Here is a 64,100-nt window from a genome sequence, read left to right on the forward strand (position 1 = left end):
GTAAAGAAGACAAAAATGTTATCGTGACATTTTCGTATATCATTCAAAAAATGTGTTTGACCACCCGGTGGTATCTGTATGCATGGGGTAAATACACATGGAAAAGAGGAATTATTTTATGAAGAAAATCTGTATGACATTTCAGCCCACTGGCTCAGCCTACGGTGCTAAAAAAGTTGAACATACATACATACAAAGTAGTTCGACTGTGTATATATTATTTCCAACATTTTTTCTATTAAAAAAAATCAATTTTAACTGCAGGAAAAACATTATTTGGTTTGTATCATTGATGCCAATCTGGTGACATTTTCAAATGGGCAAAGAGAACTGGTATGTTCCTTCACAGTCATGGTACGAATCTCATAGTAAACATCCCACCAGTGTTCCCAATCTAAGGCAATTCCGACTTTTATTTGCAAATATTTACTAAAGCTGTGAGCGCGTCCGTGTGTTTGTGGGGGAAGCAATAGCTCAATGCTACAGACCAAGCGATCTAAGTTTGATTCCTAGTCATGGCTGTTATCAGTGGCAAGTGTTATCTAAGCCTGGAATGGGTCTCTCCTAGGTTGCATCAGCCTTAAATGACTACATGGTTGCCGTAATGTAACTGGGAGACAACGGCATAGGCTGTGGAAACGAGTTTCCACAGCCCTGCCCTGTGTGTGCACTCTGCCGGCGTCAAAAAAGTGTTCCGTAATAGCGCTTAGCCCCAACAGATCGTTCGGCTAAAAAGAATAAATCTTTGCCTATGTGTGTTTGTGAAATGTGAGAGTGTGTGTGTGTGTGTATGTTGCAATTATTTAAAGTCACAATTTCAGCTTTCGACATCAAATGTGGGAACCCTTTCCTGAAAATAAATTTTCTCATTTTACTGGAAATATGTTTCATTGGAAGCTTGCCCAAAAACAAATTCATCTTCACAGTTGAAATGCAAAAAAATGGAATGCCTTGGCATAGCTACAAAGTGAGATGCTGCTTAAACCAATCAACTTGCTCCACATGTTTTCCACATTTCATTGTTTTCTTGAAGTGTTAGTATTTGAACGTTTGTTATTGTTCTAGAAATACCTTAATTCCTGTGACAAGATTGCAATACTTTTAACTCGATATCGGTCACACACTGCTTTAAATAATCTATCCTATTTGAAAATTATTACGGATGGATTGTTGCATCACAAAACTATAAAAACCTTCATTCAGCAGTGGATTGACCAAGGACTGTAATTTATTTAAAGAATGCACAGCAGACAAAAGGTTCTCAATTAGCATTCTTATTAGTATAACTTGAAATGAACAAATAAAGAATGGCCAATGAAAGCACTGTAGATCCTTACACCATTTAACTTTCGACGTGACATTTGTAAGACCGTACTGATAACTAAAGCTAAACCAGAACATGGGCCATGAAAACACTCTCTGAGAAAAAATGTTTCAATAAATATTTCGTGAATTTTGTTTAAAGTTACCTCAACCATGAATCTTACATCTAATGGTTTACAAAACAACACATGTGACTACTGTATACGATAAGCTCTGAAAAGTGTGGTTTTGTTTTAATCATTATTTGCTCATTTTGGCAAGTTTTTGAGGTTTCCTGTAAAAAATAAAAAAAAATCTTTCTAACCCGAGCTGTTATCAACTGTAAATTATGATTCGGAATTTTACACACCGCTATTTTTGTCTTGGAGGAGGGTAAGCAGTGGTACACTGCGCTATGAACCCAGTAATCCGAATTTTACTCGCAGCCTCGGCGAACGTAAGCTGTGAGCGATATCTGAAGTGATCTCGGAACACTCCCCAGCCATCACAAATCCACACACTGCCCAACACTGCACAAGTGTGGTAAAACAAGTACCACGGCCGTGCTTCATCTAACAGTGGATTGACATCGGGCCATTCATTATTTCATTACTGATGGCTTCCTGTGACAATGCTGGCACATCTGTAAAAACATGGCACTTTTACGACCTTGCAATGTTTTTTTCTCTGTCTTTCTCTTCTTTTCTTAAAAGCCCTGACCCTTGCCACTGCGCAAACACACAAACATCATCGGCCAGAGGTCTTTTGGTCTGATAACGCAGTGTAAAAACAGTGAAATGAAAACAAAGTGATCTTATTGCTCCTACACTCATACACATATGCATTACAGAAACTACCAGTCATGTCAAGATATGGAAACTCAAAAACGTACAGCTTTTAATTAATCCACTGCTCGACGAAGGTGTGCACCACAACATGTTGGGCATGGGGGTTTGTGATCATACTTTATCACGCTGGTCAGTGTGGACCGGTGAAGTCGAGCTCCAGGAGAGGTTCAGATATCACCTGCCTCCAATGTTATCCATGGCTGGGAATCAAACTCAGTGTGCCAGGCTCCACACTCTACACCAAATCTCCCCGGAAAATGTGGACACTGCACAACGTTTAATTCTTCCGTAATATTAACGCAATCAATTAATATTACACTACAGCAACTCCACCACTTTGCTACTTCAATATACTTTCTGTGCGCTCATATGAATTCCAATTAGTCTTTTTTTCCCCCTTGGCACAGACTGAGAATGTAACAATTTACCTTTTATATCAATTGCTTGACAATTTTCCCAGACATGTTTTTAAATAGCCCCACACACACACACACACCGCACACGCCAGATGAGAAATAAAGGCAAGGGGGTTGGTGGAGAAAAAATAACATTATAGTATTCGTTGATATATTTTTAAGAGACTCCTGCCAGCCTAAGTGCCATTCTGCCCCGAATCTTTCAGTAGCAATCTTTTGCAGATGGATGCAGCATGGCGGAGGAACATAATGTTGCTGACTGCACATGATCCTCTTTCACCAGTTGGGCACCCCACGCATCAAACCCAAACCTCTTCACTTGTCAGCCGCAGCCGCTCAAGTGTACGAATATTGACCACCCGATAGCAATCGCAAGGCCCGAGCCCATTACGTGCGGTGTCATTGTTGTCTGCGGTATTACTTACCACCCCGGATTGCTGTGACTGCTGTAATTGCAGCAGTGATAAACTGGTTTTGAATAAAATAAAATAATGTACGGCCCATTGTCAATCGACGACAGGATGAAGGCCTTCGCTACACCGTGTTGGTTTTGGGAGTTATTTGACGATACATTACGTTTGTCTGTGGGTGTTGGTGAAGTGGGGAATGCGATGGGGGGTCGCAGGATCGGCTCAGACATAACTCGCCACCGATGTTAGCCGTGGCTGGGAATCAAGCTCAAGTCAACAAGTTTGTCGTATTGCAGCGTGCAAAGCGTTGCGTCACAGTTCCACAGCCTTTAAATGACTGTGGGCAGTTGTCCACAATCGAATTTTTTACCTTAGTTTACACTGCATGAATTCAAACCGAGGGAAAATATTCCTTTTAATATTTTATGCAACTGACCCCTGGAATTAAATAAAGGGCGTCGTGGTGGCGAAATGTTAACTCTCTCGCCTGGTATGCAGGAGTTCGTGGGTTCGAACCCGACCCTGATGCCTATATATTTGGAGTTTGCATATTCTCCATGTGGTCACGTGGATTTTTCTCCGGGTCCTCCGGTTTTTTTTCTTCCACATTAAGAAACGTCCGTTTCGAATATTTGGCTGCTATACATTTCCACATGATAAGCCACTTCTTTGAGCTATCATTTGTGGCCAGGTAGCCTATGAAAAATAGCTATATAGATCAGTGGGCCTTACCTGGTCAAATACAATATTTTAATTACTTTTAAAATCTCCACCCCTTTGTTGAGAATTAAACACAAAGACAGCACTTCCCTGTTAAACTGGCCAGATCACCTCCCCAGTGGTGTGTCGTTTCAACATGTCTCCTTTTCACTATTCTATACTGTACCTGTGTTTTTGCCTCAAGTGTTGAAGCATAGAGGAAAGAACAAAGGCGATGTAAGGCAATGCTGCCTATTAATAGATGATGTAACTTAAGCATGTAACGAGTCACGTGGTGTAAAGAAATGTATAACAATATACTGTATTGTACAGGACCGGTTCAAACATCTACTACTTCCTTCCCCTGCACCTCCGATTAGCACGGTTGGCTACCTATTGTGCGAAAAATATCAACATACATCCATACATATGTGCTGCTGATAATCATAACGCTTTGGAATAAGAACCTATGCCATACTCCACTGTGGTGCAAGATATTTACAACTTCACTGGAAGACAGCAAGCAGTGAAATTAGCTTAAATCTACACGGTAAGATGGAATAGTTTTAGAACAAGATTCACCTTGAATCTCATTCCCTGCTCACGGAAGCCATTTTACATTTGAAAATAAAAACATGTTCTGGAAAGAGTGGCCCAAAAGTCAGGACACAGGGTTATTGAATTGATTTTAAAGCTGGCATTAAATGTTTCAATTGTTTTGTACATTATTTAAGTTAATATTTTATCAATTACCATTATTAACATCTATATTTCGTCTTCCTTTTCATATAACATGTAAAAATGTAAAGACAATTGACTAAAGTCAACCAAACTGAAATGTTTTTTACATATGCTCAAGGCAGCTGTGACCTCTTAAAAAAAAGTCCCCAATTAATTTATGCATGCATTCATGTTAATGACGGTCAGTTTGAACGCTTGTTAAAATGAATGAAATAACCCTATGTGATTCCTTGAAGTAAAAATAATAACCATACTTGTCCTGACTTTTTCGGCCCAACCTGTATAAGCCTATTTCCCCGCCTGCTTGTCGTCTTGCAGTGGAGTTGTAAATCTCTTGCTCTACAATGGAGGCTCACAGCCTGAAACGGGCAAACTCCACGGCGTGAATTGTCTGACAACCTGAACGCAGTATTGGAGAGCACAATGCGCGAACCACCGTCATTGCTCCATGCACAAGCACGGCCGCCGCATACTTGCATACAAAATTAATTATGCCTTCCTGCATGTAAATTACTTATTTATCCAAAAAGCCACACCGAGTCTCGTAGGTCTCTCTTGCAGGAAAATTCTGCATTCTAAATTGTTTTTATTTTCATGTTTTCATTCAATTGATGAGTGTTTACTGTATGTGTGGGAGGAAACCAGAACACCCAAACAAAACCCACACGCCCGAGGGGGCAACACTCTATCCCCATACAGATGGAAACAGATGCCGATTAGTCCACTTGCTGTACTGCTTTCTCGTGGCGAGCCAGGGTATGGCACCTCAATGCCAATGGGAAGGGAGTCTCACAACATGTGTGATCCACCAACCCTCTCCTCCAGTGTTGGATCACCAGGGGCGGAGCCAGGATTTTGACTTTGGGGGGGCTGACTTCAATATTCTGAGATATCCAGTGTAATGTTTTCCAATGGGCGCCACAAATGTATAAAACAAATTTTATTGGAATTGAACGCGGAGTTTATTAATAGGTCGGAGCCGCTGATGTGGCTAATAAGTTAGGTAATTCTAGATTTAAAGCTTTCGAAAGGCTGCCGCTCAAGCAGCCTGCAGGGCAGTACGAGGTGGCAGCACAAGGTGGCAGCCTGCAGGGCAGCACACAAGGTGGCAGTCTGCAGGGCAGCACAAGGTGACAGCCTGCAGGGCAGCACACGAGGTGGCAGCCTGCAGGGCAGCACAAGGTGGCAGTCTGCAGGGCAGCACACAAGGTGGCAGCCTGCAGGGCAGCACACAAGGTGGCAGTCTGCAGGGCAGCACACAAGGTGGCAACCTGCAGGGCAGCACACAAGGTGGCAGCACGAGGTGGCAGCCTGCAGGGCAGCACGAGGTGGCAGCACAAGGTGGCAGCCAGCAGGGCAGCACACAAGGTAGCAGCCTGCAGGGCAGCACAAGGTGGCAGCCTGCAGCATTTTGCAGCAGCCGGATATCCGGTTATCCCGATTACCGACTTTCCCAAAATTTCAGGGGGGGCTTAGCCCCCCCTGTGGCTCCGCCCCTGTGGAACACAGGAGTGTGTCACCAGAGTACGTACAGTGCGAAAGAAGTTCAACATACATACATACATAACATATTTAGAATATTTTGTTATAGTTGCCGTGGTAAATTAAAATTGTCAATAAATGTGTTTGCTATCTAGCTACTGTCCTGACTTACTGGGTTATTCATTGTGACATGGTGCTTGCATAATAAAATAATTGCTTGTTGATATGAACACTGGTGATGTAAACATTATACAACAGATTTTGTTCCGTAAAAAAAAAATTCCTTTAAGTTTTAAACAAACTCATTCTGAGACAAGGAGATGGCCACACTACACCTCCGATTAGCACGGTTGCCTACGTACGGTGCGAAAGAAGTTCAACATACATTATTAAAACAATACGTTGAATAATGTGAAATGATCATCAGCCATTGTCTATCCACTTGCTGCAGGATGGCTTCCCCATGCCGTCACCTTCCCTCAGTTCCGCGATGACACAACAGACTCTCCTGGACATGTGCTGATGTTACCACTCCATTTCTAGAGCTGTCCTCTTTGGGTGCTTTCCCTCCTTTGGCTGGGAGAATTGAAGTGGCGGGGGGGGGGGGGGCATACTAGTACGGTACAACATATTTTTCTACCATTGCCCTCTGCTGCCGACAAAATAGCCCCCACAGCCTATAACAACCGGTTGTGCATGGTCACCACCCATCTAGCCACTATTCAGGCTCGACCTGCTTAGTTGCCGAGATGTGATTAGGTTTGGCGCATTCCGTGTGTTTTAGTCAGAGGCACTTCAGTAATAGCCAGTTAATATGCAGTACTCACTGCTGCTTAGTTTTAAATAAACAGGTGCGACCGAGGCTTTTTACAGGTTTACTGCGTTAAAAGTACAGCACTATTGCATTTCCATTGTTTTACAATTGTATCGGTACATTAAATTTGCACGCTTCCATCAAATTTCCTTGAGGCAATTTCCAGTGGGGGCCATTCGTGGGGGAAGGGATGTTTTTGTTTTGTCGTCTAAATCTTGAGGAATAACTTCACAAGCTACCAGCACACTCAGAGAAATTATTCCCAGATGCATGGAAAGAATTCACAAACTCAAGCTGGAGCGGACGGACATACCAGGTCGGCAGTTTCCAAGGTTTCTGAAAAACGGGTCGGCTTTTCCTTTTCCAAACACTCGGCCACAAACAATAGCCCATCCAGGCCACATTTCATCGGGGTTCCATAAGAGTTTAGCTTGAGGAAGTGCTTAAAGTGCTGTGAGGGACACTTGATAGTTTTGGGAAAAGGTGAGGGGTGGGTCTCTCCTTGGCTGCTGTACTTTCAAGGAGGAAGGCCAGCAAAGTTCATGCACTCCTCTGACACTAATTTCATGGTTTACTTAACAAAACAAAATACCACTTTACCGACCTCTTTCACCGTCACAGTTTTAAGGATCCAGATCAAAGATCGAACTATAAGCGTGGCAGTGGTTTTTGTTATCCTATTCGTTTTCCGAGTGCAGCCTTGTACTTTTTAAGTCTCATTCCTTCGTACCTTTCCTCATTGGCTGTTGCAAGGTTGGAAAGTGCACCCAACCAAAGGAAGAAAATGCCTTGTTTTTAAACGAGATTAAAAACAAGACTATCTGTGTCATCTCCGGGACCATGTAAGAACAGATACTCCCATCCTATCAGTAGCCCCAAAAAGCCTTGTCACGGAAACCCAGGGGACTGAAGAAATATCGCCAACGCCGAGGCAGGGACGTGCTCTCTGGTTGCTGTGAGTACACTCTTTACGCGTTCAAAATATTTCTCAATCTTGACTGTTCTACTGACCATCGGCTACAGCATGACGTTGACAAATTGTGTTGTGTTTTCGCAGAAATATTGTGTTGTTTTCGCAGAAATATTGTCTTGGAAACCACAACTCCCACTCGGCAATGACGCCGAACTCTATTTTTGTTGAAGACTTGCCCTTTTAATGGTCGTATTTGCTCTTAAGCGACCAAAATGCTGACCTTGGTACAGGGAACTGTCATCATTGTCATCTCCGACCACGATATCTCCATTTCTCACGGTCAGGTGATGTAACATCCATCCAGTACCTGCACGCGAGTCGATTTCATAACTCCATCTTAACCGTGGACGTCCTCTTCATTGATAGTCTCCCCTGCTGACGAACTTCCCTTATGCCTAAGCCCACTTGCTTTCCCCTAAGTCAACGTAATGTTTCTAGTTTGTGTCTGTTCTATAAACTGTGCGTTCCACTGTCTCTCAAAGCAATTCCAAACTTGTGCCTCTCCGCGTCTATTTGCACCGCTTCTCAGCTCTTCATTCGCATTGTCAATGTGCAGGGTAAGAGTACGAAACTAAAAATCGTTCTTTTATTCTCTGATATGGCTATGCTGGTATCAGTGTTGTCACAGAATTTCCAGACAACCGTTAACCTATTTTTTGTTAACTTTCCAGCTACCGCATATTAATATATACTTTATATATACACTTCAGGTAATTTGTAGAAACACTAAAACAGATGGGCTAAGGTAGGATAAGTCGATAGAAGAAGGGATGATGGCCGATGCTGGGGAATAACGATGGAGGGGGAGACAAGGAATGGAATGTGTCTGAGAGGACATTCGCCTTAGGAGATGGAGCGAAGGAATCTCTTGTGCTCTTTGGTTATTTTGGTAAAGTAACGTAGGTGAAAATAAGAATAAAAAGAAAAAAATAAGAATAAAAAGAAAGAATGCAAAATAATAGAAAATAACTAAATTAATAAATTAAGTTATTTGTTTTATTTTATCTTACATAATAAAAAGGAAGAATAAAAATAATAAAAATAACGAAATTAATTAATGTAGTTATTTTTATTTATTTTTTAATTAATTTTGATTCTTTATTTTTACTATTATTTTTTTATTCTTATTTTCACCTACGTGACTTTACCGAAAGAACCAAAGAGTATGGATCCTTGCAGTGGATTACAACATTACAGGATCATGATTAAATGGTAGCAGCTTGGGGAGGCATTCATCCAGCAGTGGATTGAACATGGTTTCTCGCACTCATTACACACAAAGTGCCTGCCACAAATGAACGACGACAATACCTTCCTGATCTCGTCAAAGAGCACAAACCATCACGCAAACTCCGGTCATCCTCGCTGCGGCTTTTGGCGAACCATCGAACAAAGACGGTTACTGCGTCGCACGCTTTCAGATGCGCTTCTGCGGCCGTCTGGAATGCTCTTCCGTCCGATATTAGGAAGCGACTTTTAAATCTAGATTGAAAACGAATTTCTTGAGAACTGCTTTTTTGCGTTTAGTTTGGTGTCCTTCCCTCGCACCTCCGATTAGCACGGTTGGCTACGTACGGTGTGAAACAAGCACACCATACATGCATACACACATGGCTCATGATGATTATATATAATAGTGGTTTAAACTGTTTACGTCACAACAGCTCATTAATTGCAGAGCACACGTATGCATGACTAATACGCATCGTGTATTGCTCATCCAAAATAAAAACATTGGAAAAGGTAAGAATTAAATTCAACATACTGTATAAGTATTCTTGGTTCTTTCGGTAAAGTCACGTAGAAAGGAAACAATAAAATAATAAAAATATAAAACAATAAAATTCTCACGACGTTTCGACTGCAACACAAGCAATCATCATCAGGTGTGAAAACCACAGCAAGAACATTTTTAAAAAGTGGCGTTTTTTTAACGTTAGCACCACGGATAGCGATTTCGCAGTTATTCAGATGGACGAGTCCATCTATGTTCGGAAAAGAGGAGGGGGAGACGAAAATAATGGATGCGGTCTGAAAGCCACCATAAGCGTGAACAATCAATTAAGACCCGAAATGGTTTATCAAATCCTTCCAATGATTGCTAAGCCAGAATCCATCTTCTCAGTTGAAATTGTCTCTGTGTTTGTATATGTGAATAGCCTCATGAAATAATCTCTCATGGTAGCCAGATGGCTTGCAAAGAACTTCTGTCATGGAGAAGTCAAGGTCATGTGAGCCTACTGAATTATAACAGTGATCTGCCACGGCCGAGGTGTTGGTCCTACCGTGTTTTAGGTCTGCTTTGTGTTCACGAATGCGGTCCGAGACATCTCGTTTGGTTTCTCCAATGTAACTTTGAATCAAAATTTATACTGTATAAGTTTTATTTTACTGTACGTGATTGTCACAACATAAAAAGATGTCAGTCCAACACAACATGTTTTTGCAGGTTCATAAACATGTATGAAGAGTAATTTCAGATCCAGGACAAGAGTGATTTTTTTCTAGCATCCCTGTTAAAACCTGGCGAAGAGTTCTTTCCATTCAGAGTATGCTCACCAAATGTGTTAAAAACAGATTTAGTTGAAAGCCACACCACTCGTAAAATTCACAACAAAATACGTCCTTTCACGTCCTAATGATTAGTGTGTGAAACTGGACGTAACATTTTAACCAGGAAAATATGTCAAAAACAGTCACACACTTTACACACCGAGATTGGAAACTCATTATTGAATATAGAGCCGTGGTTGTGAGAGTGCAAAACAGCTTTCAGAAAATAAACTAGTCATGTAATGATTACTCTTCGACAGAAATTCCATGATTTTTCACAATTCGGAGTCACGATGCAATTAAAGAATTGTTACGTTTTCTTTGACCTGTATGTTTTCGTTTGTATTGTTTCTTGATGTTTTTATGCAGTGTCTCGTCAGTATATGTTTGTTCGCTCCATTATGAAAATTAAAATTCGCAAATGATTTTCATTAATGTAAATTCGTACACACACAATTTTATACAAGTACAGTAGCACAAAGTGTACGAAAAAAATGCTAAACTATGAATTAGTGAATAATTAAAGGCCTAAATTGAACTATGGTAGTAAATATGTGCCCGGATGTGATATATGCATTTAAAAACAAGTGACTGTTTCTTCTGCGTGTGGCTGATGTTGATGAACAGCAGCAACTATTATATTACATTAATGTGGCTGATCCAGATAATTGCGTCTGGCGTCGTGAAGTTTATCGCTATGATGTCTCATTCGTATTTGTCAATTAGGCATTGAGTCATTATATGTTCCACGGTCTGTTCTGGGTGACCACAGTCGCACAAAGGAGAGTTTTTGTTTGTATTTTCCATTTGTGCATCAAGAATCCACATCTGCTGCCATTATTTGTGAGTACCGTACGCGGTTTAGCGTTGTGGCCCGTGAGCGTCGCGGAAGATTGAAGTCGGCGACCTTCTGCTGCGTCGGATCTTTTACGAGGTGCTTTGTTGTGACTTCTAAGTGACCGCTAATTTTGGTGAAATAAACACACAAGGGTTAACAATCCGTGTGTGTTCGGTGACAATCTGCGTATCAACTTGTGCTGATCGTATTGGTAATAATATACAGATATGCAGAAGTGGCAAGCATGTTGTATGGATTTAAACAGCACATATTTTACATTATATTCCCTTGATGAAACTGGTTACCGGAGAAATTATATATATTATCTCTTCAGCAGTGAAGATAATATTAAGCATACTTTTGTATAGGTAGTTGCGGGAATAAAATAGCAAATACAGTAAACATTCATACTAAAGGTTTATGGGTTTGATCGCATAAGTATAAATGTGTCGAAACCCTCCACCACTCGACACGGCCAATCAGCAAGGTATTCGTCACGTAAACAAAACGCCAAATAGTTACTTCAGCCCACCGGTGTGTTGAAGAGTGATACCACAACATTCTCTACGACTAGCATGTCGCCATGTATATACAGGCCTTTTTCAACCCACTTCTGGATGTAAGCATCCCTACACCATGCTGATCTTGAGGATTATTTTACCAAACTGCATCATGGTTCTCGGTGCAGATTGTTGAAGGAAGGTGCCACTGTTAGCCGTGGCTGGGAACCGAACTCAGGTCAGTGGATTCATAGTGCTATGCACCATCTGCTATGCCACTGTTCTGCACCTTAAGTGTGTACATGGAGCAAAACACGAGTCACTGCCTCCAAAATGATAATAATAATAAACACAGTGCATAAAAACAGTGCAAATGTAAGGCTAAATAAAAAAACACACTTGTACAAAATAAAATCTTTAAACCTTTACACAAACACTAAATAACTGTGGACGGATACAAACGCACGAGTCAACAGAATTGACAAACACACCTGCACGTAGAGGTACGCTGGACACTCGCACGTACAAAGTAAAAATAGCCACAGCAATGCAAGACAATTACACGCCCCGGTATCCATTGTCAATTTTTTTTGCCGGCCTGCCTAAATCAATTACCAGAGTGCCCCAGTCGGTGCTCCCAACGCATCTATCTTGAGACGCCCCCACAATCCGGAAACCGTTGCCTCAGCCAGCAGTCGGAAAAGGGCCCAGCCCATGCAAACCCAAAGCCAATGCAATCCTAACGGGCAAAAAGCGAGGCTCATTCCTTGGCATCGCCTCTTATTAGCATGGCAGACAGCCACCATTCCTGAAATCATCGCCACAGTCCACAACACACTACCCGGACCTTGACATACACATTTGATGGGGTCGTTTTTGTTTGTTTACAAAATTTGTTTTCAGGTATAATTATGGGCCAAAACGCTGCTAAATTTGCGTTGTTGCAATCTGCAGTGTGAGTAAATAAACAAAGGTGACTTTAAAAGCCAGAAAATAATTTACAAAAGTTTATCAGTGGACAATTACCCCTTGATTTTGTGTATGTTAATTGAAAGACTGTATTGCGTATTTGCTTGATTAATGTTTGTAATAAATCTGTTAAATTTATTGTGTATGGAAATGCATTTTAATTTATTGTGTTACAATTTCTCTGCTTGAAAAAACTTGCTCTGGATCCAAAGTGCGATACAGTGCATTACTGGCATACATAGGTGGAGATGCACTTAATTCTGGGCAGGTGCCCCACCGAAATATTTACTAGGAACACAACCCGCTACCCCACCCACCCCACGGCTCTCTCTCTCTCTCTCCGTTTATATCATTTCTATCTCCGTATCTGTGCGTCTCTCTACGTGTCTATGTCTGCGTATGTCTCTACATCACTGTGTTTCCTCTCTCCCTCCATGTCTCCGCGAGTGTTGAGAGGCTGTTGGTAGTGACCCCCCCCCCCCCCATCTCTACCCCATCTCTCCCGCACATCTTTGCCCCCCATCCTCCCCCCCCCCCCTAAAATAATTTAGTTCCTTCACATCCAAAATAATAGACCCACAACACCGTAAACTTGAAGCAAATTTGACGAGATGGAAAATTACAATTTGGCCATTACATCAATGAACGATTCGCCATCAACCGTGACAGCCACTGTTTGCTCTGTAGCGTACAGCCATTGCAATGACAGCATTAGTTATGCTACACTGGTCAACAGCTGACACCAACTTCGTGAGTCCCATTAGCCAGGTTGGGATGTACTAAGTTCGAGTAGCGCAGTCATTAATTAACGTTACCTGTTTTTTTCTTCACCCGATGGGCCCGAATGCTGTTTTTCCGCCTCCGTAGCTTGAAATGCTCACAAAACCGTGGTGGGGGATTTATTACGGTTATATATTTAAATGTTTAGGGGTTGTTTCTAATGCCTGGAATGTACCATATACTATTGTTTGCTATATAAGGTACAGCAATTGCACAGCATTAGTTATGCTACGCTGGTCAACAACAGACACCCAAGCCCGCAAAGCTTTTGCAAGTGCCCAGGGGAGATTTGTAATGGATTGTTATTCAGCTGTTCAATTTGAATCCACACGTTAATCCACGGGAATGAGGGGCACGGTAAATATAGTTGATGTTTCGTCTCAGGGTGTAATGTATTAAATGCTCGCAATAAACAATGGGCACCACAAACATCCAGCAGTCAAAGAGTTGTGTTGGGCAGTAGCCACATACTTCAGAACCACAGTGTTTGTGATGATTTGCGTACATTTGAACTATTAATGGATCGTTAAAGATCGTTTCATATTAGCCTCAGCTTTAACAACACGTGTTTTTAACGGATGTTATTTATTTATTAAAAGGGCATGGCATTAACATGTTTAAACTTACCAACCACTGTCATAAGTTATAAAATAAATACGCATGATTTAGAGCTTTTTGTAAACTCATTGCTGGAAGTCTATACCAGACACTGTACAATTCAAGGGGCTATACTTCACTTGGATCAGTGCATTGTTAGCACACGGTACTAACATTACACTGTGGTAGTAATAATAATACTACATAACAAAACACGATTCTCTCCTAATTTACTTCTTCAAGTGATGGCTTCACCAACAGACGAATTCAGTTTTGATCGACGGCTGGGAAATACTGTTAAGCCCTCTGTCCTTGCCGTGTTTGCATTGAGCCATTTCACACGAATACAATATGTTTCACCTGCTCAGCGCCCACAAGCACGGCACGCAAACAGACGAGACACGGGTGCTCTTAGTATTGTCCTGATGAATAATTACCACGCTCTTCATCTCTGGGTTGTAACTTTACACGGTTATTTCCATCGCGTCCCTCACCACTGAAGTCTATACCCCCCCCCCCCCCCATGAACGTCTCGTGTGTGTGTGTGTTGTTCGTGAACCACAGCCGCTTTGGTCCTCACTGAGTTAATGCGCCTCCCAGTGGCCGACTTCATCACCACCATAAGCGCCCATCAGCCACGACTATTCCACTGCTAGATGAAAGTCTCCCCAAATCCGGCTCCATCTTTGACGGTTCTGCGAACTAACATTCCACCGAGCACCTGCACACGAGATAATATTTGAATTGCTCCGTCTCCTTGGAGGGATGTCTTCTCGGAGGCGTTGCATTCCTTGGCTGCCACGACGAGGCAATTAGAGATACCACTAATAGGTAGTCAGGGCTGTAATGATTCAGCCACCACATAATAACCCTTCCCCCACCTCCAACAACCGTAGAGTCGAATCCCCTAACTCAGTGGTTGTGTGGTGCCCGGGACCACCAGGACGGTCCTCCAGGTGGGCCGCGATGGTCCACCAGGTGGGGGTTGTGATCGAAATGCAGGTTGATCCGGATAATAATAATGACAACGTTTATACCTTTTTGTTTCGGATATTAATTTATATTTTACATATCATATATATTGTAAAACCTTTGTAAACCACCCTGATTAAACTACGCTTACACAAATATCTAAGTGCCTCCCTTAAACAAAAAATACCTTTAAAAATAGTTTTTTTAAATCTTGAACCATTTTGTAATGCTGGCATTTAGAGATAAGTGATTGCGTTTTGTCGGTTTTCAGTGTTTTTATTTTGGTATAGCCCTGTGAGCCATTCGGCTCTTGAATCGGGTGCAATCACAACAAACAAAAAAACAAAAACACGAACAAGAAAAACATCTTAAAGTGACTATGTCACCAGGGCTGTAAATGTTTGCATCGGCCGAGTGGTCCGCGGTCCAAAACAGTTTGATGATTGGTAAAAGCTTGTAGCACAGATGCACGGGAGCACAGATACGAACGTAGAGGTAAAATACAACAAAAGGAATTTTTAGCAATGCCCTCTGCTGCCCACAATGTATCTCGGCAGCAGCCTATAACTACTCAATCCTGCTTAACTTCCGAGATCTGGTGATTTGCCATATAAAATCGAATCAATAAATGTATTATATATTTTGTCAACATTGTAATGGATGTAGCGGCCACCAAGTGCCTGTGAGGGCAACGTGAATTACATTAAAATACAACATACTATACTCATGAATTGATGGAACGTACACGTATTACACCACCCGATTGAATGCCTAATACAGTAATCGATATCGATCGATGAGTAGATGTATCGTTACACTGAGACTAACTAACCGACGGCATGCTGTCAAGAGCCCTCTGCCCACGCGTTTACGACGTTGGCAGTAGGCACGGTGTTTTCGGAACAGATCCGTAACTGCGTGTGCACATTAGCGACACGCGGTGTATCAAAGAGGTCACATTAATCCTGCGCGAGTCACGATTTCATATGATATTCGTAATTACAATTGGCACTTATGTGGTGTATTTCACAATGCAACGGGGAACCACGACACACACACACAAAAGTTGACAAACGCGGACATTTATCCAAGAACGAATATGGTGTCGGGAGGCGCAGTGGTTATAGCACCCTGCGCTATTCTGAACCCGGCCACCTGAGTTCGATTCCCTGGCCACGTCTAACATCAGTGGCGAGTGTTAGCCGCTCTTCGGACCAACATCCCTTTCATAACCCGCACTAATCGCCGTGGTGAAGTATGGTCAAGTAATTTTCATGACTGATGCGGTGTGGGGAAACTTCCATCCAGCGGTGGATTGAGGGCTGTATTTTGTTTCCCCTTATACTGTAAAGGCTTAAGATAACGATCCCACCTGTATGTCTTCATGAAATATGCTATTCTTAAATACGCAACATTATTTTCTTCAAGTGTAATATCTTACGCGGACACAGTGACATATTTATGAACCGCGCCGGAATGCCGTCCATCATACACACGGTACAATACGCACACGAACAACACAAATCACGATTCCCACGTGGACAATGCAAGTCAACATCCAAAGAAGCCTGCCCTGCCGTTGGATTTCGAAGTGGCATGAAACATCAGAGGGGTGGAGCGGTGGCGCAGTGGTTTGCGCATTGCGCTGTGGGCCCGCATGGGTTGAAATGCCGATCACCGCTCAGATAAGTGGCGAGTGACATCTGAACCGGCCCTTCACCAACCCACACTGACCAACCTGATGAATTCTGGTGAAACAACCCCCATGATCAACACGGTGTGGGAGGACTTGCCTTCATCCAGCAGTGGGTTGACAAAGGGCTGTGAATAACATCAATTATTATTATTATTAGTGTACGACGTAAGGCCCTTACGAATGTACTGGCATGGGCCGTTTCGCAATCTCGCCCATGCTCACCGCCAAGCGTTACCGTCACGAATCTGGCTCGAGCACAGTGAGCAGTAACTCCGCAGTCAGCGCGTGCTTCACTTGATACCTCACTCACTGGGACTCCCCGTTGGGCAAGCGACGCACAACGCGTGCGTGAGTTGTGCGCGCGCGCGTCCGTGTGCGCACGCGTGCGTGTTGTGGGGTGTGTGCGTGCGTGTGTGTGGGTGTGTGCGTATGGGTGTGTGGTCACGCCACCGGGGTGGGGGTGGGGGAACAAGTGTTGTGACGGAGCGATCTGAGCTCAGTGGGGGGACGGGACGAGCTCGGGGGATCCTCCTCCTACGCAGAGCGCGCGTGGAGGTGCACTCGGCTCAACGCCAGGACACTTCAGTTGCTGCGGCGGGGTGCGGCGCAGCGTTGCGGACCGCTAAGCCTCGACGAGACTCCAAGGCAAGATCATCGTGGACCCGATTAACAGGGCGGCGTGAGAGTACCCCAGCTACAGGTCGTCGTGAACGCAGGCTCAACGCGAACGCTTCACTTACAGCGCGGCTCAGCGTGTGGACAAACAACAGCACGGCCATGCGACCAAACACGGCGGCGTGAACACAACTCGGCGTGAACACAACTCGGCGTGAACACAACTCGGCGTGAACACTCAACCTGATTTAAATCACGCATCGTGGACACTCCGCGCGGCGTGAGATTACCGCTCAACTTCGAGCGCAGCGTGGGAGCAACCGAAGCTACGGCGAAACCCTGGACAGAGACACACTTGCTAAGCTGTAAAAGACGATTCACCATGAACGCTTAACCTACAGCTTCACCGCTGCATAGTGTGGACACTTAAGAGCTGCGGCGCGAGGTTACCTGCGCTACAGGGCACCGTGAACACAGCAGCTGAGCGACCTGCACGCGTGCGACAGCTCAACGACAGCTCGCCGTGAACAACGGCAGCGGGCAACGAGATCAGCACCATGCAGCGCAGCGTTACCCGCAGCACCCTCGCGCCCGGCGTGCCGGTGGACGTCAGCTGTGGAAAGTAACACAAATGCGACGACGAGAATATTATCGTTATAGTAGTGCTTCTGGCGGAGGGTTAGGGCAAACACTCCAGCGATGCTCAATTTCCAAGTGACCCCGCACGAGGACGCCACCCCGCCGTGCGTCGTGAGGAATTCGTCCGCGTGGAACGACAGCGAGCCGGCGACGTCGGTCGGCGTCAACTGCTCGTCGGAGGGCACCGGCCAGAGGCCCGTGGAGATGGAGTGGATGGTAGGCCTGGGCATGCTCATGTCCCTCATCGTGCTCTTCATCGTGTTCGGAAACGTGCTCGTCATTACGGCCGTGGCCAAGTTCCGGCGGCTGCAGACGCAGACCAACTACTTCGTGGTGTCCCTGGCGTGCGCGGATCTGCTCATGGGTCTCATCGTGGTGCCGTTCGGCGCCACCCCCGTGGTGTCGGGCACGTGGACGTGGTATTTCGGGCCACGCTTCTGCAGCTTCTGGACCGCGGTGGATATCATGTGCGTGACGGCGAGCATAGACACGCTGTGCGTGATTGCGGTGGACAGGTACATCGCGGTGGCGAGGCCGCTGCGCTACGAGACCCTGATGAACAAGAGGAGAGCGCGGTTCATCATCGTGGCCGTGTGGCTCGTCTCGGCGCTCATCTCCTTCCTGCCCATCGAGATGGGCTGGTGGAAGAGCGAGGCTGCCGCCGCGGCGAACAACACTGCGGAGGACGTCTGCGAGTTCAACATCAGCCTGGAGTACGCCGTGGCCTCCTCGTCCGTGTCCTTTTACCTGCCGCTCACCGTTATGATCATTCTCTACTCCAAGGTGTTCCGCGAAGCGCGGAAGCAGATGGAAAAAATAAACACCAGCGAGGGTCGCTTCTACAACAACGCGAACGACAGCGCGACGATCAAGAACCCGGCGAGGAAGCTCTCCAGGTTCCTGTCTCGCAAGGAGCACAGAGCGCTCAAGACTTTGGGGCTCATCATGGGCACCTTCACGCTCTGCTGGCTCCCGTTTTTTGTCGTCAACATCGTGCAGGTGGTGTGGAACTGCGTTCCCACGGGGGTCTTCGTGTCCCTCAACTGGCTGGGCTACATCAACTCCGCCTTCAACCCCATCATCTATTGCCGCAGCCCCGACTTTCGCTCCGCCTTCGAGAGGCTGCTGTGCTGCGGCCGCTTGGTCGGGAGGCGGAGGAGGCGGAGAGGACGCGGACGAAAGGACAACAACGAGCTGGGCCAGTGCACGTCGTGGCCCATTTGCCCCGACTCTGGCTCCACGCAGGGCTACGTGGAGCGCTGCAGCGAGACGGGGACGACGCTCTGTGGCGCCAGCACCAGCAGCCAGGGCAGCAGCAACAGTGAGCAGAGCTTGGACACCAACGGGAACTCTCACGGCCTCTTGTCGGCCCTCTAAGGGCCATCCGTGGCGGAATTACGCTCGGCGCACTTTTGCGCGACAGTTACTTGGATGGTGGCGCGGGGTGGGTTGGTGTTGGTGGGGGGGTAGTCACTGAGGCTGACGATCTAGAGCCCTGATCCATGCGTTATTGTTGTGTCATTTGTTCAGCACACATTTCTTATCTATCTAAGGGGAAGTTCATGTTAATCGGGGGCTGCGGAGGGGGGGGGATGAACCCCCATCCCGCCCCGCGTCTCACTCTCCCGCTGTGAACTGTGATGCCTTTTTTATGTTTCGTCCAAATTTGTTTTGGACGAAACCGTGCCGATGCCTCCTCGATTGGGGCAATTCTCCAAAAGCGATGTGAAGTTAGGCTTACTTTTGTTGTTAAATCGACGTGCCAATCTGACCTGATATTACGATATCGGCAACGTTACATACGGTGACACAGACTCCAGCAAATGGTAAAGTGTGCCAAGGGACACGGTGTTTTGGTCAGGTGTGATCTCACGCCCAAGATGTACGCAGGCTCCCATTGCATGTCATGCACAGTGTCACTCCACTGTTGGATGAATGCCTCCGTACGTTGTCGGTAATTCGTGGTTGTTGGACCATAATTCACCACGCTGATCAGTGCTCTAGTTAGGGCATTTTACGTCCTTTCTTGTTGAAAGCATTTACAATTCCACAGCTTCAGAACTGCACATACCTCTCTCTCATTGTATTATTTATTCTCGTGGTTCTGGTGTATGTAGTCCGACCCGTATAGATTTTGTTTTTTTTGCTTGTTACTACCTCAGGTCGTTGTTTTAGCGTTTTTTTTATTTCTTTTTAATTATTATTTTGCTCAAACGCGCGAGTCGTGCGGACACTCGCGCGTGGTATGGCAATGGCACCGAACGCAATGTTGTCATTGTATCCCCCTCTTACGATGAGCGATAGCAAATGTTTGCCAGACTCCTGCTGAGAAGACGTTCGCAATTGTTGTTTTGCACTTTGCCTGCACAGCCAGTTGAATAGACAACGCGTATGCCCCGAGTGGGTGAACTTACCACTCGCGGCGATGAAGAACCAAACAGCACAATCACGTGTGTTGCTGCTGCTGCTGTTGTTGTTGTTGTTGAAAGTAATTTGCTAAGACAAATGCTATTTTCTTTCACGGACGACACAATGTTAATAACATTTAAGCACCTTAGGGGACAACCTTAGCAGCCTTTTTTAAAATTGAATGTCCGTCGACTGATATTCCATTCGTGTTGAAATGTGTATTGCGTATCACAGTGTACTTGGTAATGAATTTACAAAAGATTACGTATACGCAGTATACGTGCACATGGTATGTACATGTATATATATGCACCTACCTTTGTATATACTGTAGGATATACTGTATTTTTTTTACAGACACTTCGCGTTAATCCGCAATGATAAATCGCCAACCCAACGCGGACATTGTACGCGGAACGAGACACGTGGAACTATGCTTGAACATTTCGCTACTGCACCGCACGGAGGAGGCACGTGGGCTCCCGCAGTGGAGCCGGCTTCTGGATCAGCAGGGTAGTGCCACCGTTCGTCCATTTGACATTCTGTATCACTCTCTCTGTGTGTGTGTGTCTTTCTGGCGGCCGTGCCATGTGTTTTCGACTTGTATCGCGGGTCGTTGAGCATCACCGCCCGACGTTTTCGCTCCACCTGCTGGGGAGATTGTTCAGCAGCGCGTGGAGCGAAACGTCGGACATCGACACGCGCACAATGCGTTGTTCGGCTTGATTACCCGACGTTTCGCTCCGCGTGCTTGGAAATTCTTCAGCAGCACGTACAGCGAGACGTCCTGACATCATGCTTAACAACACGCGGTACAACCCGAACGTGCATCCATCAGAGAGAGCTGTACGCATGTGCGCGAACACCGACGTGAATATTCGCTATTACTGCTGGCTGTGAGCTACTCTCCGCCACTTTGAATAGAGCCTCATCACGATCAATAGTCACCTTGACAGGATCATTACCAGACTGATCAGAACACGTTATCGTTCTCTTTATTTATTAACTATTTTGCAAAACAATTTAGTTCGACCAATCCATCCGCAAACGATGGTATTTATTTATAACAAATCGATATATAATAATCGCTCGATTACAGAGCGGCTTAACGGGAGAGGTCTGCGAGGGTGTGTGTGTGTATTGATACTGTATTGCATAAGAGTGGGCATTATTGTCTTAATGTGCACACAACTCATATGAATGATGTGCAATAACCGACGCGTATACGTACAGAAGCCTATACTGCACTGTTGTAAAAAAAATAAATGTAACAGTATACGTTTCGTACTGTTTATTTTTGTAAATTTTATAATGACGTAAGGCTATTTAATGGGTACAACCTCGCGCGTGACGCCATACTGTGTAATTTAAGTGTTTGCTATACCTGTACATGTTCCGACTTGAGAAAAATGCATAAAATTGCACTGATTCATCTCGACCGTGAGTGTGTACGCGCGATTTTTTCTTATAAGCTCGAGTTTGCATGCAGTATATCAGCGCTAAGGGATTGGCAAATTAAGCAAAAGCGTGAAGTCCCCAAGTAGTTCAAGGGAGCCACGGAGTCGTGAGAAACACAATAAACACAGGAGTGCATCAAATACCTTTATCAACTCCAACTCAGTTGCTAACACGTTAAAACAGCTCATAATAACTATTGTTAGCTTGTGATGAACGAATAGATTACTTTCGCTCATTCACAAACAAATTTGAAGTAATTACGTTATGGAGTTTGTCCAGCATATACGGTATTGTCCGGATTATAAGATACTCGGGAAAGTAAGACGCACCTACACACTTGTGCCCGGTGTGAATACAAGTTACACAAATCTAGGCCATAACGCACACGTCTTACCGGATTATAAGACGCGCCCTCATATTTTCCCATATATATGACAAACAAACAAAAACTTGCAAGGTGCTAAAGTGCGTGTCTACAATGCCGAGCATACGAGTGACGTATCTGCTGTGTTCAGGTGGACGCAACGACGAAACCCATTCCTGCTTGGGGCTACCCGATGGGCCAGAGCTCCCCATGCCGCGCACGCACGCGCACACGTTCTGCGTGCAGCTGTGCGGGGTTTGTGTTGTGGCAACTGAGAGTCGCGCGCGCGGAATGCGGCTGCATTTGAGTCGTCCCGACGTTGGACGCCTGGGGAACGCGGTTTAAACTGGTTTCCCTGACCAGTTCGGATGCTATCGAAACAGGCGTGGTGCTCCCCCTCGGCCGATTATCATCAAACTCGTGGTGGTTTTCTTTGGGGATGATTCCCCGAGTCAAGTTTACTGACGTTCATCATTACGCAGTGCGGTGAGCGCCTGTGCGGTTTGAGTGTGGGGTAGCGGTAAAGTGGAGCGGTTAGCGCTACGCTGCGCTTCGAACCTGGCGACCCGAGTTCGATTCTCGCTCACGGCCAACAGCACCAGTGACGAATATCTGAACCGGTCTTTTGGGCCTCCCCTAGGTCGTCTCAGCCTCAAATGAGTACCTGGTGCGGTGTGTAAACATCGCCACTAGGGAGACAAAGGCGGCCGGGCGTGGTTGTTGGCCACCCACCCCCTCGTGTGCCGTTCCGGCCTTCATAGGTGCCCGCTAACAGCACTTGCACCTACAGTCTGTTACAGGCTATACGGGGGATCTTTGTTTTTGTATATTTATATCGGAGCTGGTGACTTGACTATTGAGTTGTGCAAGCGGTGCAAGGCGGGGGGGGGGGGGGGCAGGTTTCTGGCTACGAAGGTGGGTGAGGGAGGATTAAACCTCCAATTAGCACGGTTGCCTACGTACGGTGTGAAAGAAGTTCAAAATACATAAAGACGTATTTTTACTTATCTACCTTTTAACACTCATTTCATTATTGAGGCCCCCCCCCATTCCATTCCTAAGGACCAGGACCCATGACCTCGCCAGCCACGCTGCTTCTCTGCCCGAACCCTGACCACACAATCAGGCCCTAGCACGAGCTCTCAACCCAGTGGCGTTGAGCTGCCGAGTGTGCAGGCCGTGCAACTGCACCGGCGCCCACGGGTCGGCGCCCGGCAACGAAGAGGGGAGGAACTTAGACAGGGGTGGGGGGAGTCTCCTATTTAATTGCCTGCAATAAGGTTCATGCCAACCACGATGTGCGCCACTATTCATAGGGCATGGCTGCTGCGCAGATTTCAAACACTTCTTGCGTGGCTCATGAGAAGGAAGCACAGCTTGCACAGCGATTGACTATTTTCATTTATGTGTGCGGAGCTTTTAGTGTTATCCGTCTTCGTAAATGTAGGTTCTTTTGTTGTTGTTGTTGAATCCGAGTACTCCGGTTTCCTCCTACAATGACAAACAGTCATTAATGGGACTGGCCAAATATGCCTCTTTAAAGTGAGTCCGGAGAGTCGGTGAGACCTTCCCGAGTAAGTATAGGGGGGCATGCATGCTAGGCTGTTTGGCAGTGCACCATAGATGTCTGCAATTTCTGCTGAGCGTATGAGGCCTTTGAAAGTGATACCTGACAGCAAAGCTAACATTTCCCTTTTAAAAATAACAGCTTCGATTTAAATAGCGTCTCAGTGAAACCGTATCTCTAACGCTGTACACAACAGTGGGTCTCGTGTGAATTATATGTGAAAAATTAGGCCTTTTTATTTGGTATTTTTTTTTCAAAGAAACGAGACGTCGAGTCCAGAGGAGAAAGGGAACGTCTTGAACCTGGACTTGAACGGGGTCAGTCGACAGCATGGATCACCGATGGGATAGAGTTCCAGATTATGGGGGCTGCAAAGGAGCGACGACAGCAACACAATGAGATCATTACCAAGGCCAAACCTATTGTCAAGGTGTGCGTCATGATGCCACTCGGATCGATGCAAAGGAAACCACTCAATCCACTAATCTGTACGCGGGCACGTGCACGGCTGCGCAAAAGCGTCCCACAACGTCTGTGACTCATATACGCTCCCACCCCTCCACCGCGCGTTGATGTATTTATTTCCACGGGCCTTTTGTCAATTTACTGTGTGGATGACGGCAATCTCCTCGCTGCCATGCGAGTCGTCCGGCCCAGCTGACCATGCTTTCACCGCGCTGGTCGGCTGGTGAAAGCGAGTGGAATAGACGATGGAGCGAAGTTCAGTAGAATCATTTGATTTTTTTTCTTTTTCCGCCGCTCTCTGCTGACAACGCAGGGTCGTTGCAGTCAACATCTGCGTTTTTGGTTGTTGGTCGTCGCACATCCAAGCACTACCCAGCCACGATCCAGGCTTTAAACCTGCTGAGCTTCCGCGATTTGTCGACAGCGGGGTGCATTTCGCCGATACGGTCAGCTAAAAATACGGTATACTCTACCGTATAAATGTTAATCGGTGTAATTACCTGACGCATGCTTCTACAACTTGAACACAAACTGACAAAGTTGCATAAAGAAGCAATGGAGAGATGCGTACTTGGGTTCCCCATTGAGACACAGAAAGGCGAACATGTGGATGAGAGAGCGTATGCAAGTTTACAAAATCGTTTAAATGGTTAGGCAAGTGAACTTGAGCGGAACGAGACTTCGCCTGAAGGGATGATGGCAGATGGCCAAAAATAGTGACAGGCAGCCAAGGAACGGAACGCGTCCCAGAGGACACCCACCGAGGAGATGGAGTCTTTAAATCGGCTCATGGTCAAGGTGTTTGTGTGGATCGTTGCATTGAGAGGGATGGCAGGCAGGCTGTGGGGAAGCTTTATCCAGCAGTGGATTGACCAAAGCCGCTGCTAATAAGGATCGCGGTTATACATCATCCATGCAAATGATGAATAAGCAACAGCGGGCGCATTATCTTTTTTGGGCTAAAATAATCAGTCATGTGATTTGATAAGCGCTAAAATACGCAGACCCCCACTTCGTGTAGTCATGTAGGCACGGCGAACTTTGCAATAATCAAGGTGAAGACAGCAAACAACTGGGGTTTGTTTTTCTCTCGTTGGGAATAAAATAATGGTAAGTTTTGTTCATGATTTATTGTGAACTACTTGTGTGGCGATCGATCTCTGTCGTAACAACAATTCGAGGCGTCGTGGTGGGGCAGCAGAGGGCAGTGCATCAACATCCATCGTTGGACTGTATTTCGATGTTAATTTTTAAACTAATCCGTGTGATGTAATCAACAAGTATTGCGTCGCAACATATTCGAGGCCACGTGGTCGGCAGAAGAGAGCAGTGCATCAACATCAATTGTTGTACGGTATTTCTATGCTTTCGCGTTTATACCGCCTTATACTGTCCACAATTCCCGGCCAAGGCGAACATAGATAGCAAGTGATATCTGAACTAATCCAGTCCCCCCATTCACCAACTGTCACTGACCAATTGTGGTGAAGTATGGTCAAGTAACCTCAACGGCGTGGGGGAGGCTTTCGTCCAGCAGTGGATTGACAAACGAGCTGTGCACGCGATGTGCATGCAGAATAACACGATCCTTACGCACGGCATGCCCACACTGGCCAAAATATCCGGGTGCTTCAACAAAAAATACATCTTGCATTGTGCCTTTGTTAATACAATTGAGAAACCTTATACGGAGCTTCCACAATCGGACTTACAGCGCCCTGGGTGGAAACGAGCGGTAAAAGCACGTGCGTGCTGTTTCATGTGGTGAGCAAAGACAAAGATCCCCCGTGTAGCCTTAACAGACTGTTGGGGCAAGTGCTGTTAGCGAGCACCTAATAAAGGCCGGCACGGTACACAGGAGGGGATGGGTGGCCAACACCACGTCCGGCCGCCTTTGTCTCCCCAGTGTCGATGTTTACACATCTCACCAGGTATTAATTTGAGGCTGAGTCCGACTACGGTTCAGATAATTATCGTCACCGGTGTTGGCCGTGAGCGGGAAACGAACCCGGGTCGCCAGGTTCGTAGCGCACTGAATGGAACGCTTCCAGGAGTCCGTCATCAGATGAGATGGAGCGAGTAATGGTACTCGTTCAGAAGTCGGCAATCTGTGGCTCTTTCGTTAATGTTATTTCAGGACCACCGTCTCATGTTCACATGCATTGCGGCTTTTCAAATTCTGTTTTACCGAATTCGAAAAAAATTCCATTCTTGTTATTTTGGGTTGTCGACCTCTATACGAGGTGGATGGTTGCATTGTAGAAACAAGGGGTGAGGAGAGGCCTTCATCTAGCAGTGGGTTGATCATGGCTGCTGATGCTACTTGTGGGCATGCTTTTACACCTGCAGGTGTTAGGCGTTCACTGCACAAGAGGAGACAGTTCATACATTGCGGTTCAAATGACGAACAATAATTCAGAGCTTCACTTATAAACGATGATAATTAGAATTGTTGGTGCGGTGAGTGCCACTTAATTAGAAACAAAACGTGCCCGTGTATTATTTTCAATTTGCTCTGCTCGGGCAATGTGTAACACAGGTCACCCTTAATATAATTTTCATAACGCGTTATTTGCCACACCCCAAGTTGCAACTTTGTTTAATTTACAGCACAGGATGAAAACTGTGCTGTGATTGGGCCATATGCACGTTTTTTTGATACTGGACTTTGTTTAATCTTTTCGAAAATAGATTTTAACATCGTCAGATTCCTGTGAGCTAACCTGCTTTAGACAATCTCTGAAATGTAGGTGTGACACCCACAAGTGGGTATCTTCTAATTTTATCCCATTGTGCAATCGGAGTTATGTTATGAGAAGAAAACAAAAACATCTCAGCTCTCGCAGAAGGCAAGTGTATCCTCCACAAAAGGGCGTCACACAAACACAGGATTTCTACACAGTGAAGATGGACCACAGCGGTGTTCATCGCTACTTTTCAAAGGGGGGGGGGGCCCACTTTCGCCGATAAGACAACATCGGGGTGAGGGCCGCCACACGTTTAAAACCATTGGGGTTTGACAGCAGTACGATGATTTGGGGGGGGGGGGGGGTCACGTGTTGTGTATTGTCGGGGACCGCACAACAGGGGTTTGACAGCAGCACGATGATTGGGGGGGGTCACGTGTTGTGTATTGTCGGGGACCGCACAACAGGGGTTTGACAGCAGCACGATGATTGGGGGGGGTCACGTGTTGTGTATTGTCGGGGACCGCACAACAGGGGTTTGACAGCAGCACGATGATGATGGGGGGGGGGGGGGGGGGTCCCCAATAAAAGCCACCAGGGTCCACAATAAAAGCCCGCGGGCCTTGCAATTAAGAACACTGGACTAGTGTCAGAAAACGAATTGTGATGCCCCTTCATGTACATTTTTGTCATGATTGGACGGTGTGCCCTTTCACATGGGCTGCTAGAAAGGAGTTAATTACCAACATATTTAGTCTGCAGATTTGGAATACGCGTAAAGAAGGTAATGATTGTATTTTGTGTGTGTGTGTGTGGCTAGACTGAGAGAGACGACATTTACGAACACACATCCATCTGCCAGAAATGAAACTGAATGTGAAGTGCCGGCTGAGTGCTCCGCCGAGACGTTCGCCCCATGAGCGACTCATTCACAGTCATCGCTGGTGATGCTGCCTATTTTAAAAAGTGAAGCTATTAATGAGAAGACTTCAGGTGAGGCATGAACCGAGCGGTACCTCAAACGGCAGAACAATTACATTAATTACTGTCAATTATATATGTATTTTCATTTGGTTAATTGGGTAAAAAATATATATATCGGAGAGCATTACTTTGTAGGCAATACTTTATATGCATATGGTCATTCCACTCTGTACGTAATTCTCAAAATACAAAGCAACGAACATGCAGTTTCTTAGTTTTCATGCAGGGCTACTGAAGGTAGACTGTTAACACTGTACCCTCTCCTAAGTGAGCATATTATTACAGGCAGCAAATTGCTGTATTAAATGTACGCAGTACCCAAGTTCTAAAGTTGCAGCTCACAAAGTCGCTCACGCTGCTCGCGAAACTATTACATGTCTTTTTTTACTTGTACACAGTGCATTTGACCAATACGGTGAAGTATGGTCAAATAATCCACAGAACCTGTGCAGGGGGACCCTCATTCAGCAATGAATTGCCATGGCTGTTACACGTGAAAGTGCAGCGCTTTCGTGCTCACGAATGAGAAAAGCATGCGATGAGCTGTTAATCAATTTACTCAATTGTACACTGCAATTTTTTTTTTATGAAATGCAAACAAGCCATAACAGGAAAGAAGAAATTAGTTCTACGACTCAAAACCGTGATTTAAATTTTGTCTTTAAGCTTACCTAGTCTGGCAAACGCCTAAAACCTCATACACTTACAAGCAAATCTTTAAACCAGCCATGGGCTTAACGGTCACTGCGCCTCTCCCCAAATCTTGAAGAGTCTGGGCGCAGCTTGTATGTTCTTGTCAACGTACAGTGCTCAATAGCACCCAGTAAAAGACACTGTGGTGATAAACTCAGTTTTCCCTTCAGCAGGGAGATGACAACGCCTGATTGTGCATTTCACTGCCGTTTGTGTAACATTTCAGCACCATTTCCCCTTCTAAGCACATTTTTATACCACAAACAGGAAACACTGCATATGCTACTGTAGGTTATAGATATTTCCCCCCGAAAAACACTCGGTTTATAGACAGCGAAGATGGACTAGTGTCAGTTGAACAGGGCAATTTTCTACTGACCTTGGTAAGGTTGTTACATGGTGTATAATCCAAACATGATAGGATTATTAGTTTAATGTTATTATAGATGGGAGTGATGTGATTGGGACCAACTAGAACTTATGGCTGAACTTATTCGTTTCTGGCCCAGCCTGCTTTCACCAATTTATTAAATTCAATTTCAACTTGTATAAAGTAGTCCGATGACAGGACATATGAACACATTACTTGTTACATAACCAGTGAAGACTGAAAAACCTGTTGTGCTTGACAGGATAACTACACATTGATGATAAATACACATCGTAATGATGACATCGCAATACATTCAAATAATTACATTACAGTGAGGGAAAAAAGTATTTTTTTTGCCCATTGACAAAGAAATAATCAGTCTATAATTTTAAAGGGAGTGCTCCTAATCTCAGCTTGTTACCTGTATAAAAGGCACCTGTCCACAGAAGCAATCAATCAATCAGATTCCAAACTCTCCACCATGGCCAAGACCAAAGAGCTCTCCAAGGATGTCAGGGACAGGATTGTACACCTACACAAGGCTGGAATCGGCTACAAGATCATTGCCAAGCAGCTTGGTGAGGTGACAACAGTTGGTGCGATTATTCGCAAATGGAAGAAACACAAAAGAACTGTCAATCTCCCTCGGCCTGGGGCTCCATGCAAGATCTCACCTCGTGGAGTTGCAATTATCATGAGAACGGTGAGGAATCAGCCCAGAACTACACAGGAGGATCTTGTCAATGATCTCACGGCAGCTGGGACCATAGTCACCAAGAAAACAATTGGTAACACACTACGCCGTGGACTGAAATCCTGCAGCGCCTGCAAGGTCCCCCTGCTCAAGAAAGCACATATACATACCCGTCTGAAGTTTGCCAATGAACATCTGAATGATTCAGAGGACAACTGGGTGAAAGTGTTGTGGTCAGATGAGACCAAAATGGAGCTCTTTGGCATCAACTCAACTCGCCGTGTTTGGAGGAGGAATGCTGCCTATGACCCCAAGAACACCATCCCCACCATCAAACATGGAGGTGGAAACATTATGCTTTAAAAATGTTTTTCTGCTAAGGGGACAGGACAACTTCACCACATCAAAGGGACGATGGACGGGGCCATGTACCGTCAAATCTTGGGTGAGAACCTCCTTCCCTCGGCCAGGGCATTGAAAATGGGTCGTGGATGGGTATTCCAGCATGACAATGACCCAAAACACACGGCCAAGGCAACAAAGGAGTGGCTCAAGAAGAAGCACATTAAGGTCCTGGAGTGGCCTAGCCAGTCTCCAGACCTTAATCCCATAGAAAATCTGTGGTAGGAGCTGAAGGTTTGAGTTGTCAAACGTCAGCCTCGAAACCTTAATGACTTGGAGAAGATCTGCAAAGAGGAGTGGGACAAAATCCCTCCTGAGATGTGTGCAAACCTGGTGGCCAACTACAAGAAACGTCTGGCCTCTTTGATTGCCAACAAGGGTTTTGCCACCAAGTACTAAGTCATGTTTTGCAGAGGGGTCAAATACTTATTTCCCTCATTAAAATGAAAATAAATTTATAACATTTTTGACATGCGTTTTTCTGGATTTTTTTGTTATTCTGTCTCTCACTGTTCAAATAAACCTACCATTAAAATTATAGACTGGTAATTTCTTTGTCAGTGGGCAAACGTACAAAATCAGCAAGGGATCAAATACTTTTTCCCTCACTGTACGTGCATGAATAAAAACAATTGCACAATGAAGTTATGAAAACCTTTATTAAACGATATTTCCATATATACATACAAGAATGAACACATTAAGAAACAATGTACATTAAACATGTGTACGTGTATATACTGTATATATTTATACACACATATACATATATACAGTATGTTTTATTTCTCTATGATGTGACTTAATGACAACAAATGCTTTCATGTTAACATTTCATAATTATTGTAAAACCAATAGATATTTGCAGGGCATGAAAGAAGGCAAACTTCAACATACTAAAATACAGATAAGGTACAATTAAAACAGAATCAAAAATTGTTATGTTAATACATTTTACATAAAGAACCAGATGCGCACACATACATTATGCACAACACAAAGAACATTTAAAATAAACCGTAAGTGTACATGAACACATACCACACCTACCTACATGAATGTGCAGCATGCATTGTTAACAATGTTGGGATAATTTAAATAGGCCATCAATTGACTATTTTATATAGACAATAACGCATTAACAGGAGCTACGGTCACTTTTATACAACAGATACTTGGCACATACCATCACTTGGACAATGTATATGCTTGCATGATAAAAAATGACTTAACTATTTTGAAAACTGTCGAGCAATTGGGGCAAGAGCAATATATGCTTGGGAAAAACCTGCTATCCATATGATGGCCAAGGCATTAATTTGGGTTTGGCAGTTGGCACTAAGATTCTTCAGATGGTTACATTAAATGCATGCCATCCCCTACTGTTATATTTAGAATTCGTTATATAAATGGTTCTTATCATCTTACACTGGCAACAGAATGAAAAGGGAAGTAACTTTGGTTGAGAAGTATTGGAGCCGTTGCCCGTTCAAGAAGCATGTCCACATGTCTGCCACAAAGTACGCAACGCATATTTTCTTCCCAACATAAAGTAAATATTACATTTCATAATGTTCTACTTAACTATAACCGGCATCTCAATTATATATACATATTATACATATATCTCATTAAAAATACACACATTTGGTTGATGGTATGTTGATGCAGTTAACATGGGTGACTGGCTTCATATGTTTTATGCTATTATGAATGCACTATTACACTTGAAAGAGATTAGAATGTACACAAGAGATCAGTAAGTCCACTCTACAGTTTATCCATGTGAGGAGATCACGACACTATGTTCTGGCATGACATGGTGGGAACTTATGGAATGATTTGCATCACTGGATCTGCAAGTTACCCAGTGAGGGTAGGTGAACTGCATTCTTGGGAGTGTCACGTTACAGGCCAGTGCCCACAAACACTAGATAATGTTGCAGTAAAGACATGTGATTAGCTCCGACAACATTAGTGTACAGCAGCAGACACTGGATTTGTGTAGCCAGCTGGTGCAGTGAATCCACACCAATTGATAGGAAAATATTGTGCAGCCAATGGCATTGTATGTACATGTGATGTTGAAAACCTCTAATAATAGATAATAACTAATAATTGTTACGACAGAAATAATTGAGAAAGTCAAATATGCACCGAATGCTCTCCATTTCATCACCTTAATTTATACAGTGCATCTTTGGCAGTAAATAATCTAATTTAACATACCACAGTGCAATGGAAAATAACCTTAAAACGCAAAATGTTTTTGTTGTTGTAATATATATAATTCAATTATCACACACATACATCTTTCATATTAGAGTTATAATGAATTTAACTTAGAATTCCAGCCATGCAATTATAGCAAACACGTGTTAGAGCCATGTGCTTATAAAACTGAAAAAAACACATCATGATAATTTGTGTTCAACTGAAGCCGTTGTACCGAGCTCAGAGATCAAAGTACTTGCACGTAAGACATTTACCAGCCTATGCACAAGCAATGCTGATTTAGGGTTGATTCTTTGTCTGATGATCTTCTATAAGCTTTGTGAGTCTTTCAATCTCTTTACCAAGGGTCTGCATGTTTTCCTAAAAAGAAACAACAAAAAGAATGAGTCATTCAGTGTTTACCAGTATTCAGCTTGTGATGGATGGTAATACGGGTACAATTATATTGACAAAGACACGTGCACACTAGTAAAATTCTGGAACCAATAGGAATACCTATCATGTACTGAAGCTGATTTTAGACAGTATAGGAAGAACATATATTGACATTTATTACGTTACTTATTAATGTACGCTGTAGTAAATAATGAAACAAATCCTTTTTAATCTCACTTTTGAAGACTTAAACTTAATGATACATATGTCAGAGCACCTTCACTAACGATACATTCTTTTCTCTAATGCCAACGCTGTATTTGACAATGGTTTCTTTGCCGTTTGTAAGACAATTTTTTAATGGGATGAATAGGGTTATAAAAAAATAGAAAAAATTCAACAATATGGAGACTTCTCGCAATGACAATACGGCAGTTATTGGAGACTTTTCATTCCACGCATGGATACATTTGGCAAAAGCCATTAAGCTTAAACACTTTCAGCCAACATTCAAAGCCTTAATAGCCAAGCCTGCAGTGTGAAAATCTGAATGAAATGTGGCAGGACCATCATCACCAAACAATGTTGACTCATCCAAATGAAAAAAAAACTATTCAGATTTAACATCATTTCAGATTTCAAGAAAATTATGGACATCCAACATATACACATTTCTCAACATAACCAGCAACATAATTTGCTCCCTTGTCCCTTCCATAGCACTGCAAACCACACATATCCGGGCAGGCTGACCTGGAGGGTACACAATGTATCGTATTTAATGGCATTATTAGAATATCATGTTTGTGAATAATATCTCTGAGAGACTGGTAACCTGTGCTGCACAAAGTTCAAGGGAACAGCTACACAACAGTAAGAATATGCAAGGAAAAGACCAATGACTCATGTCCTCGAAGGTTGCTTGCATATTGCAAAGGAAAAAATTGAAACCTCACAGAAATCCGAAGCTCAATTTTTTCATGGGTTCAGGATATCAGTGGGGTCAACTGTGGCTCTTTTATGTTTTAAAATGTTACATTATAAAAATAACATCGCCATTGATGTTCAATCATTTCTGTATATTTTTTAGTACATAATGATAGGCATGCCAGGCTTGTATTGTGATTTAACCAAGAGTAATGTAGTAGGGCTATATTACATTTTTACTTAGAACTTTCGTGGCTGCAGGAATTCATATTCTATAGTTCTTTCGGTAAAGTCACATAGATAGGAAAAACAATGAAAATAAAGTGAATAAAAAATAATACAAATATCACGACGTTTTGATCGCAACACAAGCAATCGTCATACATTTTTTTTTATATACGTGACTTTACCGAAAAAATCCTAGAATAGGGCTATATTAATGTCGCCCTCATGATTCAATGCATTTTTACCATTTAAGGTTACGATTCATGTACAGAATTGTGCATTTTGGCTGTAGGGGTCAAGCAAACTCATTGCATACCTCTGTTCATTTCAACGAATCCACTCTTACACGTACGATACAGTGAATGTATCATGGGGGTAAGAATCTATTGTAATTAATAAATCGATGCACCGCAACACACCTATAATGTGTGTATCAATATAGTAGATGCAAAAACAGTATCTACAAAACCAATGTGTGATGCAAAAACAGTATCTACAAAACCAATGTGTGATGCAAAAACAGTATCTACAAAACCAATGTGTGATGCAAAAACTGTGAAAGTAATTCATTTTCACCAGCACTTGTGCACATTGCTATGCATTTAAGCAAAATAATAATTTATGGCAGATGTATAAATTCCAAAATTGTACAATGAAGTATACAATAAAAAAAAATCAAATTTAAATCCATGCTTACTTGTTAACACACCATGTTTTATTCTGCTATCCATAAAAAAGAAAGAATGCAACATTTTAGATAAATTATCTGACAGGTGCAGATGCTCATTTTTAGGAGCTGAGCAGAGGCTGGCTATATTTAATTGAAAAAGGAAGTAATTTACAGAAGAGGATGTCATGGCATGCATCTTGTTATGTGTTTCCTGCCGGTTTAATTTATTCACTGGCAGAGCCACCTACCAGACACCATAACCACCAAACAATTTGCTTGGGAACATTGCCAAAGTGTGTGCTAAAGTAGCAAAGTCATCAAAAGGTGCCCTGTATCCTTGTGCAGGCTACCGATTTGAGTTTTATCATCATGGGGGTGACTGTGGGTTTATTCCCCACCAATTAAGAGTCACACATGAAACGTGAATTATTGCAGTACGCAGTAAAATTACTTCTCGGCAAATTACTTGTGTGCTTTTTTTGACGTCAGCAGCTTTTATGCTGTTTACTCTTTTGTCAACGAGAGACGCCTTGGTTACTGTGAGGACAGGCAGTTTCCACTGACCATCAGAGCAACCTCTTTAAAGATCATGCTGTCGGCACACTAGTAATCTGCACAAATACTCGCAATTACGGAGTCAAATTTCATGATAAATAGGGATATACATTCTAATACATGCTTAAATTTAACACAAAGCATGTACTGTTAAACTTCTAAAATGTGCAATATGGACAATAATTGTGGCGTCACAATATATTTTCCCTCCACTTAAGGTAGTGAAGTCAATTAAAATGTTTTGCACATGACAACCTAAAATGACCCATTCAAACTTACCCCACCTTTTGTTTTGAAAGAACTGTGGCTAAAGAAAAAAACTCAATCACAAATGCTGTAAAAAGAAAATTGGTGATGGAGGGATAACACTGCCTTTTGGTACGAATGATGCATTATGAAAATAGGGATAGTGCAACCATCGATAATGATCAGCTTTCATGCCTGTGTCTTGGGAATGTCCCTTTGACTTTGAACCACACTGAAACAAAAACCTTGGTTTAAAAATAAAATATCGAACACCATTACATTACTAAATGCTAGCACTACATAATGTTAATTAATTACACACATAATTACTACTCACCGAGTCGCTTAGTTCATAATCTTTACTGAAACAGTTTACAATTAATAAAGTACTGTTTTTGCGTGGGAACTTACAATGTTTGTTTCAGTGTGTGTACCACCCTGCTCGTCTGCTGCTCTGCCTTCAATTCTATCCTCCGGCCGCGTGCATTTCGCTTGTACGATTCTCTGTGATGTGCAACTCCGTGATGTGAAACGCAGCTCTCCTGGGCCTCCTGTGTCTCCGCTGCAGGGATCCGTGGACCCACGATGACGTTCGTCGTGTACGCATGAGCAACTAGGTACACTGCCCCGCTAGCACCTGCCACGCAAGAGCGACGCCAATGACGCGTCGCTATGGTGGCACATTCTAGCGTTACAATGGCCAAAGAGGTCCTTATGGGCTTGTCCTTCATGTCATAAAATGAGTTTTGGTTAAATGCTATTAAAATTCGCTGCTGCTCCAACTTGGCTGAACAAAATGTGGATGTAGTTACCTAATAGATCTCTGAATTATTTTATTGGGAAAGTTACGTCTTATGTTTTAATTTAAAACTAAAAAAAAAATCTGTAAAATATAGTAACATATTAAGAAATGATTTGACATTGTCATATGTTATTTTTGATTAAAAATGCGGTACCTCAAAATATAATTAGTATATTATATTAATATAACTAAAGTTTTTACATTTAATGGAAAAATATCTTTATTTTCCAAATACCTACTTAAGTCTCACCAATTATATAAACAACTAGCGGGAAGTACCCGGCTTTGCCAGGGGGAAAATATATTTCAAAACTTATCTTAAAACATAACGTATACATACACAAATACTTAGCTATTGTGAAAGCCCGGCATGCTGTTTGTCTGTCCATTTGTCTGTCAACAAAATTATAAGAGGCTTGCAGAAGTCCAAAAAGTTATAGAAAGTGGGGGGTGAATATATATTCTTTGAGTCTTTCACAATTTAGTACTAATAAATAGTACTAAGTTGTTAATTTTACTACTTCAAAGTTGAGGGATATGAAATACGAACAGTGCTGGCTCACCACGGGGCTTATCGCGTGGTATCTTAGTACTTTTTTGAAACGTAAACCCCATGGTTTGCGAGTTAAATCTGTTGAAAGTTGTGTCCACGCACACACACAGGCAAACAGAGACCGACAGAAAATTACTTTTATAAGATAATGAAAATAATTTGGATCCCTTGTCATTCCACTTTTGGATGTCTCTCCGTGTCCTGCCAGTCATGGGGGTCTGTTTGACCATACTTCACCACGCTGATTAGTCTGCAAATAGCACATGGGTATGGGCAGCAGGTGGGGAGGTGCCCAGGACTAGTTTAGACATCACTAGTCTCTGATATTAGCCCTAGTCAGGAATACAACTCAGCCGACTAGCTGGGATCATGGTGCAATGCACAAATTACTATACCATTAATGCACTACTGCTCCCTCCTCTTGAAGCATATTTTAAAATAGTACCGTGACAGGCATGGGAGAATGCTTCTGATGAAATGTGTTTCATGTTACACGATAAAAGCTCAAATATAAGAAAAAAGATTCCCAAAGTAGCTCTAAAATAACACGCTCTTCACTTTGTAGGTCACAGGTTCAAAATGCTGCAAAAAACCTTTACTATGCAAGGGAACCGATTTTTTTTTTAAATAAAGGCCACGCTTGAGGATGTCTATGCCAGATACCTTGAGGGTGATGTTCTTGAGGACTGTGTCCTCCAGTACTGCTTGCAGCTTGTGGTTGATCTGCAGAGACAGCTCCAGTGTCATGGTGCTGTCGGCCAGCTGCGACGAAAACACTGATGCCATGATGCCACCCTTGCGCGATAGCTGTGCTTTGCTCATGTCCGAAGCTTCAGAGGACAGGGCCCCCGACTCCTCGCGCATTATGTAACTGTGTATGATCCTGAAACGGAGAAAAAAACATCAACTGTGCTGAGCACACACACACACCTCTAATAATGGAATGGAGCAATCGAACAAAGTGATTCTATTTCAAGTAACCTTGCTATGGAAGTTTGGTGGTTGGCTCGCATAAAACGCTTTGTAATCGACTGAATGGTCAAGCAAAATTTATCGAAAAGTGGGTGTTTCTTCTGTGAATAATATAGGCAGGGAGAAATTTAATAGCATTTCGTCCTTATATTGTGAGCCAAAAAAATAATACTTTACATACACTATTAAAATTTGTAATCATCTACTGTTAAAGATACAAAAAACACAATCTCCATTGACTACAGACACATTTTCAACAATGAAAGATTTTGAAAATAAATTCAGGTGCTGGATATCGAATTTACTTTTCAAAAGATATTTTAAACTATTACTTCAAACTAGCCTTGTGAATGCTGCATTTATTCCAAAGTAATAAAACCTGCATTTGAAAGAAAGTTAAAAGTTATTAGAATAAGGGCATTTATAAAAAGTATAGTTTGAACATTTTTAAGGCAAATGACATAAAATTATCTAAATATCCAACAAATTTGTAATCTGGTTAATGTAAAAAAAATATACGTGGAATTAGTTTATATTATATTCTTGGTTCTCAGTAAAGTCACGTAGAAGGGAAACAATAACATAATAAAAACATAAAATAATAAAATTCTCACGACGTTTCGACTGCAACACAAGCAATCATCATCAGGTGAGAAAACCACAACAAGAAAATTTGAAAAAAGTGGCGGTTTTTTTTTAACGTTAGCACCAAAAACGTTAGCACCAAAAAAAACCTGCCACTTTTTTCAAAATTTATTGTTGTGGTTTTCACACCTGATGATGATTGCTTGTGTTTCAGTCGAAACGTCGTGAGAATTTTATTGTTTTATATTTTTATTATTTTATTGTTTCCCTTCTACGTGACTTTACCGAAAGAACCAAGAATATGAATCCCTGCAGTCACGAAAGCTTTAAATCAAAATTTAGTTTACATTACTTCACCACACTGGTAAGGGACTATATTTCACCATGCTGGTGAATGAGGTTTGATAAAGGCAGGGAGCATAGCACATCACATGTTAAATGCAATTTTTTTACTTGCAACTCACAAATGCTTGGAAACTATAAAACCAAACAGATTAAACTCACGGTGGACACTTATGAGATGCAACGGGCACATAAACCTGTATCTTTAAACATCACAACTGGCTTCCATTAGTTACATTTCTGCACCAAAATCAAGCCACTCACTTGGTCTTCCTGCGCAGCTCTTCGAGGAGTTGTTGATTGTGATCTTCCAGGAATTCCACTTTCTCGTTCTTCTTGGCTAAAGTTTTCTGCAGGCGTACGATGCGCTCGATGAGCACGCTCTTGTCCACCTCTGGAAAGCTGTCGGCTGTGCCGGGGCTGGAGCCCGCCACCTCCGAAAAGCCCTCGTCGCGACTGCCACCAGCGCGCACGTTCAGCGAGCCTGACGAGGAGACGAGATGAGGGAGATAAACTGAAACTAAATTATTTTTTTATTTTTTACCAGGTAAGGCCCACTGAGCTACATAGCTCTTTTTGAGAAGCGACCTGGCCACAAATTATAGCTCAACGAAGCAGCTTACAATGTGGAAATTTATAGTAGCCAAAAACTATAAATGCATGCCGATTCAAAATGTGGAGGGAAAAGCCGGAGGACGTGGAGAAAAATCCACATGACCACGGGTAGGTAGACATGCAAACTCAAAATATACAGGTATCACAGGGTCGAGATCGAACCCCGGACCTCCTGCATATCTGGCAAGGGAGTTAACATCATGCCATCGAAATAAAGAGATCCTTGCAAAGATCCAGCAGTCGCTAACTGTGATGCATGGATTGTGGGGGTTGTTTTACCATACTTCACCACACTGCTGAGTGCAGGTTGGTTAAGGCTGGTAGCATAAATGGTCGAGCATAATACCAGCATGAATGGATTTTCCTTCACTGCCCAATGCTGTCCACAGCATAGCCACAAAGCCTACAACACCTGCTTTATAAATAGTGGTCGCACATAACAGCACTGTCCAGTCCAGGGCTCAAAAGTCCTGCTTAGCTTCCGAGATCGGGCACATTCTGGGTTATATGGTCAAAGGAAATTATAACATAACCTTGTAAAATTTCTGTTATTCTGTTATTATTTTTAGTATATTATCTCCATTCAACGTGACTTTATCGAAATAACCCAGAAGATGAACCTTGTTAAAAATATTCAATAAGTAATGTTGTAACACAAACTCTGCAGCCATGCATGTCCCGCTTGGGAATTTGAGAGACACACACATTCCACAAGTGAGTGATATAACTCACCAGAAGAGCTAGAGCGGCTTCCCATGCCTCCAGATTCCCTGCCTTCTTGAGTCGTTTCGAGCTGCTCCAGTTTTCTACGAGCTGAAAAACACAGCATGTGTAAATTAAAGACCAAGTAATGTTTGTTATTGCGCTGTGCTTCCGTTAAGAAAACTGTCTGCAAGTTTATATTTCACTTCAAACAAAAATTGCAGCATGATCTCTTGAAAATTCAAAGCTTATTGTAAACCATTATTTACCTTTATTACTGCAGTTTTACAGCTGAAATATATAAAGATGCCCGAACATGCTTTATAATATTTAAATGTCATCACATGTCATCAATGCAAAGGTAGGAAAAATAAGAATTTGTTCCAGTTACATTAAAGCTTTCAACAAGCCGTAATAAGAGGTTTTATTTGCCTCATAACTTACTCAAACAGACCATGAATTTTTAATTAATAGAACCTTTGTTTCACAATGGGCAATATCAATCACGCTCCCCCGTCATGTTATAATGCATAGCCAAAATCATGCATTACAAACCATGCATGAAGGTCTCTTCACCTACTGTAGTATAATGGATTCAATCGGACAGAGGAAAAAAGAATTATACTGAGGGCCATGTATTCACAAACCAAGATCCTATCATAATAAAGGTTTTTGGGTTAGATCGCGTTATTTATAAATGTGTCGCAACCCTCCACCACCCGACACGGCCAATCAGTAAAAAATGTGTCACGTTGACAAAAGACAAATATTTCACTACTTTTTGCCCACCGGTGTGTTGAAGAGTGGATCCACAACATTTACAATGAGTAGTACGACGTTTCGCTGGAAATTACATCCAGCATCTTCGGACGATTTGCTAGAATAGTGAAGCCATCCACCTGCTTTCGGCCTTAAATAGTGCAGAATGACGTCATCATTGTTGTACCCCTTCAGGATTCGAGATCAGAGGCGGAGGTGTATGCAATTATGTATCTTACTTAATAATTCAAAAACTAGTGTCTTGTACTAAATATGAATTACCAAAGTTATGAACAGAAGGTATATATCGGATCAATTGCTTATGCGTAAGTGTTATATTGGACAGACAGGACGTAACAGTGCAAGACTAACAGAACACCAAAGGAACATTAAATTCGCCCAAACACAGCTGTCAGCAGTGCTCATCATTGCGAGTTTGAAGCATCTGGGCTCCCTCACCATGCATCAGCTGCTTGCTCATATCCTTGGTGTTGGCAGCGTGCTTTCGCTTCTGGGTGGCCAGCTCATCCCTCAGCTCATCCGCCTGTGTACGGAGCAGCGCTAGCTGACGGGTCGCCTCTGTGAGCTCTGCACCCAGGCGGCGCTGTTCCTCCTCCAGCTGCTTCTTCACCACCCCCAACTCTGCAGCCTAGAAGCCAACAACACCATTTGCGAATTATCATAATCAATTATATATATATCCCTGTTTGTCAATCCACTGCTGGGCAAAGGCCTCCCCCCCCCCATGTCATATCGGTCATAAGGGGTTGTTTGTCCATACTGCACCATGCCGGTCAGTACTGGTTGGTGAAGGGAAGGGGGCAAGAGCTTCAGATATCACTGCTGATGTTAGTCATGGCAGGTAATCGCACCAAGGTCAAGTTAAATCGAGCAGTATGCTTTCCATTGTGCCACTGCTCTACCTACTATGGTCATCATTCATGAACGATAATGAGTGTGTCAAGGTTCATCCCCTTTGTTTTTTGTTCATTTACTCAAATTAGATGTATATTAATGTGCGATTTGTGGCATCCAAACGATGACAAAACCGCAAGCTTTGAAGATGTTTTAACTTTATATTCATTTTATAGAATAACATTTAAAATTGTTACAAAAATTATTGATGTTTTAGATATAACAATTACGAATGAAACATTGCCCACAGTTTTAAAGTTTCCTTTTACATTTAGGCTACAAGCAATAAAATCCAACAATTGCTGTTAAGTGTACATCATTCTCACTAAATGAGCAACCTGGTCTGATTATATTCACAGTGAATTGGCTGAATTATATATTGCAGCCATGTCATTACTGTCAAATCTGCCACAAACCAATTTCACTGAAAGAACTCCACTGAAATAGTAATAAACCCTCTCTCAAAAAGACAGTGACGTGGAATTTAATTAAATATACAATGCATACCTTTTCAAATGAATTTTTTTATTAAAAAAAATAGTTTTCTGCAATTAGTTGTACACCGATCGAATGCAAAGAACATTGTATATATCCAGTTAACTTTTGACTATCCATAAGTAAATTACCCAGGTTGCAGAATAATTGTGCTTGCAGAAAAGAAATAAGATATTTTCACAGCCCACATGACTATAAAATGTTAAAAATTAAAGAGTTTGTCACAAAAAGCAATGCAAATGGACAACACGCTCTACATCTTCATCCCCATTCTACGTAAGTAAACAATACATGTTTTTTATAGCTCGATTCACATACGCTTTGCGTTGTTTGTATTTTATTGGGGCCACCCATGCCCATTTTCCCAGATAATTGAGTCGAGAGCCATGATTATCATCAGCAGCCATGAGGATAGAGGCCTCCCAAAGTCGCTGCTGTGCTTCAAGGTGGCAGGATGCAACAATCCACCCAACACCTGACTGTAAACTTTATTTGAGATCCAAACATTCACTTTGCATTGTACGGTTCACCCACCAGTGCTTCCTTGGCCTGGCCCTGCGTTTGCAGTTCCTGCATCAGCTTGCGCTCGCAGGCCTCCAGTCGATCCACACTGGCCTGCAGACCGTTGCTGTCGGACTGTAGCTGTGCGTTTTTGCTGGCAAGTCGCTCCGCAAAGGCCAGCAGTTCAGCCTCGCGCTCACGGCTACCGGCGATGTCCACCCGCAGGTCGGCCACAAGGCAGTTCAGGCCCGCCAACTCCTCGCGAAGAACTGCCTGCTCCTGTTCATCGCTGCAACGCCAAGAAAATGCCAGGAATGCCGGTTTCATTGTCATCAGGGCTGCTGTTGTCGGCAGTGTGGATTTCTGGGTTTAAGAACGTGACTGTTCAACGAAGGGGTCTTTTGGAAAACGCTTGAATAATAAAGCTTTGAGAATAAAACAATGTCACGCTTTATTAAACTACAGAACGATACTGAATGATGCGATATGTATCGCATGTATATAGGGCTCCAGGATTTTGGTATTAACTGATGAACACTGATAAATCACCCCTCCCTCCCCCACCAGCACCGTTATTTAAACAATATATACTGGTGTTCATCCACTCAGCACTGAACAAAAATACGGAAAGGTTAACCAATTCATGTTGGAAAATTAATTTATAGTAATTGGTTACAAATGTATGTTTAACATTAATTTTCTAAGACAAGTCCAAAAATTAGATTGTACCATTAACAGAGCAAGCTGGAGACCGATATAATCAGAAAATGGAAAGTTTGTTAGCTGGTATTAAAATGTAAAAGAATAAAAAATATGAAACTAACATGACACTACAAAGTGTATAAAATCGAAATCACTGCAAAAATTCCATCTTTGGGTATTTATAAAAAAAAACTAAAAAAATTACGAGAAAGCCTAAATACGACATTAACACATACCATGAATGGGACAGTATTAAGTCTTATTTCTCAAGCAAAGCAGCACCAAAATTAATACAAGCAGTATTTATCACAAGGAATTTCAAGTTATAGCACATGTAATATCCCAAAGTGCAAAGACAAATTACATAGCAAAGTCAATGGAATATAGCACACAAGGAATACATTTAATACAATAAATGCACCCAAAATCTTGTCTCCACTGAGTGCAGGATAATGAGAATGCTATTATGTTAGAAAACAAGGCTCTTCAATACAATCAATGTATGCTTAATAACGGTCGTGAATATAAAGGAGCCTTGACTATATTAAGCCAGGCATCTAGCCAGAACCGGGTTACTTGGGGTGCATAAGCATGGCTTTTATTAAGGGAAGGTTCATAAGCGATGAGGCAAGATCTCAACCTGCATGCCAAGTCAGGTACTGTGGCAGCCTTTAATCCCACTTGAATAAATTGAGGATTATTCATATTGTCCCCACAATTGGAAAGTTTACAATCCTTTAAGCAGTAGTTTTACATTTAAATAAGCATTCTGGCTGGACTGCCGGCTGATGTTTGGAAGCCATGTATGCAAGCGGAGGGGATTTTTAAGAAAGTGCTTTCAAAAGAGGTCAATATGCCAAACAAACGATATAAGTGAGGACAGGTACAATGGTTTAAATATTCGACCGATACAGCAAAACTGTCCAGAATCTTATTGGAAGCAAGAAATAAGTATTTCCTTCATGTATACATGTCAATTAAATCTACCTTACCACCTAATACAATGCACTGTACAGCAAAAGCATGTATACAATGTAGGTTTCCTCCCTATGAAATATTTACCACAATCTTAATTTTCTTGAAGAAAAATATATACACATTATAATCTGCAAAAACATTATAAAAATTGGACACACTGATTATTTAGCTCCAGTTGAAAATGTTTCATAGATATTTTACGTATTTCAAATGGCCAAAATACCGTACACAGCACAACGATTCCTGCTCTTGCTCAATCGGCCTATAAAGCATAAACTCAATTTAATGAAAGCCACATGTGTGTTCTCTACTGCCTGATTTAGGGAAAAGGTAAAAAAAACTTTATATCCCGATAATTAGGTAAACGAATTAAGAGAAATGTTTTGAAACTAACTAACTACTCTGAATTACCCGTCTCTGTGAATAAGCCTCTAATGAGCAATTCTATCAGGAATAATTAGACAGAGTCTAACTATCACAACGAAGGCACTTATAAATTACCAGAAATGGGTTTATTACACCTTACATTTTCCACTTATATTACAGCCAATGAGAAATCGATGTAATTGGTGTCATATTCTGATTAATTAACAATATAACGCTTTTTGGAGGATTTGTCAAGCTCTAAAGAGTTAACAAAAATGTATCAAAGAAAACCTTTTTTCCTCTTGAAGTCAAAATGTATGCATTATTACAGTATATTATTTGCTCCGACACTGATATATTGCAAGTTAATAATTGCTTCATATCTACAGTATTGATTAAAAAGCCCATTTAAAAAAAAAACTCAGCAAAATAATCCTTAATATGGTCAATTATATAAATGTTCCTGAACGCCCCAATAATAGTGACCCTTTCCTTTGTTAAAGTAACCCAAAAAAAGAGTGATGATGCATCTCAGAATGCTGGCTATCACAACATTTGAAACAGGTTATATATTTACTCCCAAGTATTGCCATAAGCATTGATGATGGTGCGAGTTATCCAGATGGGATTACACAAGGTGCAATAAGACACACTTCACATCTGTTGCCTGAAAGCTCAGGTGTTAAGTCAACAAAGCCTCAAGGTAATCCATTCCTCAGCAAAAAAACTGATCACGTTCTGCAATACGAGCAATTGCTCATGTTGCAATGGGGCAGCGTTTTTAGTACAATTTCTGGTACACATCTACAACTCAAAAAGAAGACATGCAGTCAACTATGATGGAATACAATTCATGGTATTCTGTATCAATATTTCTTTAAATATTTGTTGAGTTGTACACTTTTGAAAATGGATCATTAATTGGTCACTTTATCTGACAACTACATTTTATGAGATTAATTCGAATTGCACGACAAAACACTGAGAATGACTGGAAGTACATGATTAGGAAAATACATAAATTCTTATTTTTTACAATGCAAAAAAAACCTTCAACCATAATGCAAAGTTTATAACCATAATGTAATGATATAGCCGAAATGCAATATTTTGCAAACCCTACACCTGAAGCGGTCCACTCGTACTGCTTAATCAAGGCCATTTCGATTGAAGTGTTCTAAAAGGATAATCGAGCATTAACGTCTTCATGAGATGGACCCGAGCTAAGCAGCCCTGTGCATGTGCGTGCCAGTAAGTCAATAATCACATGAGAACACCACCTATACCTTTCTATCTGCTCTTGGAGGCGGTCAGCTGCGCGCACACCCTCCTGCAGCTCCTGGATCTCTGCCTTCTGCCGGTTGATAATCTCCCGGTACTTGGCCAACTCCTCCTCGGTGCGTATCCTCTCCTCCTCAAGACACTTCACCTGTACAGTGCACAGCACGGTCGTGTGCAATGAAGCAGCGGCAGGGCTTGATTTCTCACAAAATATTTCTGGGGTCACTGGTCGACTGGATTGGGTATGTATCCAGATGACCAGTAGCTATGGCCACAGAAAGAGGTATACCGAGTGTGGTGTGCGGAAAATATTTTTCGGCTTGCCGACCCAGACAGGACCGGTTGACATTAGGCCCTGTGCAGGTGGCATTTAGTGCTCACAAAAAAATTATTATACCAATATTATTCCAAGTGTGCTACTGGTGTCATGTATTGAGATGAATTATCCATTTAGCACTTTCAGAATGGTGCAGCACTCCATATTGTAAAACAGCCTGCAGTAGGACACATCATAAAACTACTTCTAAGCGCCCTTCAAGTGACATCTTTTATCCGCAAGAGATGGCACTAATTTTCCACATGTCTTGCACAGACAAATGTTTGCCACATGGCAGTCAAACAGACGTTTTAAATTCTCAGAGGAAACATTTTGAAAAGTTAAGTGAAACACAAAATATATTTTTTTTATTCACAGCAGTCAGTGAGACCATCAACTTACCATAATCAAGAATTGGGCTGGAATCAAGGGTGGCTACCCAGATTCAAACCCAGGGTCAGTGGCAATTTTATTCTGCTAACCGTTTAAATATAATCAGCATTCTTTAGATTTTATACAAACTTCAGATCAAATAATTTCAGGAGTTATTTATCTTTCTAAAGCACTACCAAAGGCCATAAGGTAAAAAAAATATTATTTCACTGATAGATCAGTCACATTTGGAGGTGCAATTCTTAATCAACTGAAGATCAGAGCAATGTTTTAATGCCAAATCCATTTTCATGAAGCCAATAATTTTAGAGGAACCTTCACAAGCTCTACCTCTAGGCTGTATTTGTTCTCTACTTTTAAAGTAAACCAATGAAGATAAATTGGGTGAATAAGTAACCAGGAATAGTTATTTACATTTAAAAATATTAACTATAAAAACTTATCAACTATGCTGGTAAACAATACTCATTAATTACGTATTTTACTTTTAAAACAAACATGTTCCAATTATACACAGCAGAGCCAATTTTTTTTATTGCTGCATGGAACCGACTGAATAAACTTTAGTGTTCTTATAGTATGATAATTTAACATTAAAAACACAAGAATGAAATGTACTGGGAAACAGAATTTAAACAAAATTAATACGCATTATACATGTTTTTATCACGTTCTTAGAATCATCACTATTGTTAGGAGCCAAATATATCTATACAACAGCATCAATTTACAGCTGCGATCAAATTCAGTACAATAGAATGTGCAGTATTGAAGCCAATCATATTTGAACAATAAATTGTAAAAGTTGTCAAAGGAACCCCAAATGCGATCTTTTCAAACTAAAGAACATCAACAATACAAACTTGTGTCGCTCACGAACAATGTGCTCAATCAAGTACTGTACCATGACCATTGCACCCAGCACAGCTGATTTAATATCTTTCCTGCTTCCCTACTCCCATCACTGCCATTTACAGATCAGTAACTCCAAGCCCATTTGCCCAAGAAAGCGTGAAACACTGATGATGACCTAGTTTTTGGGTTACACTGCCGATATAGCTCCTGGCCTTACACGGGTCATTACTCTTAGTCGTGATATGGCAAGCTGTTTTGAATTACAACATGTAGCCTTTACCTTTGGCTATAAAGGACTCCCTTTATATTATTCAACCAAAGCAAACAAAGGTACATTTGAGAGAATGCTTCCATGTGTAAGAGACACATTGAACTTGAGTACTCTTTTCACATATAAATCAATACCAATATAAGATGGAGGCCATTTATAATCAATAAAGTACCATACATGACTTGATTACTTTCAAATATATAGCAACATTTAATCTGCATGTGCTTCCAACAAGAATTTCCATATGTTAGTCCTTTATTGTACAATACTGAACACCTTGTACGAAATTATTCTGCAGTATTTTAAGATTTCTTATACATTTACAAGTCTGAGTTAAATATTTTAACTTACAGGTGCATGAGTCATGATACATTTTGTAACAAGTATATGCTTTGGTAAGTGTACTTTAATGTCTTGGCTGTGGCATTGATAACTAAGCACAAATTAATTGCAGTCATGTTCTCTGAAAATGAAATTCAGTCTATAAATATAAAACTTACAGATGTATTAAAATTTTTCTCATCAGGTGTCACTGCAAAATGCCCTTAACAAGAAAAGCCAAAAAACGCCAAATAGCGCAATGGGGTTGAGGTGTAGCCCCCAACTGTCCCTTCCGAGGTCAGAGTAAGTGATACACGTCAAAAGTGGGCAGTGATACTATAATAAGACACTCCACAGTTTCCCCACCCTAACGACGCACCTAAAGCCCCACTGATTGGCTTCTCTACAATATTTGTTGCCTGATCCGCATAGCCCCAAATGTAAAGCCAAGCAACACCCAAAAGAAGCCACAAAAGACGCCGATATTCCCACCTTTGTCCTCAGGGTTCGCAGCTCATCCATGCCTTCTTTAAAGTTCCTTTTGAGGTGCTCAAGCTCCTTGATCTTAGCCCCATGGATCTGAATTTTTACAGGAGTGAACACATGCAGAAATGTCAGTCAACGATAATTATTGATAGATACAATTATTTTTAACTCTAATTTCCAAAGGAGAACTAATAAGATGGATATTTCAAATTTCAACTGTGCTTAAGGAATGCGCACCAATTTATATGGATCGTACAAAGTGTATAGCATCTAATTTATTGTCACCCAAAATAGGAAACACCTTAAGAGTTCAGGGTTTAAATTTTGATTTAAAGCTTTCGTGACTGCAGTAATTTATATTCTTAGTTTTTTCGGTAAAGTCACGTTGAAGAGAAACAACAAAATAACAAAATATATATAAAACAATAAAAAATTCTCACACCACTTTGTTGAAGGGGGAGCTCGTGCGGCGAGCAAGGAAGCGGTAGAGCTTAACGAGCATGCGCAGGTAGATGTCCTCGCTCCGCGGCTCCGTGCGCCGAACCTTACGGTCCTTGTTATGGCGAATGTCGATACCCATCTACCTGCGCCTGCTCGTTAAGCTCTACCGCTTCCTTGCTCGCCGCACGAGCTCCCCCTTCAACAAAGTGGTGTGAGCATTTTTTATTGTTTTATATATATTTTGTTATTTTGTTGTTTCTCTTCAACGTGACTTTACCGAAAAAACTAAGAATATAGTTCAGGGTTTGTTTTTTACTCCAATAGATTATGCAACCATGTGCTACAAGAAATGTGGAAGGAATGTGAACCAATAACTCGCCAATGCAAATCATCACAGCCACTGTTGTTCTCAAACTCCCCTCCCCCCACCAAGGTATTGTATTACAAATGGGCAGTTGGGAAACTAAAAAGGGTGGGTGGAAAGGCTTAAAATGTCCCCTTGGACGAGAATACAGTCGACTCTCAATTATTCCGTGTAATGGGGGGGGGGGGGTTCTGGTGGTTTGGTCAAATCAAAAACACGAATAATGCAAAACATATACAACTTAAGCGACAAATACATATGCAATTGCTTCCCCGTGTAGAATGGGCGTGAAAACGGAGAACGTGTCAGGTTTACCTGCCATGTGTTTAATGTGACGTGTGTGCTGCCTCACTGACTGACAACGAGTGGGAAGCAGCGCACAAATATATTTATGTTTTTGCCTCAAGATTTGTTAATCCACAACCCAGAAAATCTGTCCATAGATCATGCCGCGTTAACCGTTTCGCGTTGCGGGATGTCTGCAAGTTGCAGGGTGGGTCCCGTTCACCGCCAAATCTCAGAAAGCGCAGGCGGTTAGCGTTAATTTAGAGAGGAAAAGCACCGTTTTTATTTAAAACATTGTACTCGCCACCAAGAACTGTAGAGACACGACCGCACTCTTATGATAGCTGGCACCAAACTGTGCCACCACACCCTTTCACATTGGCCTTGTGGGGGCCTCGGTACGTCATCGGAATGGGTTAAATTGTTCGGTTCAGTGGTAGAGGAAGGACAGGTTCACACACCTCCATGTAGTCATTCTGCTCCTCTCTCCTCTTCCGCAGCTCGCCCTCCGTCACACGCAGACGCACGTCCAGCTCGTTGGACTTGATCTCCTCCGACTCCTGCCAAAGTGAGCCATGGACAAATACTCAGGGTGGATATGCTTGATGTCGTTTTATAAAAAAAAAAGTTCTAAAAGCACGTCAGTGAAATATAATGTAAAACGCTTAAGGTACCACGTTCCTAAATGCAAAAAAGTAAATTTCAACGATGCAAAGTCATCACAATTTGTGCCTCGATAATAGAATGTCTTACAGAAGGAAATGTGAGACTGTATGTATTGTGTTTAAAGAGAAACTGTATTATCTATGCAGCTTGAAGACAATCTTCAGGGGCCAAAATATAAAATGTCAATCAAGAGAAATTGCATGGTAACAATTGAGTGAAGCTCACATTGTATTATTGACTAAATGACTTAACTGCAAAGGTTCTCAAAGGCCAATTCAGTAGGCTGCTATTATTGCGTTTTATTCTTTATATCTTCTGGCAAAAGCATCAATCCAAGCCTAGAAATTGCCTTGAATAAACCAGATTTCATCATTTCAATATCCAAGTGGAATTGAGCCTGAATAGTGCTTGGACTGATCACCATGCAAAAAATGTGTTGGAGGATATGGAGCTATGTTGTCAGCAGAGAGCAGTGTAGCAAAAATTCAACATCGTGCTATATTATGCTCCCAAGTCTATGCTTCCTGCCTTTACCATCCTGCACTAACCACCGTGGTAAACTGTGGTCAAATAACCCCCATGACCTGCACAGCATGGGGGAGGATGTCAACCAGTTGATTGACAAAAGGCTCGACATGTACAAGCAGTATCATTTATTTAAAAATATATTTCACAGCAAACCCCATTAAGTGCTATGAAATATATTTTGTCAACCATTATACTGCAGTTCATGGTTAGCAGGGAGTGAAGTGGCAGCTGCTTAAGCTTTTCCTGTCATATTCCATATTTACAATACAATGTAATTTATCTCACGAGTCTGGATGAGTGTTCTATAGAGTGTTGTTTGTTTGAGTGGGTGACTGAGTGTTGTGCATATGTTGTCTTGGTTAGTGTATGGGGGGGGGATGCCTGGGTGAGTGGTGGTCTCTGCGTTGTGCCACCAGACTCTCCTGTAAGGTAAGACGTATATGTAGTACTACTGGAATAATCAGTTCAATATTAGTTCAAAAGTATACAGCCGTTGTGATATGCGTATGCCCCCTGCCATCTAGTGGCAGAAGAAGAAAGTTAAAAAGATTCTCAAGGCATGATTTTTAATGCACCTTGTAAGTCTAGCCACTCCAACATTTAAATAATAAAAAAAACACAACTACTTTTGGAATTAAAGTATGTGCAAGTAAAGGTTAAATAAGCTCCATGGCTGCACCCACCAAAATTGACTTTTACGAACAATAACTAAGCCAATCGTGAGAATACATGTACATGCAAATATTCTGTGAAGTATGAGTAACAAATAACTATGGCTTTTATCCCCATAGCTATGCTAAAGTTTAAGACATCAGATTTTTTTACATTTAATGCATGTGGTGAAAAAGTAATGCAATGTAGTTTTTAAGCATTTAAATATCATTACCTGATAGGTCTTGATCATCTCCTGACAGTTCATTCGGATTTGTTCCGTCTCTTCTCTTGCTTCTGAGAGTTTGGCAGTTGTTTCCCGTAACTTTTCTTTTGTTTCCTTAAATAAGAACCACAAACAACAATATTCAGTCATGCAATATAAATTAAACAGCCCAAACAATTACAAATACATTACAGTGGAATAGTCATAAGCTTAATGTAGGGATTTATAGGCATGGATCACATTTTTCCATGAAAAGATCGAGTAAGAGGATGAATTTCCTGCCACTTCCCGATAACTCCTCTTATCTGAGCAAAAGCTTGGATAAGAGGAAATACAATGCTCCCAAAAGTCCATTTCGGAATAATTTTGTGTCTCGTCAAGTCTGCGGAAAGGGAAATAATAAGATTACTTTGGTACAAACGTTCTCTAATCTGTGCAATGTGTGCTCGCGTCCAGTGGTAATGACTTCCAGGAAATGTCTATCCATTAATATACCAGCATCATAATGATCATAACATTCACCATAACCACCATAACTATAAGAATCGTCATTATAATCAATAGCATTATCATCCATGGATATTCCTGAGTTCCGGATTAGTCGCGAACAATAAAAAGGATTTGCCATTGTATTCGGGTAATGTTATCTGCACAATGTTCTGGATGAAAAGGAATTATTTTCTGACACTTACAGATAAAATCATTTTTATCCACACGATTGCTTGGATAATAGGAAGAATATAGTGCACAGATAATAGAAAGACATGCGGATTGCATAGGGTGTGCAGATAATACAAAGTGTGGATAACAGTGAATTAGACAAGTAGTTTCACTGTACCTGCAATCCCAGCCATCATTGTCCTATTTAAAATTATTATGCATGCAAACACTTATGATTTATGCAAGGGCTATGGCACATCTAATTCCTGGCCCAGGCCTAACGTCAGTGGCAATGTATCAACTCATCCAGAGCCCCTCCCTCCAACACTGTGGTGAAATATGGTCAGGCAACCTTGAAGACCGACTTGGAATGGGGAGGCCTTCATCCAGCAGTGTAATGATAAAGGGCTGTTTATAATACGTCATTACTTTTATGGCATCTGATTCCTCTTATCTGAGCAATCCATAAACCAGTACCCCGTCCAAATTGAATTATGAATAATTGATCATGTTTTAAACGTGCTGCGTTTGCAATCTTTGGAGTATGCCACACTACATTACTAGTGGCACCACGCTGTGCACATATGCAGGTGCATAACATTAATAACATTTTAGACGAAACAATTATAGAAAGTACCCATCACAATATTTGAGATAGGTACAGTATTCATACAAAGGTCACATTTTATGAATGACTATATAACGTGACCTTGCGCACGCAAACAAAAATAAATGTGTTCAGCGAGTAAAATGAGAAAGACATGCCCTTTCAAATACATAGAAGCGCACGAGGACATTTTTTTAAAACCATCAATTGTACCGATACACTTGTACACTGACCAAATCACCCTGAGACTAAGCAGCGTTGAGCCTGCATATCGTTTGCAAGTGCAAACAACTTTACGAAGCAGGTGTTATATGCTGCGGGATACATTTTGGGAGCAAAGGGCAATGCAGCAAATCCATCATTGTACTGTACTTTCATGCTCCCACATTTATCCCACCTTCACCAACCCGCACTGACCAGAATTGTTCGGCCGTAATTCACCATTCTGGTCAGTGCTGGTTGGTGAAGGTGGGATAAATGTGGGAGAGTTGTTCGGCCGTAATTCACCACTCTCCCACATTTATCCCACCTTCACCAACCAGCACCGACTAGAATGGCGAATTACGGCCGAACAACTCACATGACCCAAATGGCACGGGAAGGCCCTTAATCCAGCAGTGGACTGACAAATGGCTCTAGGTATGCATGTATACGCTCATACAGGGTACAAAACAAAATGCACTGAAGATGAGATTACCTTGTGAGAGTCCAGCTCACTTTTGAGCTTGTTTTGTGCCCATTTTATTTTGGAGGCACGAGAGTTGATTTCTTCTTTTTGTTTCTCGATTTCCTTGTTCAGTTTGTGAACATCTCCATCCTGAAATTAGATGATATATGCAGCAATCAATAGGCATACGAATCGTACCATGTTTAAACTATTTCTATTTCTGAAACATTCATACCCCATGCGGTAGCATATGGCCTGGATCGATGGCACCAGTGATGATCGTTTTGTATCTTTACATAGCCTTTAAGTCCACTTTACCAAACCATGCAGCACATCTAGAAATTGGAAGGCAAGCCACCCCCCCCCCACCCTGCACCTGATCAGCATGATTGGCTACACAAGGTATGAAAGAAGTTCAACATATGGGTCAAGGAATTGGTGCAATCTCTAAAACTGATATGACCATCGGATTAAAACATTTAATTCCATTCATTTTACTTAGAATGTAACCGCAAACTTGGCAAAAGAAAAATGAAATAGGTACAGCACTCTGAGAATAATGAAGGATTTGTATTTATAGGGCACTTGGTTAAATGTCAATGCAACTCAAAAGCACCGAACATTACATCTCAATCTTTCCAATAACCTGATTAGGTCGAGGCAAGGTGACTCCCTGTGCAGAACAGGTGCATACAGCACCGGTTTGCAAATGAGCATGAGTCTGCCAGTAATAAATTGCAGTGAACGGATGAGACATACCAAATGATTATTCATGCCCACTTACCCTGGCTTCATAGAGAGTGCCCAGACGCCCTTTCTCCTGGGTAAGCAGCTTCACCCTGGCTGTGAACTTCTCCATTTCCTTCATACTCTCACGCAGCTTCTTCTCCAGTCCCTCCTTGTCCTTGCGCAGGTCCAGCGCTTCCTTCTCCCCACGCACGTATTTCATGACCATGGCCTCTTTCTCCTTACGATCTTCCTCGCATCGCTTATTGGCCTTTATAGCACAGCAAATGGAAAAACAAGTGTAAGTGTTAATTTAGACCTATGGGGAAAAACGCATCCCCATCCCCTTCTATAAACGCTCACTTAAATCAAGTAAATCACAATACAATTAAATGTGTTTAGTATTACAAATTACTAGTTGGAATGCATGCATGTGAACTTGCCAATGTGAATTTTGAATGCATTGTGAATGGTGCATGCAGTGTAAATTCCATGAACTCAACTACAACATTTACAGGATATAATTTTAGAAAAGGAAGTTCAAACACAGCAAATAATGGTTAGTTGGTATAGTAGCACAGCTGATAAAACTAAAAACAAAAAGCTGTTGTTGACAAAACATTTCACACACTGTGTCATGACCCAACTATAACAAAGTGTACTCGTGAGAATATTTACACAAAATGAAATCTCGTCCGAGCTTAAAAATGATAAACATGTTTAATATCAACATGTGTACAGAAACACATGCCAAAATGATATATTCGCGTGGCTCTTTCATTACATAAGCTTAAGCCCTATGCTCAGTTTTTACTGAAAACAGGATCTGGCCAAGTGATGTGTGCAAGAGGCTGCACTCTAAACAGACGCTTGGCACTTGAGATGCAGCCCCACCTGCTCCAAGCGAAGGGTCAAGTCCTTCTGGATCTGGGCCATTGCGCTCCTGGCTGCCTGTTCTTGGGCGGCGAGCCGTTCCTTGCTCGCAGTCACCTCCTGCTGGCATGCCTGCAGCTTTTCTTCCAGCTAAAAAGAATACAACAGACAATACTTAACCTGAATACCACTTTCCAGATATATTTGAAAAATATAATACAAGAGCATTGGCCTAGTCTCTTGCATTGCAAACCTATAACCAGCGTAGATGTACAGCAGCTTTTGCCTCGCAATGCCATACGATTGGTGTCACAACCCAGACGGCGTGACAATATTTCACCACACTTGATCAGTGTGGGTTGGTGACCGCAGGTAGCACATAAATGTAAGCATAGAGTATAACAATGGAGTTTGCTACATTTGCCCTCTGCTGTCCCCCCATCTAAGCCCATAGCATATAACGACAACCTGTTGTGCATGGTGGTCATCTTCTAAGATCAAGAACAACACCAATAAAGAATTTGTATTTTAATAATTAGAACAAATTACATTGTATTGTCATTAGATTAAATCTTCACAGCTGCAGTTTCACAGTCCGTATTGTTAAATGTAATGCACACCTGCACATTTCAATCATGTCATAATGAACAATTCCATACTTTAGTTGTAAAAGGCAGCAGAAATAAAAATGTAGTATAATTCATTGATACCTGCAAGGTTGCAGATACTTTGTTAAAAAATGCTAATACCTGTTTAATAGTGGAGTTTTTGAGCAACTCTGTTGCAATGTGTTTCTCTAAAGCTTCTTTCTGGTTCTTGTTCTCTGCTTGTAGCCCACAAAGCTCTTTTTGATGCTTCTGGTCAACCGCTGCCAACCTGGGAAGGATAAGATTAGCAGCACACACAATGAAGCTGGTACACTTTGGATACATAAGCATACCGTTTATACCCTTACAACATGACACACTTATGAGAAAGCTCGCTGCACTTGGGAGCTACAAAAATTTAAAAGTACATTTATTGTGGAATTGTAAACACAAACCTGCACCGTTAAATATATTAAGGTAAAAAAGTACCGAATGTAGGTGGAAAAGTACCTGACGTCAGATGTTTAAATTAATCTTCTAGCCTTGGAATATTTATAGATGAAATAAACTGAACATGTTACATGCCTTGTAATGATACACTGAACCTTACAGTTAACATGTGGTTTATACCTTAACTACCAGAAACATGTCACATGGCTATCTATGATGAAATATTAAATTCTGTACATCCATTGCAGCATATTACAGCAGTTTGCTGTTAAACGTGAGGCAGCTTAAAATCCCGTATATAAAACATCAACGAAGACATAGCTAAAACATTTGTTTACAATAAGCCTACAAATTAATCTGAAAAACATTACGTACTGTACATAAAACAGCGTTTCTAAAATAAAAATTACGTTTATAAAATCCACTGGAGCCAAATGTCAAATTAAAATAAGTTTTGTTGAAGAACGTATGATGCAATCCTGTAACTGTACAATCATAAAGTAATCTTAATAACGGCTTCTTTGTTGTAAAAAAAGAACTGACATTTCCCTACAAATCACAACAGCAAGTCCAAGGGTTTTAACAAAAGATAAGGAGTTCAAAGTACAATTCAATGCTGTGCAAATTGCTTACTTATTGATGGTTTCCTCTTGCAGAGAACAACGCAGTCTTAGAGTTTCCAGCTCACGCAAAGCAGCGGCGATGCTCGCTTCTTTTTTAATTCCATTACGAACTTTTATGGTTGGAGGTAACTCATGCTCTATGAGCTCCATCTCGATATCAGTTAACAATGCTTCTTCAGCAGGAACTAATTCAGGCGACGACTTAGGTGCTGGCTTCTCAGAGTCTGAACTGGATGCTTCTGCAGTGATATTTTCATGACTGTTTGTGTCAGCTTTTGAATCCAAAATGTCCACATTGCAAACTGCTGCATGTGAAGAGTCACTATTCATCACGACCACATTTGCGTCAGTACTGCTCTTTACAATTGCTTCGCTCTGTTCACCTTTAGCTTCTTCTGCTACGTGGCACGAGTTGGTACAAAGTTCAGAGTTCAGTTGCACTGCCACAAGTTTTCCTTCGCCAAGCCTCTCATCTGGCTGCAATTCTGTTGTTATTGAATCCTCTTTTTGTACATTTACATGTTCTGCCAATGCACCAACACCCAAGGCTTGCGATTCGTTGGGCAGACATAATGCCTCATTAGGTATTGATCCTCCAGTGTGGTCTGGGTGCTGAAGCAAATTTGTCTTTTCCTCATCAACAACACTTGAAATGTCTAGTTGGCCCTCTGGTCGCACTTCATCACAAGAAGCTGTAGCCATGATAGAGTCACAATTATTCTCCAATGCCTGTGGCAACTTCCACGTGAAATTGCATTCCTACAAAAACAATCACATGTGCATACAACGAATTAGTCTCTTGCAATAAACTTTGAATTACCTCACAAGGAAATTTAAAGTGCATTTCTAATCCATTACGCAAAATCCCAAAATAGAGCAGTTTCCATCATTAGATAGAAATAATGTAAATGTATATTTTACTTAATAGTGACACAAAGCAAAATAGCATTTTCAGCTACATCTGCAGAATGTACCTCAGTTCCCATTTTACATTAGTTTACATAACAGTGTGCTATGTGTTTAGTAATGTCACGCAATATACCAAGTGAATCAATAGCAACCAGCCTTTAAATATGACAACACATAGCAACTTTAGTTGGCCCTAACAAATACTTATGACCATGTAGAAGTTCTGCTTTATTTAGACATGTGCACAGCACATCAATAAATAACTGCAATTTAAAAGTAGCCAACCTAAACTTCAGTGGAACGTTTCCTTGTAGACGTTCACTTATAATAACACTTTACATTTGTAAGGTGCAATTCATCTGTAGATCGACTTATAAATACAAAACAAACAATTGCTGGGTGTCCTTTTAACTAAGGAACTATACACGCGTTTACATTGTTATACGTGCATTTTGGATTCAGTGAAGGACATGCATATAGTTTTCTTAATTTTTATAGGTCAGGAAATGACCGATGATGTAATAGCAAGCAAAGGGAGAATGAAAGCAGTCAAAATTATGTTGATTGGCAACTGATAATTTGTAGAAATTATGGCGAAAGATGGAATAGTAACTCATGACAGTGATGGAATCTGAAAACGAGTATAATCATTTGATGCAGATCTAATTCAGAAGGAATGAACTACTGGGAATGTTATCCGACCTTGATGAAGAAAGCTGCTTAATTGGGCGAAAAATAAAATATGTAAAAAACAATACAAAAGTCACGTACGATAACGTCATTAAATAACTGGAAATATCTGTCCGTGAGATGCAGCTGGAAAACGGAGCAGAACATACCGATGACAGCTATTGAATGTGGAACAGAATCAAAATGATTAAATAAAGAAACGGACATCACAACTCCTCAGATCCATTGTTCCTAGGTTGCCACTCCGTAATTGTCCTTGACCATCGGCCATTATCTCTTCTAGCAACATTTCTTGACGATGCTTAATTACTTTTGCTAACAGTTTGAATTATGTAATTAAAATGTTCCTTCATCGGTGTGTTCTTCTTTCTTCCTGTTAAATGTGCACGTTTCAGTTTTTGTTCCATTTTTGTTCACAACCATTTTCCGTAACAATGTCACGACAGGTATCACATGCCGACCAAAAACGAAATACAATTAAATATGGATTGATTAAGAGTCTATAAGTGAACTCCTTCACGGGGCAATTTGACAAATAGGAGAATATGCGCATCTAATGAGGATGATTTTGAGCAGGGAATGTGAGGTTTAATATTTAATGCCAGAGAGGGGGGGGCAGTTTTGGTGACAATATAAATGTGCAAATGAAGGCACTTCATTGAGCAAGTTTAAGCCTGTGTAAATCTCACTATTGTTACCCACAATTCTCCACGGCAGCGTACTGTACGGGGAGATTATTTTACATATTAGTTTCTGCATTGAACGCGCCTCAGTTTTCACACAGTTTGCCAAAAACATGTGGCAACCCGGCAGTGTTTGTTTAAACAGCCTGCCACTGCTGAGAGCCAGGTCAGAGCAGCTCCAGAGATTACCTAATTAAATTCTGCTGGATAGCGTGTACAGTATATCCCTTTTGCTAATCCACTGCTGCATGAGGTTCTCTCCCCACGTCTTGTTATTTGACGTTACCGAAACCACGCTGGTCAGTAACTAGTTGGTGAAAGCGCTGCATGACACATAGGCCCTATCAACTAAAAACAATAGTTTTGTACGTGTGTGGAGTCGTATTTTATTTAATTCATTACTGGAAGAAAAAAAACCTGTTGACCAAAAGCATAAAGTAGCTCTTTCCACAGTCCTATTTCTATGAGACATACATTACTTGCGAGTCCGCCAGCACGGATACGCTCGTCACACGTCACCACATTCCAACTATCAATAAAGCCACCTTGTACGAGTCACTCGAGGTTTGGAAAGACGAGGCCAACGTTGTCACCAGCCTCGACTCAAAGCCACGTCAATAATCTAATTTTTGATGCGGCCATAAGCGATCCCCCATAGGACACTGTACAATTTGGTTGGATACGCTCTTTGATGGGAGTATATGATTTTAAAATACATATTAATGGAGAGTAGGGAATGAGGACTCGCACACAACACTATAAAGAGGGAAATTTGGTGACAGCAGAGACAGCTACCACGAATTGGGGGGAGCGGTGATCGCGCGAGGCCGGCGGCCTTACCCCCTTGTAAGCCCGGTAGCCCACTTAGGCGAGTGCGGTGACGTGACCTGCGGCCTATCCCACCACACGCGCTCGTCGGAACAAAATCCCCCCGCCCCACCACCCCACATACATTCACCATCGTTATTTCCCTTGTCGCTGTTGAAAGACACCTCGAGCGCAAGCGGAGGTCGCCGTGAATGAAGAAAGAACGAGCGACTCACCGCAAAGACGACCCAGCGACGTTCACTCCGCTCCACCGCGCGGAAGTAAGCTGGGGGGGGGGACCGACTTTGGATTTCGCAGAGCGCATAAGCGCATCCCCGGCTCCACGTTGCCTCGCGATTGGTTGAGACGCACTCTTTAACCAATCGCGAGCCGCCCTCCGCGTTGCTGCCGCGGCACGGCTCACGATTGGGTTAAATAGACCACACCCCCCCCTCCCCCCCGGGAGAGCAGCGCGCGATTGGTCACCGGCGATTTGATGGCCGAGGCTCGTGGTCCCTGCGCCCTCGACCAATCGGGGAATCGCCTTTGGCGCAAGTCACCGGTGGACGGTCGCGATTGGCACGAGGGGCGCGTAAATCCCCGCCTCGCGATTGGTCTGTGGACAAGCATTGTGATGGGCGGAGTGGGGGCGATAATCGGGCACTTCGGCTGCACCAATGGCGAGGCTGGGCGGGCGGAGCCGCTTACCAGTTGTATGAAATACAGAGGGGAGGCGCGTGCCGATGCTGACCCCCCGTCAGCTGTTGTTGTTACGTGACGTCACCGCGAGACGCGAAGGGGAGTGACGTCACGGAATTAGACTCAAAGGGGGGCGCTGAGCGGGGCAAAGGTGCGGAGCTGCAATTGCTTTGTTCCCGTCGCGTCGGGTTGAATGGTCCTTCCCCCCCCCCCCTAGCGTGAGCTCTAAGATGGTGTGTTTGGCCTACTCTTCCACGCTATCCAGACGTCTTGGAAGATGGCTGTACATGGACAAAGTACATGTATACAGTTTAACACGAAGGCTTTCGCGACCGATATTCACAAACCACCTTGGAAGCAGGTGGATTGCCTCGCTATACTGGAAAATCGCCCGATGATGCTGGTTGATGTAATTACCAGCGAAACGTCGTACTCAAATGGTCAATGTTGTGGATTTACTCTCCCAACACACCGGTGGGCTGGAGTAGTAAACTAATTGGCACCACGTTTTGTTTACGTGACAACCCTCACTTGGCTGTGTCGGGCGGGTGGAGGATTACGCGACACGTTTATACTTACGCGATCTAACCACCACCCCCCATGTAATATGAATATACAATCAGGGGTGCGTTCAGTCAATAAAAAAATTACTTTACCGTAGTGCTTGGGGAATTTATCTCGGGTTGGGGCACGTCACGCGCCCGCGTATCCAGGCGTCGCGCGTTGCGTCCGCGCTCCGAGAGGTCGCAAGGAGGTTTTTACTGTGTGGGAGGAACCTCCTGGTTACACCAGCAGCAGCAGTCCACAGGGGATTATTGTTGTGTCCGTCCGTCCGTCGTGCATCCAACAATGGGAGGGGTGGGGCTGGGTGTAGAGGGGAGGGTGGGGAGGGAGAGGCTGGGTGGGGAGGGGAGGGTGGGGAGGGGCTGGGTGGGGAGGGAGGGGCTGGGTGGGGGATGGGTGGGGCTGGGTGGGGGGTGGGTGGGGCTGGGTGGGGGGTGGGTGGGGGGTGGGTGGGGCTGGGTTGCGGGTGGGAGGGGTGGGGCTGGTCACCCCGTGGTGCCCTTATAAAACTCAACGTTTAACCTACTCACGCCGGCTTGTGCCCGCCCTCAAAGTCGGGCATATTGTGCAGAACACACCACGTGGTGCCGCCGCTGTTGACCCTGGCCACTGACCGAGCAACCCAACGTTCCTACCAGCTCCCTCCGCAGGAGAATGTGTTTATGGTGCCTCCTGTTGGCTGGATCTTGACACTCCCCGCCTCGAGGCTGGCTCGGGTGTAAGGATGCGAACTCGGGTCAGCAACGATGCGCTTTGTGCTAACGAGGTCGTTTAAAGCTGGAGGGGGGTGGGGAGGGGAAGAAACGCCCTGCTGGTGCGCTCTGCTTATTGAAAGCAACCACGGAACTCCATTGCGCGCATTTCGATCGAAATTTCTTCAGCAGAATTTGAAGGAAGCAAACTCGAAATCCCCATTCAGCGACCAGGGTTACTCTCTTAATGTTCGACGGCTTGTGCACCAGATCTTATTTATTCACGATGTACTTACAAAAAATTCTGCAGACTACCTACTGGATCTCCTATCTGTTTCAAAGAACAAATTTGACCTCAGGTCTTCGCTCATTTACCAGCTTCACATTCCCTATTGCCGTACAAAAACTGGAGGAAGGGCCTTTGCTATTGATGCCCCCAGGGTCTGGAATGCTATTTTCAATAAACTGCAACTTGAATCATTACCTATGAGATCTTCACTCAAAACTGCTCTAGAGGAGTTGTACAACCCTAGCTGCCACTGCTATTCAGTGGCCTAAAATATGGCTCTAGATTTTGGTGTTATAATTTATTTATGTAGTTTATTGTTAAAAATTCGGTCACAGTCCCTATGATCACTGTTACATTGCATTTATGGCTTCTATTTTGGTGATTTCGAAAACGTTTTTTTTGGCCATGTTTTTGTTTATTGTAGTACAGAGTTAGACTGATGGCTTTAATCTTAGTTGTCTTGTGGTTGTTGTTATTTGACTTGCATCCCACTGGGATTTTTGCACACAGCGTTGGTGTACAGTGCTATTTCGGGAATATTTTGATATTTTTTTCCTGGCTTTCTGTTTGTACAGTCACATAATCACTTTAAGATGTTTTCTTGTTCATGGCTTGTGTTTGTTGCGGTTGCACCCGATTCAAGAGCCGAATAGCTCACAGGGCTATACCAAATAAATTAACTATGAACTATGAATGTACGGCTCCCTTTTTTTTGGGGGGGGGGGGCAAAAAGCTGTCCCCCCCTCCCACACCTTTTATTATTTTATACCCGCGTTGGGGCGTTAGAAAGCAGGGGAAAGTCGATGGGGATGTGTGTGGCGTTAGGAGTGAAGCATATACAAGTGCCAAGCCGAGGGCGGCCTCTTCTCGGGGTTGGTGGTCGTCATGTTAAATGTCGTGCGGGGTGGCACGCTGAGAGCTGAGGGGACCACGTCAGAGCGCTGGTGGGAACGAAGGCGCGGAAAATTAGATAGGGGATCGGATGAAACCCAAAGATATTATACAGTGTTTAGAGGGAAAACAAGAAAGGGCTGAGAATAACCTGCAGAAAGGTTCCAGAAAGTCGAGAGCGGGAGGATATATATACTCTTTGGTTCTATTCGGTAACGTCACGTAAAAGTATGACTTTACCGAATAGAACCAAAGAGTATGGATCCTTGCAGTCACGAAAGCTTCAAATCTAGAATATATAAGGGGTGTTTGACAAGAGCTCGGGGCTCCGGGGATAAGAAAGTAGCTGATGAAGAGCTTCCTTCGTGTGTTACATACAGTACTATATATATTCTTGGTTCTTTCGGTAAAGTCACGTTGAAGGGAAACAATAAAATAATAAAATATATGGAAACAATAAACTAAGAAATATATATTTTATTATTTCCCTTCAACGTGACTTTACCGAAAGAACCAAGAATATGAATCACTGCAGTCACGAAAGCTTTTAAATCAAAAGTACTATGTATGTTGGCGCCCGCTAAACAGCACTACCCAACAGTCTGTTGAGGCTATACGGGGGGTTCTTTGTCTTGTATGTTGAACTTATTTTGCACCGTACGTAGCCAACCGTGCTGAATCGGAGGTGCGGCAAATGTTCTTGGAACAATGGAGTTCCCTTGCCAAGACGACCCCTGTGGACTCGCTTTCATAAACAAAAACAAAAGCGCTGCCCAACACGGCCACGCTTCTGTCTGCGCAGGGTGCCGCACAGCACTTGCGTGCGGCACACGGCCACATTCTGTTTGACTGTGCCGCGAGCAAATGCTGTGGCACACGGCCACGTTTCTGTATGCGCTGGGTGCCGCACAGCAACCTGTGTATGCAGCCCACGGCCAAATTCTGTCTGCCGCCTTGTATAAATGCTGTGGCACACGGCCACGTTTCTGTATGCGCTGGGTGCCGCACAGCAACCTGTGTATGCAGCCCACGGCCAACTTCTGTCTTCCCCCTTGTATAAATGCTGTGGCACACGGCCACGCTTCTGTCACGGTTATCCTGCGTACAAATGCCGTGGTACACGGCCATACAGTACTTCT

At 42.7% G+C, this 64,100-nt stretch overlaps 2 protein-coding genes across 3 annotated transcripts; one reads left to right on the top strand and one right to left on the bottom strand.

Moving 5' to 3' along the window:
• The first annotated feature begins 17,070 nt into the window (after positions 1-17,070).
• LOC116940592 (beta-1 adrenergic receptor) lies at positions 17,071-21,691 on the top strand. 2 transcript variants are annotated; one of them, XM_032950600.2, is made up of 2 exons: positions 17,071-19,165; positions 20,611-21,691. In XM_032950600.2, the coding sequence occupies exons 1-2, from the start codon at positions 17,905-17,907 to the stop codon at positions 20,622-20,624; spliced, it is 1,275 nt and encodes a 424-aa protein (XP_032806491.1). In that variant the 5' UTR covers positions 17,071-17,904; the 3' UTR covers positions 20,625-21,691. The 2 variants fall into 2 exon arrangements, with proteins under 2 accessions (XP_032806491.1, XP_032806490.1); XM_032950599.2 differs by having other exon boundaries at positions 17,072-21,691.
• Positions 21,692-30,580: 8,889 nt separating this feature from the next.
• Positions 30,581-60,232, bottom strand: CCDC186 (coiled-coil domain containing 186). The gene is made up of 16 exons (XM_032950598.2): positions 60,063-60,232; positions 56,748-57,496; positions 55,827-55,953; positions 55,099-55,227; positions 54,263-54,475; positions 53,509-53,628; positions 51,554-51,658; positions 49,935-50,033; positions 48,390-48,476; positions 45,747-45,889; positions 42,448-42,703; positions 40,963-41,152; positions 39,775-39,855; positions 38,692-38,911; positions 37,192-37,411; positions 30,581-32,535 (listed from the first exon to the last, which is right to left on the bottom strand). Exons 2-16 carry the CDS (start codon positions 57,437-57,439, stop codon positions 32,455-32,457), a joined length of 2,763 nt encoding a protein of 920 aa, XP_032806489.2. The 5' UTR covers positions 57,440-57,496; positions 60,063-60,232; the 3' UTR covers positions 30,581-32,454.
• Between the last annotated feature and the right edge of the window lie 3,868 nt (positions 60,233-64,100).

The sequence above is a fragment of the Petromyzon marinus genome, chromosome 9 (genome assembly GCF_048934315.1).
Source record: "Petromyzon marinus isolate PM22_M1 ecotype Great Lakes invasive population chromosome 9, UKy_Petmar_22M1.pri1.0, whole genome shotgun sequence".
Lineage (NCBI taxonomy): Eukaryota > Metazoa > Chordata > Hyperoartia > Petromyzontiformes > Petromyzontidae > Petromyzon > Petromyzon marinus.

Excerpts from the sequence above, each read along its gene's own strand:
- CCDC186 (XM_032950598.2), bottom strand. The coding sequence starts at position 57,439 with ATGGCTACAGCTTCTTGTGATGAAGTGCGACCAGAGGGCCAACTAGAC. Across the intron at positions 53,629-54,262 it reads GCACTCTCTATGAAGCCAGG|GATGGAGATGTTCACAAACT; the intron begins GTAAGTGGGCAT and ends ATCTAATTTCAG. Across the intron at positions 50,034-51,553 it reads AGATGATCAAGACCTATCAG|GAGTCGGAGGAGATCAAGTC; the intron begins GTAATGATATTT and ends TCACTTTGGCAG.
- LOC116940592 (XM_032950599.2), top strand. The coding sequence starts at position 17,905 with ATGCTCAATTTCCAAGTGACCCCGCACGAGGACGCCACCCCGCCGTGC.